The 60,948-nt window shown below is 52.0% G+C and overlaps 7 protein-coding genes and 1 pseudogene across 17 annotated transcripts; 5 read left to right on the top strand and 3 right to left on the bottom strand.

The window, feature by feature from the left end:
• The first annotated feature begins 4,091 nt into the window (after positions 1-4,091).
• LOC136660629 (carbohydrate sulfotransferase 4-like) lies at positions 4,092-5,279 on the top strand. The gene has a single exon (XM_066637937.1). It carries the CDS (start codon positions 4,092-4,094, stop codon positions 5,277-5,279), a length of 1,188 nt encoding a protein of 395 aa, XP_066494034.1.
• A 3,879-nt stretch (positions 5,280-9,158) lies between these two features.
• Positions 9,159-17,308, bottom strand: TERF2IP (TERF2 interacting protein). The gene is made up of 3 exons (XM_066637005.1): positions 17,107-17,308; positions 15,510-15,641; positions 9,159-9,914 (listed from the first exon to the last, which is right to left on the bottom strand). The coding sequence occupies exons 1-3, from the start codon at positions 17,302-17,304 to the stop codon at positions 9,483-9,485; spliced, it is 762 nt and encodes a 253-aa protein (XP_066493102.1). The 5' UTR covers positions 17,305-17,308; the 3' UTR covers positions 9,159-9,482.
• Positions 17,309-17,332: 24 nt separating this feature from the next.
• KARS1 (lysyl-tRNA synthetase 1) lies at positions 17,333-28,604 on the top strand. Of its 2 annotated transcripts, none has more exons than XM_066637004.1 (14): positions 17,333-17,444; positions 17,704-17,851; positions 18,517-18,682; positions 19,102-19,195; positions 20,211-20,397; positions 20,504-20,629; positions 22,112-22,231; positions 22,953-23,115; positions 25,197-25,370; positions 26,010-26,095; positions 26,769-26,854; positions 27,150-27,276; positions 27,955-28,098; positions 28,443-28,604. In XM_066637004.1, exons 1-14 carry the CDS (start codon positions 17,365-17,367, stop codon positions 28,527-28,529), a joined length of 1,788 nt encoding a protein of 595 aa, XP_066493101.1. In that variant the 5' UTR covers positions 17,333-17,364; the 3' UTR covers positions 28,530-28,604. The 2 variants fall into 2 exon arrangements, with proteins under 2 accessions (XP_066493101.1, XP_066493100.1); XM_066637003.1 differs by lacking the exon at positions 17,333-17,444 and adding an exon at positions 17,451-17,562.
• A 543-nt stretch (positions 28,605-29,147) lies between these two features.
• On the top strand, positions 29,148-36,213 carry ADAT1 (adenosine deaminase tRNA specific 1). 10 transcript variants are annotated; one of them, XR_010794889.1, is made up of 9 exons: positions 29,148-29,397; positions 30,280-30,348; positions 30,699-30,753; positions 31,067-31,197; positions 31,703-32,207; positions 32,789-32,934; positions 33,235-33,334; positions 33,815-34,019; positions 34,172-34,242. XR_010794889.1 is itself a non-coding variant. In XM_066637044.1 (9 exons), exons 1-9 carry the CDS (start codon positions 29,235-29,237, stop codon positions 35,878-35,880), a joined length of 1,389 nt encoding a protein of 462 aa, XP_066493141.1. In that variant the 5' UTR covers positions 29,148-29,234; the 3' UTR covers positions 35,881-36,213. The 10 variants fall into 10 exon arrangements, 9 of the variants coding, with proteins under 9 accessions (XP_066493141.1, XP_066493140.1, XP_066493146.1 ...); XM_066637044.1 differs by lacking the exons at positions 33,815-34,019; positions 34,172-34,242 and adding exons at positions 34,307-34,393; positions 35,748-36,213; XM_066637043.1 differs by lacking the exons at positions 33,815-34,019; positions 34,172-34,242 and adding exons at positions 34,307-34,393; positions 35,203-35,741.
• A 3,181-nt stretch (positions 36,214-39,394) lies between these two features.
• Positions 39,395-44,774, bottom strand: GABARAPL2 (GABA type A receptor associated protein like 2). Its single transcript, XM_066637556.1, has 4 exons — positions 44,603-44,774; positions 44,465-44,520; positions 41,289-41,461; positions 39,395-39,918 (listed from the first exon to the last, which is right to left on the bottom strand). Exons 1-4 carry the CDS (start codon positions 44,634-44,636, stop codon positions 39,828-39,830), a joined length of 354 nt encoding a protein of 117 aa, XP_066493653.1. The 5' UTR covers positions 44,637-44,774; the 3' UTR covers positions 39,395-39,827.
• A 242-nt stretch (positions 44,775-45,016) lies between these two features.
• TMEM231 (transmembrane protein 231) lies at positions 45,017-52,801 on the top strand. Its single transcript, XM_066637251.1, has 7 exons — positions 45,017-45,183; positions 45,280-45,449; positions 48,321-48,449; positions 50,179-50,322; positions 51,422-51,503; positions 51,612-51,717; positions 52,321-52,801. The coding sequence occupies exons 1-7, from the start codon at positions 45,036-45,038 to the stop codon at positions 52,499-52,501; spliced, it is 960 nt and encodes a 319-aa protein (XP_066493348.1). The 5' UTR covers positions 45,017-45,035; the 3' UTR covers positions 52,502-52,801.
• Positions 48,113-48,231, bottom strand: LOC136660812 (5S ribosomal RNA; annotated as a pseudogene).
• A 3,258-nt stretch (positions 52,802-56,059) lies between the features above and the next one.
• Positions 56,060-57,247, top strand: LOC136660172 (carbohydrate sulfotransferase 6-like). The gene has a single exon (XM_066637249.1). The coding sequence runs from the start codon at positions 56,069-56,071 to the stop codon at positions 57,245-57,247; it is 1,179 nt and encodes a 392-aa protein (XP_066493346.1). The 5' UTR covers positions 56,060-56,068.
• Positions 57,248-60,948: the final 3,701 nt, after the last annotated feature.

Here is a 60,948-nt window from a genome sequence, read left to right as displayed (position 1 = left end):
CACACCCTCCATTGTCCCCAAGGGCATAATTGTACCCTTTTGTGGTCAACCTGGACAGAAGATCCACTCCAGCCCCCAGAGGATGCATGGGGCTTGCTCCAGACCAAGCTCAGGACTGAGCAGCCCACACTTAGTGCCTTCACAGGTTGGCCTCACCCAGGTCATGTTGACAGCCTGGCTGGCGGATTTCCTGTGGCTAACAGAAGGTTTGCGTGAGCCTGACACAGGCTCAGCAGGTGGGGCAGGACTCACCATGGCCAACCTGCTGCCAGACAATTATGCGAGTCACATACTGCTTCTGTGGCAGAGGGCAGCAACGCTCAAGGCCATGGCTCTCGGCCTCCACCCAGTGAACACCATCCTGCTTGGCGGCCTGCCAGCTGCTGGCCCTCCTTGCCTGACACGGAGGGGCTGATAAGGCCCTGTGGATGCCGTCAGCTCTCAGTGTGTGTCTGTGGCAGCCGCAGAGGGGCTCAGGGGACCCTGCCCTGCCTAACCCCCTTTCACTGGCCTAGTTCAACAGAAGTCCTGGCACGTCTCAGTGGGAGGGAGAGGTCAGGCCTGTCTGTAGGACCATGTTGCCCAGCCTGCTGCAGCACCATTCTGGGAGCTGGACTTGGGGCAGGGACTGGAAGCTTCCAACTCAATCGGTTTGCCCCCCACCCCGGCACACCAGTGTGTGTCTCCAGTTCCAGGCTCTCCCATAGTCTCTGAAGAGGCCTGTGATTCCTGACCTCAGTGCAGCCCCCCCAACGGCCCCTCTGCAGTTTGCAACTGATTGGGAGGAGTAAGGAGAGGAACCCTAACCCTCACATCCCTTGACAGCCTCAGACCAGCTCATGAACAGTGCAGTAGAAGCCTGCCACAAGCCAGGATGTGTGTATGTGTGTGCTGAGAACCAGAGGCAGGCCTTTCTGAAGGCTGGCTGTGTGTTGGCCAGTGGGCAGGCAGCTGCTGTGCTCCCCCCTCTGCTCCCTCACTCTCTCCCCATCCCCAGCACCTGGCACACCCCAGCAGAGGGGGCCAAGCACTGGAGCCCTTCCTGCCCATCTATCATGGCTTCAGCAGCCACCCTCGGTACTCTATCTGCCCAGACCAGGCCTGGCTGCTCTCCAGTCTCTCAGCAGGAGGATGTTGTCTGAAGGAGACGGATGCCACTGCAGGAGTCTGCCCTAGGGAAGGGGAAAGTGTCCCAGAAGGGGTGCCTCTGTATGCCCCTGTCTTGCCCCCCCCGGCCCCCAGGCCTGCTCCCACCCCATTAAGAGAGCAATTGCCAAGCTAGGTGGGGGCTAGAAAAGGCCCACAGCCACCGAGGTAAAGAGGGGGGAGAAATGTGAGTGCTGCATGTGGTGACCCTGTGTGTACAACACCCCTGCCTTTCTCAAGCAATTGCAACACATGCACCCATGTGCATTTACCCCATGCACTCCTGCCCGAAGCCAAGTGCAGGAAAGCAAGTGGCAGCCTGTCACTGCTGTGGAGCATGGCCCTTCACCAGGGACACAACACCTCAGCCCCATGCCAGCTGAGCTGCCCTTGCAGCATGCTGCCCCCTGGCAGATGAGTGTCTCTCACATAAGACTCCCCAGGAAGGGGGCAGATGCCTGAGGGGCACAGGTGGGGTGTAGGGGTGTGCATACGCAACATAGACAGTGCAGTGCCCTGATGGGTCCTGCCAGGAGGAGATTCAGTAAGTGTGGGCTCCAAGGCCTGAGGCTGCGTGGGGGGGGGGGAAGAGGGGCAGACATGCTGGCCAAGGGCTCACCTTGGGGACAAGCAGTGCTGCTTGGGGGGGGGGTGCTTCTGCTTTCCTTCTCTAGCTCCTGCCAGAGGCCTTGGGGCTCCCCCTGGCCAGACTTGACCCCTGGGTCATGATGGTGCTGGAATGGAGTCAGCTCTGCCTGCCAGTGCTTTGGATAGCTGGGCAGCCTGGCCACCTTTGGGCCTCAGGACTGATTACCTCCCCTCCTCCTTTCCCCTTCCAGTCCTCAACAGGCCACAGCATCTTCGGTTTCCTCAGGGTGGAGGGTGACTTGGCCAGCTGCCTCTCCCTGCCTTGCCCAGTGCACACCTTCCCCTGATGCCCGCCCGGCCCCTGTGCATTGTCCTCCTTCCTCTTGCCAGTTGCCTGGCAGGGACTCAGCACTAGGGAGGGACTGGCTGTTCTTGCTGCTTATAGCCAGTCCTGGGTTGGAGGTGACTGCAAGAGACTCCTGGAGCAGCAGAGGCAGGAGGGGTGGATGAGCAGACGGTGGCTCTGCACCCAGCAGGCTGGCTGAGAACAAAGCAGCACAAGAAGTAAGGCTTGAGAGCATACAGCTATGCGGGGTAAGAGGGGCCTGAGAGTGGATGGGGGTGGGAATCCATGACCGCTCCCCATGAAAAGGGCAACTCTGCACCCAGCACAGAGGCAGTGGGGGGGGGGGAGGCCAGCAGAGTCAGAGCAGGGGCCCTTGTCATTGTGGGTCTGGAAGCCACCAGGAGCTGCCTGCGTTCCTGGGCAACAGGTCTGGGGGGGCATCTTCCCAGGTCATGGCTTGTCTGGTCCTTGGTGTAGACTGGCAGATGGGAACCCAGCATGGGAGGGGGGGATGCTGCCAGGGGCATCCCTCTTGACTGAGAGCTTCGCTTCTGCTCAGCCCCAGAAAGCCCCTAGAAAGGGGTGCTGTGGCGACTAGAGGGTTGGGCAGGGGCAGGATCAAGGGGCTGTAGCACTGTGAGAGCGAGAGCGAGAGCGGCTGCTTGCTGCTCCTGTTCAGGGACATTGTGGGGTGCGTCCACAGACCACCACACACTCTTTCTCAACCGCCAGGTGACCAGCCTTGGCCTTGGCTGGTTGGGAGGTGGCCCAGGACGGTCCTGAATGTCCTTGCCAGGCTCCACATGGCTCACATGGGTGGGCGCAGTGGGGGGCAGAGGTAGGACTTGAGCTGCATTTGTAGCCTGCTACAGGTGTTCTTTTTTGCAACAGGGTGAGGCTACAACGTCCTGGGATCGTTTGCTCACCACATTTTGGATTTGCAGAAGTCAGGGGGAGGCCACTGTGTGAATTGAAGGGCATTTGGGTGTGTGTGGGGGGACCCACGGCTTGTTGAGCCAATCCCCCTTCTTAGCTTCTGTACGTATACAGTCTGATTTGGCTAATGTTGAAAGGAGTCTGGGAGCGGGCTGGTGGGATCCCCGAAGGCAAATAATGCCCAGCTCTTGTGACTTATACCAGCTAGGCAATAGTCTTTGAAACACAGGGGGAAGTTTACAAAAAGGAACAACAGGCCACGTACAACAGAGAGACAAAAGAGGACTTGTGGTGAAAGGCAAGTCAAATGGAATGAGTCACTCTTCCCTGTACTAAGAAATTCACTTGTGCAGGGTCATCTCCATCACTGGGAGCTCTGCTCTCTAGAAGCACAAATGCACAATTCCTTCCAAACAGCCTTCCCGTGCAAAGTGTTGCAGCTGGGGCCCGGGTTCTAGTCTTACTCACTGACTAGTCCTGAGGCAGGAAAACTGGCCCAGTGCCTGTGATATCCCCTACTCCACTATGGACAGTTCTGATCAAAGCCTGTTTGGAGGAGGGTGATGGCGAGTGGTCTGGAAACCTGGTCCTCTGAGAAGTGGCTGAAAGAGCTGGGAGGAGAGATGAAGGACTGCCTCTGGGAAGAAAAGGAGGGTTTGCTTTTGGGGGTTCCTGAGGGTGGGGCTAGAACCAATGGGTGGAAACTGCAGGGAAGCCAACAGTGGAAGCTCAGTGTGAGGAAAAATCTCCTAACTGTAAGCTCTGTCTGGCCCCAGAGCACTCTGCCTCTGCAGAGGCTGGATGATCACTCATCAGGGCACTGGAAGTTTTGCTGACAATAAGATCACCTCAAAAAGCCCTTCTGCCTGCAACATCCTGGGCTGCATCCTAAGACTAGGCTGAGCCAGGAATTCCACTCAAGAGCTCAGAGGCTGTGGCTTTGGCTAACTTCCTCTCACACATCCCCAGAGCCTGTCACACCCTGCCCTGCCTGCGGTCTTGGGCAGGGACTGGGATCCCTGGGTCCAGCTCTGATATGCACTTCTCTCGCCCCTCCTCAGGGCTCCTGGCAGCCATGGCAAAGAGAAGCACGCTGGAAGTGCTGCTGATCGTGGTGATCCAGGCCGCAGCTCTAGTCTACTTTTTGCAGCTTCACAGCAGAAACATTCAGCAGGAGCCGAAGCCAGCCCAGGCGCACGTCCTCATCCTCTCTTCTTGGCGGTCAGGCTCATCCTTTGTCGGGCAGCTCTTCAGCCAGCACCCGGACGTCTTCTACCTGATGGAGCCAGCCTGGCATGTGTGGGGAACCATGCACCAAAACAGCGCCAAGGTCTTGCACATGGCTGTGCGGGACCTCATCCGGTCAGTCTTCCAGTGCGACATGTCTGTCTTTGATGCCTACATAGTGAAGCCAAGGAACAAGTCAGCCATCTTCCAGTGGGAGACCAGCCGGGCACTGTGTTCGCCCCCCGCATGCACCTCCTTCCACCGAAGTGACATCATCTCTAAGTACAGCTGCAAGACCCTCTGTGGCAGGTACCCCTTTGGCAAGGTGGAGGAGGCCTGCAAGACCTACAGCCATGTGGTCCTGAAGGAAGTCCGGTTCTTCAACCTCAGAGTGCTCTACCCACTCCTTAGGGACCCTTCCCTGAACCTCAAGATCATCCACTTGGTCCGTGACCCCCGGGCTGTCTTCTGTTCTCGCGAGAATGTAGCTGGAGATTTGGCTCGAGATAGCAGGATTGCCGTGGGGCACAGGAGCACCAGCAGAGACGAAGAGCCCTATGCTGTGATGCGGGAGATTTGCAAGAGCCACGTTGCCATCTACCAAGAAGGCAGTCAGGCCCTTCCCAGGGCCCTCCAGGATCGCTACTTGCTGGTGCGTTACGAGGACCTTACCCATTACCCCCTAGCCAAGACTGCCCAGCTCTACCAGTTTGCAGGGCTGGATTTCACTCCCCATCTCCAGGCCTGGGTGCACAACATCACCCATGGAAAGGGCCTTGGCATACAGACCTTTGACACTGGGGCCAGGAACGCCATGCAGGTGGCCCAGGTATGGAGGAAGAACCTGCCATATGCCAAAATCACCAGGCTGCAAGAGGTCTGCAAGGAAGCCATGGAGCTCCTGGGCTACAAGCTGGTTTGGTCTGAGGAAGACCAGAAAAACATGACTGTGGACCTTCTTGATGTTGAGCAGCTCCTCCCCAAGCAGGACAGAAAGGGGGGCACCACAGCCTTAAGTTCAGCCTCAGGCAGTTGAGGCAGCAGCACTAGCAAGCTCCCAGTGGTGGTGGTGAGTGGGTGGGTGTCTTGTGTGCCAGCAAGGGTGGACAGGGAGGCTGCAATTGCCACATGGAAGCCACAGCGGATGAGTGACATGCGCCTCCACACACCTTCTTTGTCCCACAGGGACCTCCAGGCACTGAGCCCTCTCCTGCAGGGCATGTGTTTTGACCAGCATTCTCCCTGTGTACATGGAGCCAAACGTAGCCGCAAAAGCACCCCTTAGCCAGCTGCATTGACTGGTCAGCTTGCCTTGCATCCAGGGTCAACCAAGAACTTCTCCCCAAGGCCTGTGTTTAATTCTTTGAGGAGTGTGGAGGCTGCTTTTCCCTCTATGGCCCCGGAGGGCCCTCCTAATTTAGACCAGCTGCTTTGCACATGGCAGAAAGTCCAGCACAGCTGCCTGCCGAAGGAGGTGGAAACAGTGACATCAATGTAAGGTGACTCTTCAGTGGTGAGGAGGGCTGGTGGGAGCATCACTCTACCAAGGAGCTGCAACTGGAGGAATGGACAGCAGAAGGACCAGCTGCTGCAGGGACCACCACCAACCCCTGCAGCTTGTGTGTTCACTTGGATGTACACTTCGTGTGTTCCTTTGTGCCTGTCAAGCATGAGAAAGGACCTCCCACCCCCGCTGTTGAATGCCCTCTTCTGTCCCTCTCCCCAGCCCACAGTAGCTGCTTGTGCTGGACTTGACTGCACCTGGCAAGCTGTGCAGCATCTTTGCTTGCAGAGCTGGAGTCTCTTTGATGTGGGCCTGCACTGCAGGGCCCCTGGTGGTGCTGATCAGGATGGCTGGAGTGACTATCACTGGCAGCCTCAGTTGTGTGAGATGGCAGAGCTGACAGGCACCTGTCTCTGCAGTCACCAGAGCATGGGGGACACACTCCCCCCCCCAATTCTGCAAAGCCCAGAAAAGGGGACTTTTTGACTCCTATAACATGGAATAAGGCTACCAAAGGGAACACATTTCTGTGCACCCCCCTCACCTAGAAGTCCAAGGGCGTTCATGTCAGACACAGTGAAGAGATCCCTGACACAGACATTATGACTTTTAAGAACTGCACATCTGTTAAATTACTTCAGAAGAAGTTACAAAGAGCACTGCACACGACCAGTGTGGAAGGGCTCAGAAAGTTCTAGGACCCAAAAATGGTGAACACCCCCCCCCCCCGCCAACATGAAGGTAAGAGCACCCTTCAAGGGGATAGGAACACAAGAACATAAGCCCTACTGGATCAGACCAGAGGCCCATATAGTCCAACTTCCTGGATCTCAGTTGCCCACCAGATGCCTCAGGGAGCACACAAGACAAGATACCTGCATCCTGTTGCCACTCCCCTGCACTTGGCATTCTGAGGTAGCCTACTTCTAAAACCAGGAGGTTGCACATACCCAGGTTGAGGTATGTGCAATTTGTGATGGACTTTTCTTCTAGAAATCTGTCCAATCCCCTTTTAAAGGCATTAGGCCAGACACTTATCATATCCCGTGGCAAGGAGTTCCACAGACTAATGACATGCTGGCTAAAGAAATATTTTATTTTGTCTATACTAATTCTCTTGCCACTCAATTTTAGTGGATATTTCCTGGTTCTGTTGTGTGAGAAGGAACATCCTTCTCTCCATCCCTTGCATAATTTTGTACATCTCAATCAAGTCCCAATCTCAATCCTTAATCAAGGGTTGCTTTTCCTGATGCATAGGCAAGGAAAAGCATTTAGAAATAACCAGAGGACAAAATGCAATTAGACCAACATCTCCTCCTTGTGAAACACACTCAGATGAACCAGAAACTAGGGTTGAAGGGACCATTCCCTTGGCTGGGCAACCAGGACTTCAGTGCCTTTATGAACCTGTGGGCTCACAGAGGCATTCACTGTGCCTTCCTATACTCCATGGATTGGAAATGAAGGTTTTCAGCCATGCTGAGAACCAGTTTTCAGCTGGTTCTCAGGAGGTTCCCTTTGCCAGGCAGGTGCTTAGCTCTCTGCCATACTTCCCATCAATAGCTTTTTCACTGGGTTTTTCTCTCATCTATGACACTTCACCTTCCTCACAGATGGCACACTGTTAACATCCTATTTGCTCACACTTGCTGTTGGAATGTTTGTGAATATTCTGTACTACTATGGTCCTGAGCCAATGGCTAGAACAAAGAGGAGTATGTGAGGTTGCTGGTCACTAATTTGGCTCTACACATTTGGCAGTCAGAAGACAAGATAGTCTACATTACTGTCACACAAACTCTTGTCAGAACCTCTCCTTCCTTTCAAAAGAGAAGCTTTTGATGGAGTCCTAAGGAGCTGTTTAAGATCTTGTGAAAACGAATCTACTTTGCAGTCATAAGCACAATGCATCTTCAAATACTGCTATACTGACATTTTATAGTTCCTGCAGGAGATTTAGTATTGCACCAAGTATCTTGACAAACCCCTCCAAGGGAAACTTTGCTGTTGGCACTTATACCAGGAAATGGCATTTGGTGAGGGAGTGGGCAGAGGATAGCCCTGTGTCCACTGCAGTTCACTCATCCATTATGCACATGGCATTTCCCAGGGATTCCTCAGTCCTCAGCAAAAGCCAAGAAGGTAATGCTACCCCAACCTCCTAGAAACTCAAGCTCTGTTTCTACCCACCTAGAAAATGGGGGTGGGGGAGGAGGCCAGTTCTAGGGATGTTGAGCAACTGTCTCTTGGAGGACCTGCTGTAGGTTCACTGAGGTGAGATGCAGCAAGCCACAGAAGACCACATGGGCAGTGCTGGAATATCATATCGTGACAATATCTTGTTTGTTGCCAAACTGTGCTTACTGTAGCAGAACACTGACTTATGACATCCTCAAGTTTCAGACCTTCACAAATTGTTTGCTCCTCTCTGTAACAATTAAAAAAAAATCAAATCTGTGGCAACAGTTTCTATTCTGTTTTAAGCAGATGTGTTGGCCTTTTATCCTCCAAGGAGATTGGGTGGTGGTGGGGGGGGGCAAGGGAGCTGAGTAATCCACCTGGCCAGGATTCTGGGTTTTCCATAACGTGCACTTAATAAACCACACGGAGACCAAAATGCACTATTGCAGAATAGCCATTGCTCAATGGGCCTAGCTAAGCACTTCTGCTCCCAAAGGAACTACCACACCATGTGGGTTAGCAGGGAATCGAGGGGCCTGTCACCTGCAGCCACAAATGGACACATTCATTTTAGCTACCCAAGTATTGGCCAAGGGTGTCCACAGGGACAGTTCTGCAGGAAGATCTCTTGTGGGATTGCAATCGAGGGGTTGAAAACAGGCTTCCATGCTGTTCTGGGTAGGTGGTCTGGGTTCTACAATCCAGGCTTCTCCTTGCAGGGCTCAATTTGAGGGCTTCAGAAACCTTCAAGCTCTGCCCAGTGTTGTGAAAAAGCAAGAGAATGAACACAAAAGGATTTTCCTGTCACAAGTCTTTGGGCAAGATGAGCTGACCTCCTCCACAGAGCTGCAGCAGCCAATCTTTATAGGACAGGGAAAGGCTGCCTCCTTTTCTCCTGCAGAAGAGTCCGAGGCCTTACACTCTGTATTCCCAGATCTGGTGGTGACTCCTGAACACAAGAAAGTTAGCTTCCAGAAGGTGCTCAGAAGACGCAGGGAGGGTGGGACTTTCCTGCAATAGGCACTTTTGCAACTTAACAGCAATTGTGGAGGGTATGCCCAAATTTGTGGCCTCCTCCTGAATTTAAATGAATGGGAAGCATCCCATTCAAAGCTCTGCAGAACTTCCACATCTATTATCAGGGTTGCTGCTCAGGTGGTGAACAAAAATGCAAGGTCACAGTTGGAACACCACTGCCAGGGGCGCAGACAAGCAGACAGTGGAAGGAGAAATGAGATTTTATTGCCTTGTCAGTGTCAACCACTCAAACAGAGGATGATTGAGAGGAACTGCCAGAAAAGAAAAAAGGCCTTGTGTGCAGGGGGGTGGGAGGGAGAGGTGGCAGCTGACGGACTGTGCAGAGAGCACAGGACTTCTTCAGCAAGGCACCCAACCTTGGCTGGGTGCTGCTGGAACTCCAGAGACTAGCCAGACTACAGCACAAAACAATCCCCCCCGGCCTCCCCCAAAGGACCTGCTGCGTATTCAGCAGTTTCATGTTCTTCTTGCCTTGACTGGGGCATCCCTGTATCTCACTCCCAACCCCCACAGCTAGCTGTTCCTAAAGGCCAATCGTTTGTTCACATTCTCTGTCCCATACTTCGCAACCAGCTTGGCCCGGATGGAATCGCCCTCTGTCTGTAAGTCCAGGTCATCCTGCCTGTCCCAAAGTGGGCAGCCATCGGAGCGCTGGCCAGTCCGCAGACAACACTCAGCAGCCACCACCTCCCCACTGTTTTTCAGAAATGCCTGAGTCACAGTGGCTAGGTCTACCCCAATCTCTTCCATGCAGCGTTTCAAGTCCTCAGTGGCCATAGCCACCTCTGCAGCAGAGGGGCCCGAAGGTTGTTCTTCCTCCAGGGACCCTGCAGGACCTTCACCTGCCCTGATTTGGGGGTTTGGAGGCATTGCTTCTTCAGAAGTCTGGAGCTCTGAGCATCTGGGAGGCACACTTTCTGCAGGGCAGGGGCTTTCGTTGTCCCCCTAGGAGGAAACAGATCGAGGACATTTCAGGGCAAATCAGATAGCTGAAGAGGTTATTACTGGATGGTGTCCAGAGCATAGCTGTCTGGCCTCCTCCCCTTGCTAAGCAGTAAAGATGCAACATTCACAGTAAACAGGAGAGGGGTGGCACTCCAGTGCTAAATGCTAAACAGAGAGTAGGAGTTGGAGGCAGGGAAGATAGAAAGGAGAGAAACTCTCTCAAGTAATTCCTAAAGGGTTTCCGTCAGGAAAGACAGAACACATTCAAATAATGCCACTGGCTTTTTCTGCATCCTGACCAGCCTTCCAAATGTTATTGTAGGTTACCAGCAGTTTTAATGGACTGATGCTCACAGGAGTGTAAGTGGGTGATTGGGCAATGCAGGATGGGCAATGCAGGATTGGGCAGAAGCATAAATGCAAAGTGGTGCATTTGGGGACAAAGTTACACAGGTATGAAGTTCTGAAGTCAGAGTGGAACTCTCACTAGAACTGTCAGCTCAGTAGATTTTTAAAAAAGCAATTTGACCATTATTTGGAAAGAAATGGAAATAAAATAGTATCATTATACATATATATGGTGTTGCTCACAAGTGGGGCACTGGGTCCAGCTCAAGCCACCACCACCCACCTACTGCAAGGCTAGGGAACATCTTAAAAAGGGTAGTTCAAATGAGCAGTGGGAAGGAGCATTTCTTTGTGAGCAAAACCACAAGTTGATGGGGCTGTTGAATGGAGGAAAAAGACAGCCAAGCATGGTTGGCTCCTCGGGAGGACTATTTCGCATGCTAAGACATCCTGCTCACTCTGTAAACACAGGGAGGCAGGACTTATGTATTGGCAACCTTCAGTCTCGAACGACTATGGTATCGCGCTCTGAAAGGTGGTTCTGGCACAGCGTCTAGTGTGGCTGAAAAGGCCAATCCGGGAGTGACAATCCCTTCCACACCGGGAGCAAGTGCAGTCTGTCCCTGGTCTGTCTCCCTGGCTATGGGCCTTCCTTCTTTGCCTCTTAGCCTCAGACAGTTGGCCAAGTGTCTCTTCAAACCGGGAAAGGCCATGCTGCACAGCCTGCCTCCAAGCGGGCCGCTCAGAGGCCAGGGTTTCCCACTTGTTGAGGTCCATCCCTAAGGCCTTCAGATCCCTCTTGCAGATGTCCTTGTATCGCAGCTGTGGTCTACCTGTAGGGCGTTTTCCTTGCACGAGTTCTCCATAGAGGAGATCCTTTGGGATCCGGCCATCATCCATTCTCACGACATGACCAAGCCAACGCAGGCGTCTCTGTTTCAGCAGTGAATACATGCTAGGGATTCCAGCACGTTCCAGGACTGTGTTGTTTGGAACTTTGTCCTGCCAGGTGATGCCGAGGATGCGTCGGAGGCAGCGCATGTGGAAAGCGCTCAGTTTCCTCTCCTGTTGTGAGCGAAGAGTCCATGACTTGCTGCAGTACAGAAGCGTACTCAGGACGCAAGCTCTGTAGACCTGGATCTTGGTATGTTCCGTCAGCTTCTTGTTGGACCAGACTCTCTTTGTGAGTCTGGAAAACGTGGTAGCTGCTTTACCGATGCGCTTGTTTAGCTCGGTATCGAGAGAATGAGTGTCGGAGATCGTTGAGCCAAGGTACACAAAGTCATGGACAACCTCCAGTTCATGCTCAGAGATTGTAATGCAGGGAGGTGAGTCCACATCCTGAACCATGACCTGTGTTTTCTTCAGGCTGATTGTCAGTCCAAAATCTTGGCAGGCCTTGCTAAAACGATCCATGAGCTGCTGGAGATCTTTGGCAGAGTGGGTAGTGACAGCTGCATTGTCGGCAAAGAGGAAGTCACGCAGACATTTCAGCTGGACTTTGGATTTTGCTCTCAGTCTGGAGAGGTTGAAGAGCTTTCCGTCTGATCTGGTCCGGAGATAGATGCCTTCTGTTGCAGTTCCAAAGGCCTGCTTCAGCAGGACAGCGAAGAAAATCCCAAACAAGGTTGGTGCAAGAACACAGCCCTGCTTCACTCCGCTTCGGATGTCAAAAGGGTCTGATGTGGAGCCATCGAAGACAACAGTGCCCTTCATGTCCTTGTGGAAAGATCTGATGATGCTGAGGAGCCTGGGTGGACATCCAATCTTGGGGAGAATCTTGAAGAGGCCGTCTCTGCTGACCAGGTCGAAAGCCTTTGTGAGATCTATGAAGGCTATAAAGAGTGGCTGTCGTTGTTCCCTGCATTTCTCCTGCAGTTGTCTAAGGGAGAATACCATATCAGTGGTGGACCTGTTGGCTCGGAATCCACACTGCGATTCTGGATAGACGCTCTCTGCAAGTACCTGGAGCCTCTTTAGTACAACTCGGGCAAACAGCTTTCCTACAACGCTAAGGAGAGAGATGCCGCGGTAGTTGTTGCAGTCACCCCTGTCACCTTTGTTCTTGTACAGTGTGATGATGTTTGCATCCCTCATGTCTTGAGGTACTCCACCTTCTCTCCAGCAGAGACAGAGGATTTCATGCAGCTCAGTGACGATGATCTCTTTGCAGCATTTTAGGACTTCAGCAGGGATGCTGTCTTTTCCAGGTGCCTTGCCAAAGGCAAGGGAGTCCAGGGCCACGTGAAGTTCTTCTAGGGTTGGTTCACTGTCAAGCTCTTCCAGCACAGGCAGGCACTCAATGTTGTTCAGTGCTTCTTCGGTGACTACATTTTCTCTGGAATATAGCTCAGAGTAGTGCTGCACCCAGCGTTCCATCTGCTGCGCCCGATCCTGGATGACCTCGCCTGTGGCAGACTTCAGAGGGGCAATTTTCTTCTGTGTTGGACCTAGGGCCTGCTTGATACCATCATACATCCCCTTGATGTTGCCCGTGTCAGCTGCTATCTGTATCTCGGAACAGAGCTGGAGCCAGTAGTCGTTAGCACATCTCCTGGCAGTCTGTTGGACTTTGCTGCGAGCAGTTCGGAGGACCTGCAAGTTGCGCTCACTGGGACAGGCCTTGTATGCTGCTTGAGCTCTCCTCTTTTCCTCAATGACTGGTGTCAACTCCTCAGAGTGGGCTTCAAACCAGTCTGCCGCCTTGTTGGTCTTCTTGCCGAATATGGACAAGGCGGTGTTGTAAACGGTATTCTTGAAATGTTCCCATCTGTTGGATGTGTTTGCGTCGGCCGGGCCTGGAAGAGATTCCTCAAGCGCTTGTGCAAATTCCTCCACTTTTCTCTGATCCCGGGTCTTGCTGGTATCAATGCGAGGTCTTCCTTCCTTTTTCGTGTGATACAGTCGCTTTGTTTGCAGTTTCACTCTGCTGCACACCAGGGAGTGGTCAGTGTCGCAGGCAGCACCATGATAACTGCATGTGATCTTGATGCTGGGAAGGCTGGAGCGTCTGGTGAGGATCAGGTCGAGCTGGTGCCAGTGCTTTGATCTTGGATGTCTCCAAGAGACTCTATGTTGGGGCTTTGTGTTGAAGAACGTGTTGCTGACACAGAGACCGTGATGACAGCAAAACTCTAGCAGGCGTTGGCCATTTTCGTTCATCCTCCCAGTGCCAAACTGACCTAAGCAAGTGGGCCATGAACTGTTATCAGCACCAACTCTAGCATTGAAATCGCCGAGGATGAACAATGGCTCTTTTACAGGGATTTTCTTGACAGTGGTGGCCAGGTCATCATAGAATTTGTCTTTGGCTTCTGCTGGAGACGACAGAGTCGGTGCATAAGCACTGATGAGAGTGATAGGTCCTGCTGATGACTGGAGCTGCAGGGACAAAATTCTTTCACTTCCCACAGTAGGTGGGATGATGGATTTCAGCAGGGTATTTCTGACCGCAAAGCCAACGCCATGTTCCCTGGTTTCGTTTGGTGGTTTTCCCTGCCAGAAAAATGAGAAATTTCTCTCCTTGACAGATCCGGAATCTGGCAGCCTAGTCTCTTGAAGGGCGACGATGTCCATCTGCAGTCTGCTCAGCTCCATGTCGATGACAGCTGTTTAGCGTGCGTCGTCTATTTCTTGCAGGTCATCAGAGAAGCCAGGTGTCATTGTCCTAACGTTCCAGGTGCCCAGCTTTAGGGCAGTAGTTTTCTGTTTTCTGTTGCATGGTGCAGAGTTGTCGATCCGCTTGTCGGTTTTCACCCTAAACCCCACGCACCCCATGAGGTTAACGGACCGTGGTGAGGCAACACCTTACTGGCTGGGGACTGCCCAGCTTAAGGCGGGCGGTAGCTGCCCAATGAGATGCAATGATCTCTCCCACCGTCGGAAGCAGCCCCTGGCGTCATGCTCTACGGCAATCGAGCAAAGACTTATAACCGGTAAACTGCTGCTTCCCGTGTTGTGCCGACGCCGTATGGCGAAGTTGGAGTGTCCTCTCCAGTGCGCGAAGCCTGGGTAAAGAAGGTATGGAGGATAGGCTGTTACCCATGCAGCAAATCCCCCCTCTCCACGTCGCTGGAATGGTCCAATGGAAAGGCAGAAGCCAATACGGTTGGTTCCAGCGGCATCGCAGGAGTTGCCAGAACGTGACTGTGTTCAGCCATGAACTGCCTAAGGGACTCCGGCTCCTGATTTTGCCTCGAGGTTGACTCCTGAAGCCTTTTCCAGAACTGGATGTAGCCACAAGGCAGTGGAGGTTTGAGGTCAGAGTTTCCTTCTCTTAGATGAGCTGCCTTCCTAGGCTGACGAGTCCCATCTACCCGGTGGCTGTTTAGTCGCCTCTTACGACAAGTACAGCCAAACTGAGGGCCTATTCTTAGCCCCCAGGGTATGTATTCAGTCGTCATGAGCCAGAACAGAATCCATGAGCCAGAACAGAGGCAGGACTAACATGGTGGATTCAAATGACACCTAGTACAGTGGTATGCTATCTGGCTGCACCATAATCCTTCTCACTGTTCACCTAGACTGCAATCACGTTCACACTTTCCTAGGTGTGAGCCCCAATGAACACAAAGGGACTTGCTTCTGAGCAGACATCCATAGGATTGCACTGCTAGACACAATTCCCCTTCACCAAAGGTCTATCTTATGATTTGAATTAGACGTTGCCTCCTTGCTATTTGTGTCTCTGTTCCTTGTTCAGAACAGCAGTAGCAATGTGCTGCTCCTTAATCAGTCAGTCCCTGTTGCTCTTTAATGACTAGCTTCCTCTTGTTGTTGCTTCAAGAAAAGACCTTGTTGTTCTTGTTGTTGCTTCAAGTGACATAAAGGAAGCTTCTAATTAAAGGCACAGGGGTACTTTGCCAGTTCATGCTTGAGAGGATGCACTCGCAAATGTTTTTAAGTTAAAGAAAAAAAGGTCACAATCTTGTATTTAAAAAAGATAGGAAGCCTGCAAAGGAAATACGGGAATGCAATAGATTAGCAATTACGTTGTTTGGATTCTCCATAAAAAAAGTGAGGCCCAAACCCTAACCAAATTTCTAGCACTGACACAGCATGTGCTGCATCCTGAAGTTGGGTGGTCATCATGGAAACCTCCTCAAGGTAAGGAAAAGTTTGTTCTCTTATCTTGGAGCTGCATTGTCCTTACCTCAGTGCTGGAAAGTTGGTTAGTGGAAAATTGTGTGCTGAGTGAATGAAAAGTAGCAATACACAAACAGCCATCTTACACAGAAGCACCTGTACCTCATTGTCTTCAAATTCCTTATTTGCCATCTGGAAAATGCTACGGGCCTTTGGTCCTCCTTCTGTGTGCTCTTGGTCCTCTTGCAGGGATGCATCCATCACTTTGCAGGGATGCTTTCTTACTTTGCAATACTGTTAAGACAAACATACCCTGTTGTGTGTGTGCGCCACTGTGACAGATTCCAGGCTATGCTTCCCACCCTCACACAGACACTACACATTAAACAGCAGGAGTGTCAAACAGCCCTTGAGAGATGGTTGGAAAAAAACAACCATTGGCTGTAGAATTGGGAACCTCAGCCTAAGCTTTCCTTGGCTGATGGCCTCAGGTCCCCAAAGGAGAGCATGATCTGGGTGTTCCTCGCCACTAAACCCATGACATGCCACCAGTGTGGCTAAAGTGACCACCATTTAACAACATAAGAGTCCCACTGGAGGTTCCTCTAGTTCAGATTTCTGAATCTCACAGTGGCCCCCAAGGAGCACACAAGACAAGAGATCTGCATCCTGTCACCACTCCCTTGCACCTGGCCTTCTGAGATGGCCTACTTCTAAAACCAGGAAGGCTACAATCCTAACCACACTTTACTGAGAGTTAGCCCCACTGAACAAAATAGGACTTACTTCTGAGTAGACCTGATTAGGATTGTGCCTGAAGTTGCACATAGTCATCATGACTTGCAACCTGTGTAAAGATCATAAGAGCCCTGCTGAATCAGGCCCAAGGAGGCCCATCTGTTCCAGCTTCCTGTATCTCACAGTAGCCCTCTAGATGCTTCATAGAATACACAAGAGACCTGCATCCTGATGCCCTCCCTTGCACCTGGCCTTTGGAGGTTGCCCACTTCTAAAACCAGAAGGTTGCACATATCCATCATGGCTCATAACCTGTGATGGACTTTTCCTCCAGAAATCTGTCCAGCCTCTTTTTAAAGGCATCCAGGTCAGACACCATCACCACATCCTGTGGCAAGGAGTTCCACTATCCAATCACATGCTGGGTCAGGTCTCTCTCCACACTCCATTTGAATGGCTGTCCCCTAATCCTGGCATTGTGTGATATGGAAAAGAACACCCTCTATCTGTCACCACATCCTGTGGCAAGGAGTTCCACAGAGACATCTGAGTGGCTGACCCCTGGTTGTGGTGCTGTGTGAGAGGGAAAAGAACACCCCCCTTTCACTCTATCTGCCACCATATCCTGTGGCAAGGAGTTGCACAGATGCTCAGTTTTAGTGGATGTCCCCTGGATCTGATCTTGTGTGAGAGGGAAAAGAACATCCCTCTATCCACTCTAACTATCACCATATCCTGTGGCAAGGAGTTCCACAGACTCCACCTGAGGTCTGGTGCTGTGTGAGAGGAAAAAGAGCCTCCCTACCCACCCCCAGCACCTCGAGGAACACAGCCAAAGCCCGCTCCGCGCGAGGCAGAGGCAGCAGGGGGGCTGCTCAGCGGCCAGGGGAAGCCCCCCCCGCACAGCTTCAGCCGCGGAGCCAGGAGGCATGGCCTGGAGGGAGAGACCAGCAGGGGCTGCAGGGGAAGGCGAGCCGGGGTCGACACCCTCCTCTTTCCCGGGCGGGCCGCTGAGCCTTACCCGACCCCCAGAGCACCGGGCGGGAGGTCCACCTATACGGGCGCGGGAAGGACCCCTTCGTTGCCGCGACACCGCCCTCTGAGGCACTCTGCACACGCTCAGGGGCACGAAACGCCACACAGCGCCTCCCCTCCCGGACAGCACCTTAGAAGACGCCTCGCGCACGCGCAGTAGCCGCGCCTCCTCGGGGTGGGCCATTCAGCTAGAAGGTCCGTGGCTCGCCCGGAAGCGCTTCCTCTTCCTCAGAGCGAAGGCGAGATGGCGGCGGCCGCCACCACTACGAGCACGACGGGGCCCCTCAGCGGGGAGGGGGCGTCAGAGCCCCGGCTCAGCAAGAAGTGAGTGGGCGCCGGTGGCCATGCGCGCCGCGGCCCGCCTGCTGGGCCGCCTCTCGGGATGGGCCGGCCCGCTCCGCAGCTGCAGCAGCAGCCGGCCCCCGGGCGGGAGCAGGCCCAGGTCGGTGAGGCCGGAGGAGGCTGCCTGGGCGGCCGGGCGGGAGGAGACCGGGCCGCCGAGGGCGGCAGGGAGCGAGCCCGGGCGGGTGCCGCCCAGCCCGGCCGCCCGCCTCAGCCACCCGCCTCTCTGTCTCCCCCGCAGCGAGCTGAAGCGGCGCCTGAAGGCCGAGAAGAAGGTGGCCGAGAAGGAGGCGAAGCAGAAGGAGCAGAGCCTGAACGCCGCCCCGGCGCGGGCCGCCCCCGCCCTGGATTCCGAGTGCGCAGCTGACGAGGAGACCCTGGACCCCAACGTGAGCTGCTGCCTGCCTGCTCCCAGCGGGGGTGGGCTTGAGCCAGAGGCTGCTCCCCCGGGGCTGCGCGCTCTCCGTCCACTGCTCAAGCAACCCTCTTCACCCAGCAGTGGTGCTTTCTCAAGGACTCTGGTGGGGAGGCCCTGCCTCACCTGCCTCCCCACCCACATCAGGTCCCTGGAAGAGAGGCCAATGGCAGACCCCCACCAGAGTCTTTTAGAAAGTGCTGCCGTCGTGTGAGGCGCTCTGCGCGTGGGTTGTGAGTGCTCAAGTATCTTGCATGGTGGCGGTGCCTTCTGAAGGATTCCAGTGGTGAGGCACTGCCTCACCTGCCTTCCCACTTGTCACATGTCCCTGGAAGAGAGACCAGTGGCAGACCCCAACCGGAATCCGTTGAAAAGCGCCACTGCCTTGTGAGGTGCTCTGCAGCTGGGTTGTGGAGATGCTCTGCCTCACCTGCCTCCCCACCCACCACATGCCCCTGCTCTGCAGCCATTTGCTGTTTTGGAGCCATTTGGAGTTGCTGTTGAGAGGTCTCTTCCAGGAGAGCAGATGTTTTCAAAGTGTATGTGTGTGTGTTTGTGTCATCATCTCCGGTTGAATGTGTTTCCAGGATGCAACTGACACACCATGCTGGAAATTTTTCTTATTTTTGTGTCTGGTAGCAATATTACAAGATCCGCAGTCAAGCCATTCAGCAACTGAAGGGCACCCCAGAGGATCCTTACCCGCATAAATTCCATGTGGATCTGTCCCTTACTGACTTCATAGAGAAGTACAATCAGCTGCAGGCAGGGGATCACCTGACTGATGTTACAGTGAGAGTGGCAGGTAAAGAGTGATTTGGAATTTTTGGAAAGAAAGATAGACTTCATTTTTGTGGTGCAGTCTGTGTTGGAGGCTTTATGTGTGGGCCTGAGGCAGCAGCTGTCAAGATTAGCAAGGAAAGCTCCGTCATTGATGTGCATGTTTGTGGAGAGCAGTGGCACTACAGCAGAGTTCTAGCACGAACTGGGGCCCTTCTGTCATAGTGCCTGCAAGGCTGCTGTTCATCTGAGCAGTAAGTGAAGGGTAGAACTGGATCTGTTGACATCTGCGATCCTCTGAATGCATCGGAGTACCCTTGCTTTCTCTGGAGATGTTGCTAGTGTTTAGCTCTTGTCTGTTGGCCTTGACATTGTATCTTTTTGGTGAACGTGTGAAAGATTTTTCTCCTGTTGTTGCTTTTGTGTTGGATTTCTTTCGTGAAGGTCGGATCCATGCAAAACGTGCCTCCGGAGGGAAGCTGATCTTCTATGATCTTCGTGGGGAAGGAGTTAAGTTGCAGGTTATGGCAAACTCCAGGTAATCCTTGCTAGCAATGTTCATAAAACCGTAACTATTGTTCTTACTGTGGTTTTAATAGCTACTTTTTCTGGGTGTGAATGGATGTGGTAGAAAGAAAATTAAAATAGAGACGTTTTATGATTGGGGACCTTAGAATTGTTCCACAAGCTATCATCCTGAAAGGGTGGTGGCTTTATGAGTGGTTCTTAAACCACATTATACTGTGTTCTACTAAAACTGAACTTGAACATGAATAACTGAGACGATAGCATATGCTTTTCCTGTTTGTCCTTACCTCCATCCCCTTCACTCCCTCTCTTGGCTTCCTTCTATTCATTTGGAGATTGTAAGCCTCTTAAGGCAGCAACTCTTTGTATACACTGATGGTGTTAGTTTCCCAGAACAGGTAAATTGTTCCAATTCTCTGGTGGTGATGAGTGTCAACGTTTTCTTATAAAATGTTATATTTTATTATAGAAGAATATACAGTAAATTCCTACACCTGTTCTAGTGTTGGTGGTAGTTCTGGTGTGTTTCATGGCCAGACCAGCAGACTCGTATACACCCAGCAACACCATACTGGGCAATGTAACTGCTGCCACTGCTCCTCAGGAGAGTGGCTGATGTGGTACAGCATTGACCTGTGTGGCCAGTGGGTTCGCAGGTCAGGTGTGGCTCCTCTGTTTCCCAGTCTGTCATTGGGTTTGCTCTTGTTGTGGTTCTTTGGGGTCATGGGGTCTGTTTCAGTGGTGGTGTTGAGGGCCTGTATTCCAGCCTGGCACACGTTCTCTAAAACCGCACAAATGCAGGTGCCTACACTTCTCAGAAATGGACCCCACCTCTGTGCCCCAGACAGCCTCTCAGACAACTGCGAGTGTCCTCCTGGCCACCCTGGATGTGAGCAGAGTTTGTGCAACCAGAAGTTTTCTTTTGTACTGTGTGAGCAGCTCTTGTTCTTGTAGGGTCAGTATCCTGGGACTGAGGGAATGCTCACTAATGATTTTTTTCAATAACAGACACTCCTTATTTGTAGAAACTATAAATCAGAAGCGGAATATCAGCGCATTAATAACAAGCTTCGCCGTGGAGACAATATTGGAGTCCAGGGGAATCCTGGCAAGACCAAGAAAGGGGAACTGAGTATCATTCCTTATGAAATGACCTTGCTGTCCCCATGCCTTCACATGCTGCCTCACCTGCACTTTGGGCTCAAAGACAAGGTATCATGCGCAGCAGCTGGGTCTCAGGCTCAGTCAGGAGCCTTGGAAAGGATCCTCTGTTTTCCTGTGATTGGTAGTATGCTCTAAATCTAGCTGTTGCTTTCAGGAAACCAGATTTCGGCAAAGATACCTCGACTTAATTCTGAACGACTTTGTGAGGCAAAAATTTATCACCCGTGCAAAGATTATAACATACATTCGAAACTTCCTAGATGAGTTGGGCTTTCTGGAGGTAAGTGCTGCTCCTTTTTTTTTTCCCTTCAAACACCCCCCCCCCACACACACACACACTATCCTATGATAGCTTGAAGGCATTTTAGAGGAACATTCCTCTCAGCAGCATGTCAGTGGGGTTTGAGAGGAGATCTTGCCCTTCGCTTGCACAGTGGCCATGTACTGGTTCTGTAGGGCTTCACCAGCTGCCTCTTTGCAGGGACTTTGTTTTCCATGAAGTCCTGAATTACTTAAGTTGAAAAAGCACACAGGATAACGGGGACCACCTTGAGAGCTGTGTTTATTTGGAGAGAGAGAGGTAGGGTGTAAGCCCTTTAAATAAATGACCCTTTGCTTTTACATTTGATGATGCTGGGCTGCAGTATCTCCTTCAAGTTTAATGGCAAGTTTGACCATATTGATCATGTGTTTAAAGCAGGCAGAACAGGAAACAACGGTGGAAAAGGAAGCTGGGGCTGGGTGAATAGTTTGGCTAAAGTGGCTGTGGGAGGATTGTATGAAGCTGCCCTTATAGTAGTCCCTTGGTCTATCTGGCTCACTGCTGCTTGCATTGACTGGCAGCAGCTCTCCAGGGACTCGGACAGAGAGGGGTCTTTCCTAGCCCTACCTGGAGATGCTGCTGTCAGGGACAGAACCTTCTGAGGCCTTCTGCATGCAAAGTGGGGGTGGCCCTACTATGGAGCAACAGTCTGTCCCTGAAGAAAGGCCAGCTATGAATTGGAGAGACGAAGCAACTCAGACATTCATTTTTCACAGCTAATTGTAGTTTTAAAACAGAATTTAAAATGTTGCTTTGAGTTTGTAAACCGCAGATTAAAACACAGTGTAGGATCTAGTCTCAAAGTTTCATTTTCAGTTGTGGAAAGCATCTTCAGGGGGGTTACAAATCTTTATTAACCCCCTGAAGATACTTTCCACAGTTGAAAGTAAAACGTTGGGACTAGATCCTATAATGTGTTTTAATCTGCGGTTTAAAGACTTGAAGAACATTTTAAATTATGTTTTAAACTCATCCAGCCATGAAAGCATGTTTTGTAATAGTGATTTGAGTTCTGTGCTATATGAGTCTTTGGACAGGGTAGCTTCCTGAACATGCTTCAAGAAATAACCGCCACCCTTCTGAGCAACCCTGGATATGTGCATCTTGTATAGAGCAGAGGCTCTTTGCCAGGCTGTAAATATGGGTTGCTTGGAATCCATTTGTTAAGAACGTCCCTATACTTGGTCTCTCCCTCTCAAGTGTTCTGGCCCTTGTGTGTGACTGTGGACTCTCTGAGCCTGTATGCCTCTTTCTACGAATCGTGGGGGGGGAGGGGGCAGCCTGCATCAAGAACTCCTTCCTCCTCCCTCCCACAAACAACCTTTCCAACACATCTCTCTCAGATCCCTTTGGGCACTAGCCTGTTGCCATTAGGCACACAAATGGTGGTGCTCCTGTGTGATACAGGTGAGGCAGTGAATTGTTTTATTCCTTGGTTAGGTCGAGACTCCCATGATGAACATTATCCCTGGTGGGGCTGTTGCAAAGCCTTTCATTACTTACCACAATGAGCTGGACATGAACTTGTACATGAGGATCGCGCCAGAACTCTATCTGAAGGTGAGGTCTTGGGTTTGGAAGCCAGAGGGGGTTAGGGCATCTGTGACTGACTGGTCCTCACCGACACATTGCTGCAGCCCTCTTTGTGGTGTAGGTGCTTAGTGCTGTCAAAAGAACAGAGAACTCGCACAGCATAGCAGTGCCAGAATGGGTGTTGCTCACTAAACTGGCTTGTGGAAAATACCTTCCCAGTGGTAATGAGTTCGTGTGTGTCAGTCAAAATGCTGGGAAACCCTGAAAATGGAACGGTTTGCATCTGTCAGCTAAAGCAGGGAGCTTGTCCTCTTAAAAGAGCCCAGCATGCTAGGATAGAACAAGCCATGCCTGATGTAGGATGGAATGGTGGGGGCTTCTATTGCTGCTTCAGTCTTGGCTTTGGGGGAGGTACACCCTTCCTGTAGCAGCCAAGACTGTGCATCTCTGCCAGTAGAACGGGAGCTTCATTGACTAGTCTTAAATTCAACCAGATCCCAGTCTTCCAAGACCAACCTTCCATCTCTCCAAGAATGAGAACCCAGGGTAGGATGTGGAGAACAAGACACCTAAGTTGACTCCCATAGGACAATGTGAATGAGTAGCTTGTGGTCTGGGTGACAGGCCCTATCTGTTTCTCATTCCTATACAGATGCATGATGGGGGAGCACTCACAAGTAATATTTGGCTTCCAAGAGCAATTTGTTGCCATACAGTGAGTAGGACCAACTGGCTTTCTCTCTTTTAGATGTTGGTAGTTGGTGGAATGGACAGAGTTTATGAAATTGGACGTCAGTTCCGGAATGAAGGCATTGATTTAACACACAACCCAGAGTTCACAACCTGTGAATTTTACATGGCGTATGCAGACTACCATGACCTAATGGAGATCACAGAACAGATGCTTTCAGGTGGGTCACCAGGGAGTATCAAATGGAGCTCTGCTTTGAGTATGGGAGCAGAAAACATGGCACACTGCCCCCTCTCTCATTGTTACATGTGTGCCGGATCACACCTGGTACCATGTGCCCATAGGTGAAGTCTTCCACACATACAGGGACCACATGCAATGGCTCATGATGCAACTCAGTGAGATGAGGCAAGACATGAGTTCAACCACAGAGACAACAAATGGGAACTGAATGAATAAATACACAATCGCTTGCACAACTTGGTCCTAAGTGTCAGCAGTTTCTAGGCAGGGGAAAAGAGAGTATCCTTACAAGGATGAGGGAGGAAAGGAGGTGGAACAAGAGATATTCATGGCTTGAGGAAATTGAGAAGATTACTTGGGCGCTCAAAGAGCAGAAGTTACGCAGTAGCAGAGACGAGACGGTCTGGAAGGAAAAACAAGAAACTGGAATGCTCTGAAGGTTGCATCCATGACACAACATTGGCTCAACTTGTCCTCTGTATGCTGAACTGTGGCCCCAGGCAAGGAGCAAGTCCCTTAGCATTTTCAAAGCCCACTGTCTCTTGTGTGGTGGGAGATCCCTGCCTCTCACTGTGTGGGTCCTCTTAACCTGCACTGTAGGTGCTCAAAGGCAGTTTGGTGAACAACCCTGTTGTTGGGATAACTGCTATGATGGTGAAGAGATTCTGCCCTAAAAAGGAGATCTAGGATAATCTCAAGGCCTCCTGCTTTCCTGGTACAAGATAGACCAAGGAGTCCTAGACTCCCAGCATACTTGCAACACCAAAGGAGAGGAATGCTCTGTGGGATCAGGCTAACACCCTGAGCATTTGGAGAGGGTTGTGGGCCAGTGGGTGAGGTTACCTCTCCACATCTCCTGAGCTGAGGCTTGTGTTTACTGCAGAGGTCATAGGGCTGAGTTGCCATGACATGATGACAGCTGGGTTTTATTTATTTGAAAAATTTACATCCTGCCTTTCCCATACCAAAGCACATGCCCAAGGCAGCTCACAAAGCTCTATAATAGAAGTACAGTGTATCACAACAATAAGTAAAAACAATACTGAGCATTAAACATTAATCTTAAATAATAAAACATTAAAGCAACAGAAAACCCAACATTGTTGAGCCATTGGGGGCGGGGAATTAGTCCTGGAAAGCAGTCAAGCAAACTTTTTGTTACAGAGGTCAAACATCTACCCATCAGCCAAACAGTTATGTTTTGAGCCTTTGCAAAAAAGCTACGAGGGAGGGAGTAGTTAATTCCCCTGGAAGGGAGTTTCTTAACTCTGGCACCACTACAGAGAAGGCTTGCTCCTGAGCCACTGTTCCTCTCACTTGGGATAGAGGTGGCACTTGAAGAAGATCCCCTTCAGATGATATAAGAGGGCGGGCTGAAATGCATGGGAGAAGGCAGTCCTTCAGATAGCCTGGACCCAAATTGTGAAGGGTCTTAAAGGTCAGTACCTGCACCTTGAATTGAATTGGGTTCAAGGGTGTGGAGGCAGAAAGGGGTTTGAAAAGCAGACTGGGTAGTATCTTTGGCTACTTCCAGGGAGGAAGCAAGGCAAGAAAGCTAAGAATGTAGTTCATGGGGAGGGGTCCCTTTGCAAGGTGGCCACGTGGACACTTGAGAGGCAATTTCCAGTAGTGCTTCAGGGAAGGGGGGGGAAGAAGAGCAGTCTGCTATCTGTCCTGGTTGCCGGCTGACACAGTAATTCTTGGGTGGTAGAGGGAGTGGGATGGTGCCAACAGGCAGCAGCACACAAGAGCAGCAGCAGGAATGAGGGGTCTGTGGTCCTGCTGTCTTGAACCAAAATTCCCACAGGAAAATATGGAGGCCATTGTGGGTTGAACTCCAGGACGATCTTTCTGTGTCTTGAAGACTCACTGGTTTAAGGAAGAGTGGTGGGGGTGGAGTGCTCTGAAGAACCAGAGTCTGGGATCTGATGTGACCTTCCCAGTAGCCCATGCAAAACACCACAAGACTGACCTGGGTTACACTTGCCTGGCCCCCAATTACATACAAAATAACACATATTGGGCTCATGAGTAGCAAGTGCAACTCTTCTCTTGCAGGGTTGGTGAAACACCTCACCGGTGGCTACAAGGTGACTTATCACCCTGAAGGTCCAGAGGGGCCAGCATATGAAATAGACTTCACCCCTCCCTTCCGGATTATCAGGATGGTGGAGGAGTTGGAGAAGGTGCTGGGAGTGAAGTTTCCTGCTTCTGATCAGTTTGAGACTGAAGGTGAGAACAAGGTTGTCTTCCTCCCTCTAGGCTGGCCACGGTCATGCTTGTGTTTTGTGTTTGAGAATCCAGATCCAGGCCAGAAGACCCTGAGAGGGGGCTGCGCAGTTGGAGCAACGACTGTAGGAAGTGGCCTTGTCCCCTGAGCCAGACCAGGAGAGGTCCATTGAGCTCAGGATGCTGACTGGCAACTTCAGGCCAGGGGTTTACCTTCTGCCCCTGCCTGAGGGGGGTTGCCAGGGATTGAGCTTGTGGCCTACTGCTTTTCAAGCAGGGGGCTGTGCTGCTGAGCCATAGTCTGCTCACCAGGGTTGGTCCAGAGAGTGCTGCCTTTCAGCAGCTGGTGACTCTATTGCTCAAGGGAGACTCAGGGAAAGCTACCAAAACCTGAACTTGAGAAGGGCCCAAGGCTCGTCTGTGCTTTGCCTGAGAGGGGTGTGTGTGTGAGAGAGAGAGAGAGAGAGAGAGAATGTTGGGCTATCCCTTTCTGACCAGCCTGGTGGTGTTCCAAGAGGGCTTGGATGTCTGTTGGCAGTCACAGCCTCTGCTTTATCCTCTTGCTGGTGACTGTCCCAGTTTCCAGCAAGGGACAGGGATACAGACAGGGATTTTCCTAATCCTTCTGAATTGTGCACACAGAGACTCGCACATTCTTTGATACAATCTGTGAGGAGAGAGGCATTGAGTGCCCACCCCCTCGGACTACAGCGAGGCTGCTCGATAAGGCAAGTAGAGATGGACCTGCCTCCTGTTGACTCTCCCAGCTCTTTGCCTAAAACCCAAATGGATTCCATCCATTTGTCCGTCCATCCCAAGTGATGTTATTTCCCCTTCAAGCATCTGCCTCAGTCCTGACCAGGCTCCCCAAATGCTGCCATAGCAAAGCTATCTGCTGTGGGCAGGAAGTGGGCATTGCTTTGTTAAAGGCAGCTGTGGCTGAGCCATGAGTAGCTGCCTGGTTGGCTGATGCTTGTTCCCTCGTGCCCAGATTAGGTTCCTTGAGGTTTGTGGTGCTTGACCAGCAATAGCAGTGCACTGGCTGAGAGGAGGGTGAGGGTTGGGGCTGCTATTCCACCTCTTCAGCCAAAGTGCCTCAGCATACTGGGAGGAGACTGCAACCAGGCAGGGATGGAATCTGCACCTTCTGGGCACTGGCAGGAGCAGGCAGGTAGCAAGCTGACTGGGAAGGAACTGGACTTGGGAGTGCAGATCTGCAGTCTAGTCCTTGGCCACCCTGTGGTGTTGCCTGCTCTCGAGAGCCATCCTAGGAGCATTGACTAGTTGTCTCCCTCTAGGGAACACCAGTTGTGGCAAACTGGTGGAAAGGGTTTGGCCATCTTTCTGAGATAAGGATGGTTTGCTTGAAGCCACAATCTAACTGAAGGTTTTTCTCCTTAGCTGGTTGGGGAGTATTTGGAAGTTTCCTGCATCAACCCCACCTTTATTTGCGATCATCCCCAGATCATGAGCCCCTTGGCCAAATGGTAAGTGGTCAGGTGTGCTCATACTTGGGCTGGAACTTTGAGTAGCAGTGGCATTTTAAAGGGAGATTTCCAACCCCAGGGCTTGAGTGTTTGGAGAATGCGGTCTCCAGCATCTTGCCCCTTTCCATGGAGTTGGGTGAGTGATGCGGGCTAAGCTGTGCCATGCCTGTGTAATGTAGCTTCAGGGCTCTGGGAAGCCTCCACAGAATGGTGGGCCTTCTCTGGCTGCAGGTGGAAGAGGAAGCAGGCCTTGTGCTTGACTGTGGCCCGCTTCCTCCGCCTCCTTTCTGTGCAGGCATCGATTTCAGCCTGGGCTGACGGAGCGCTTTGAGCTTTTTGTGATGAAGAAGGAAATCTGCAATGCCTATACAGAGTTGAATGATCCTTTTCGGCAGCGACAGCTCTTTGAAGACCAGGCCAAGGTGTGAAGTCCAAGGCTGGGAGAGGCGATGGCTTTGGCTTAGTCAGGGGCCAAGGCAGCTCTGGACTGTCCACTTGCTGAGCGTGTTTGGCAGTCGGGCTTGTCTTTGATGGGGACTTGGGGTGGCAGTGGGGAGGTGAGTGGCTTTTTTTAGTGGACCTGGAGGATGGACCATTCAGGGTCTGGAGAGGTGGGTGGATTTTGCCCCCTTGTATTGCATTGTCTCCCAGTGAGTGGCAGGGTCACCCCAAGACAGTGTCTCAGTCTAGTGTCTGAAATGAGGATTTTCTTCCTGCTCAGTTGGGTTCCAAGTCGCAGCCTGTCTTGTCTGAATTTAGGGGGGGAGCCATTGGGAGGTGAAGTAACCCAGTTAACATGTGTAGTGTTAGAATGTGATGGGGCACCTTGGGAACCAACTCTTAACATGGACTCATCTATTCAGAAGCCCCTGAGATGTCAGACGTGGGGAGGGCTCCAGTGCCTGCTCTGCCCTTAGTTACTCCTTTCAGGGTGCTGAATGGGCCTCTGTATGCCCTTGTTTTCCCTGAAGCAGGCTGTTTTCTAAAGTTTTGTGTAGTAGCCTTCCCTTTCCACAGGGACTCTTTGGAGTCTCTCCTGGAACAGAGGCAGGTCCTGCCATCACTGTTGACTCTGGGCTTGCTTTTTATTCCTTGCCTAGGCAAAAGCTGCTGGTGATGATGAGGCCATGTTTATTGATGAGAACTTCTGCACAGCTCTAGAATATGGGCTCCCCCCGACTGCTGGTTGGGGCATGGGTGTTGACCGTGTTGCCATGTTCCTGACTGACTCGAACAACATTAAGGTGAGCGCAGGCTTTCTGCTGAGGGCCTCTAGCTGAGCCCTTGCAGCATGGGCAGTGGGTGGGTGGCCTGCTTAGGTGGACATGTGTACCTTTGTTATGTGAAAATGAATCTTGCCCCCTAGGCTTGATTCTACGCAGATAGTGGCTGTGTAGTTCATGGGCTTTGGAGTGAATTTGACGTCAATTTCTGTTGGCTTCAGGTTTAAGAGCCTGTACCATCCCTTTGAGGGTGACTGTGGTCTGAGCGTGCAAACTGCATTACTGCTAGTGTCTGCTCGCGGAGGCTGGGGCTCCTGGGAGGAAGAGGGAGAATGTGGGGTCCTGACAACTGCCCTCTTCCCTAGGAGGTGCTGCTGTTCCCAGCCATGAAACCTGAAGACAAGAAGAAGGAGGCACAGCCTGGTTCAGTGGTGGAGGGCACCTCTGTTTAACTCAGAAGGAAGGCGGCTGCCTGAAGACAAAAGTTTGCCCAATCATGAATAAAGGCGTTGCTCTGTTCTTTACTAGGAAGTGGTCTGTTTCTGGCAGGAGTTGGGAGCAGCAGTGGAGTTGGGGGCGGGGGCTAGAGCTAGGCAAAGAGCTGGAGGGGTCTCTGTGTCCCTTGCTCCCCAGGGGGATCATGATGATGAGCCTTTAGCAGGGCTTGTGCAGTCAAATGGAGTTCATTTTGGGGTGAGGGCTAGGAATGGCACAGAGCAGGTGGGTTGTGGGTGTTGGGTACCTCCCAAGGCAGCAGCGCTTTTCAAAGCACTCCAGTGGGGAGGCTCTGTCTCATCTAAATCCCTATCCATTGCACATCACTGAGTGTGACTACACTGGGGAGGCTCTGCCTCGCCTCCCTCCTCACCCCTGCACGTCCCTGCTCCAAGCACAGTCCTAAGCAGTAACATCCAGCCCTCACTCCCCTCCTGGGAGTCAGCGAGAGGGGCCCAAGAGCTCAGTCCTCCGAGCGAAGAGCGGCGAGCCGTTCTGGCTGCACTTCTGCCTCTATGGTGTGAGTCGACCCGCAACTTCCGGGCCAGACCGGACGTGGGGCAGCATCTTTCGGCAGCTCCACTCGCCTTCCACTCCAGGTCTTCGGTTCCCTGCCCAGGCGGTGGGGCCACCCCGGAGACCCCGCGGCTCCTGCCCGGGCGATGGCGCTGTGGACGGCGGACGAGGTGGCCGGCCTGTGCTACGCCCACTACAGCGCCGCGCTGCCCAAGCGGGGCAAGCCGGAGCGCGGGCGCGAGTGGACGCTGCTGGCTGCCGTGCTGAAGGTCGAGCGAGGGGCTCCGGGGCCCGACGGCCGCCCGCGGGGTGAGGGGCGAAGGCCCGCTGCTGGGAGGGCTCTGTGGCCGGCTTGCGAGCCGCGAGTGTTCCCGGGGACCCGGCCAGGCTGTGTCGGCAGGAGGCTTGGGCGCCTCGGGCTTGGCGGACCCGTTGTGGGCTCCCCGCTCGGTCCTGCCTGGCTGGGGACCAAGGCCACAATCCACTTACCTGGGAGGAAGCCCCATTGACTCTACTTACTTTTGAGTAGACATGCATAGGAGTGGGCTCACAGGCTGCAATCCTATCCACACTTTCGTGGGAGTAAGCCCCATTCACTCTAATGGGACTTACTTCTGAGTAGACATGCACTGGATTGGGCTCCAAGGTGGTTGGCTTGGCGGTGGGGCAGTCCCACTTATGGGGGGGGGGTAGAACATGTGAAGCAAGAGAAGCCCACCATAGAAAGCCTTGATTGCTGGTCAGGGAACTGAGGGCGAGGCCACATTTCTGCCCAGGGACTCCATTCCCTTCAGACGACAGGTGCCAGGCGAGTCACACTTTGGGCTGCCCCATCAGAGGCTGAAGATACTCCTGGGCTCTTAGGCAAGCTAGAAAGGAGGTCTAGCTGGTGGGGTGCCTTGGGCACTGCAGGGGACAGGCCAGCCCCTGCCTCCTGGTGCTGGTTTTGGAAGGGCCAATAGAAGCAGGCAGCCAGGCTGGGGGGTAGCTCTGAAGGGAGCACATGCAGTCTCCAGCTTTGTATATTGGGGGTATGTGCCAGGAGCTGGGTGGTGACCATGATGGAGGCCCCATGCTTGGCCTTGCTGCTTCAGTGTCACATGAGGAGAAACTGCAACCACGAACTCACATGGCAGGGCAGCGTGCTTGGAGTCTGCCTTTCTCTGGCTGACGTCAATTTCATTTTTTCAGCAACCAAGGAAATTGTTGCCCTGGGAACTGGAACAAAATGCATAGGACAATCAGAAATGAGGCAGACTGGTAAGTGTGACTCTTTACCTGCCCTAGACCACTCAGCTGGCTCCTCCTTACCCCTTTGGTTGATTGGAGCCCAGGGTGGAGCAGCCACACTCTTGTTGCTCCTGAGCAGACCCTAATAGCAAGCCCTGATGGGTCAGCTCAAAGGGGCCTCATCTGGCCAGTCACCTGTTTCCCAGAGTGGCCCACTAGCTGCCTCTGGGAAGCCCACAAGGAGGCCCGGGGGGGGGGGGCAGCAGGCAGCTCTCCCACCGTTGCTCTCCTCAGAGTGATGTTCAGAGGCCTGCTGCCACCCGATCTGGAGAGCTATTTGTTATGACAAATAGCTAAGTGGGTTTGTTACGCTGCTGCAGGAGACATTCTCAACGACAGTCATGCTGAAGTGGTGGCCAGGAGGAGCTTCCAGAGGTGAGCAAGGTGCCAAAGGAGGGCTCGGGTGAGGGGCACGACTTCCTGCAGTGGGCAGCTGCCTCTGCTGCGTTTGAGAAATGAGCAACGTCTACCAGATTTGTAGTGTCTACTGCAGCCGTAGTGTGCATGTCCTGTTTGGGGCCGCGTTCCGGAAGTGGCTCTGGCAGAGGCTCATCTTCTCTTGGCTGCATTTGGAATACTTACCTGCCTATGCTCCAGTTCTGTGCTTCTGAGCAGGTGGGTCTGTGAAAGGCATCATGATCTGACCCCACATGCTTCTCATGTGGAACCTGCTCTTGTACCCACTTAGGTATCTCCTTCACCAATTGAAGCTAGCAGCTGTGCACCGAGGGCCCAGCATTTTCAACCCAGGAACTGAGCATGGGAGGTGGCGTCTTAAAGCACACATCACCTTTGTGTTTTTCTCCAGCCATACGCCTTGTGAGTGTGACAGGTGGGCCTTTCCATCATCTTGGGTTGGGAGAGCTTCTGCCCCCTTTGGAGGAGAGTGATGGCAGAGCTGTTTGTGCATTTGCCACTCAGGGGTTGCCCCCTCAGGAGGGAAGTGTCAGCCCCAGGTGGGAAAGAGTGCAGGACTCAGGTAGGCTGGCATTTATAGAGCTGTGGTGTCATCCTCACCTTGGCTCACCTCTCTCTCTCTCTCTGGTTGTGAGAGTGAAATGGTGTGTGTTTGGGGGGGGAATCTACATGCAGTCTCCTGAGTTGTTGGAAGGAAGGCCAGTATAAAGGTTGTGAACTGCAATATGGATCAGAACCCTCTTCTTCCCCCCACTTAACTGTGTCTTAATAATCTCCCTACCCTTTGTGATGTTATGAGAAACTCCTCTCCATAAGGTGAAAAAGCTACTTTGGGCCTCTCTGCAGCAGGAGAGCATTCTTTTGTCATTGAAAGTCCCTCCTTCTGACCCGCCCCCCTTTCTCCTAGGTGGGGATGCCTCCATTATCCCAGTAACTGAAGCGGAGTCCCAGCCTTGCAAGCCCCTGAGCCCTTTGGAGGTCAACGAGAGCTGTAAAGCAGAGGGGGCAAAAAGGAGAGCTGAGGAGACAGGAGTCTCCTCTTGCCCCAAGAGAGCAAAAGTGGATGCTTGCAGTCCAGCAGGTGGTTCTGAGTCCTCGCCGGATGAGTGCCTGGGAAGCCGCCAAGTGGTAAACGGCCACAGGACTGGGGCCAAGTGTGTTTCAGGGGAGGCAGGTGACTCTCAGCAGCCAGGCAGCAAGCACCAGACCGTGGGACTCCTGCGCATCAAGCCAGGCCGTGGGGCCCAGACCGCCTCCATGTCTTGCAGTGACAAGCTGGCACGCTGGAATGTGCTTGGCTGGCAGGGGGCACTCCTGATGCATTTCCTTGAGCAGCCAATCTACGTGTCGGCCTTGGTGGTGGGCCAGTGCCCCTACAGCCAGGAAGCTATGCAGAGGGCCATCGTGGCAAGGTGAGCTGTGCAGCTGGAAAAGGCAGGCATGACCACTTACAGCCTCTTGCAGTCTGCACTCTGTGCCCACTTTTTTAGCCAGCTTGATCTACATCCTGTTGGTGGGGATAAGCAGAGTTGGGGGCAGACTCTCCTTGGAGGCTGTGGAGTTCCTGGAAGCTGTTTTCTGAGGCAGACCAGCTAAGTAGCAAGACTGTAGCCAGTTGCCCATGGTTGTCCTTATCCAGTGTGTCTTCTTGCTGCAAACTGCCACTGCCCTTTAAGGCTTTTCTGGTCTTTCCTTGCCCCATTCAGAGAGGTGAGTGCCAAGGAGGAAGCTTGGCTTGCAGGCTGTTCTTGGTCTCATTTTGCAGGCTCTGTGGTGCTTGCTTGTCATGCTCAGAGAAGGTTTTTGTTATGAGTTGCACGAGGTTTCTTGCTCTCTCTGCTCGTGAAAATCAAGAAAATGGGCCTTCTGCACCCCCAGGTGCTCAGTCTTGCAGGGACTTCTGGGCTGCAGCAAGAGCCTCTTGTTTCCTTCCTCTTCACAGCTTGCCTTGCAGTAATGCTCAGTGGAGGTTGCATTCTCTCTCCCCAAACAGGTGCCAGCATGTTTTGCATTTACCAGATGGTTTCCGGGTTCAAGAAGTAGAAACCCTGCAGTCCCAGCTGTGCTTTGAGCACAGCCGCCAGGTGGTGGAGGTCAGCAGTGCCCAGAATCAAGGAAAAGTGGGGCCCTGTGGCGCAGGTGAGTGGAGTCTGGTGGGCTCCCTGAGCCAGAGGGTCAAGGGCTGTGGGTGTTGCCTGAGGAAGCCGCCACGTGGCTGTGATTGGTTGTCTTATGGCCAGAATGGGATAGGCAATTGGGGAGTTAGAGCTGGGGGTGAGGGCTTTGGGCACACAGGGTCTCAGAGGGGAGTGAGGCAGGAAACCCTCCACTGGTGGAAGGGTAGCAGCAGTTGCAGCAAAGGAGGGAGGGCGGTTGGATGGGATGGTGTATCCCGATGGAGTCCCACTGTTTGTACTCTACTTTTTTTCTGTTTCCCAGCCATCAGTTGGAGTGCAGTTCCAGAACACCCGCTAGATGTCACCACACAGGGGTTCAAGCAGGGGACAACCAAGAAAGCGATTGGAAGTCTAAAGTCCAGGTGTGTGGAGGGGCCAGGACTGCAGCTCTTGGGGGCTTGGGAGGACGGGGTTCAGGCTGCTCCTGATGCAGCTCTTACCCGACCTTTCCTGACCTTTCAGGTTCGCCATGTGGCCTGGGTGCCAGGCACTCAATGGCAAGCTGAGAGAGAGAGAGAGTGCGCGTGCTTGTCCTTGGGAGTCAGGATGGGGATGCGTTGTGTGCATGTTGCACACAGGTGTAGACATAAGTCCTGGGGGAGAAGAAGCACAAAAGCACTCACCCGCTCCCCCCCCATTCTTCTCTTATCTGGACTGGTTTTGCTATAAACATTACAGTCGTTCTGTGATAAACATTCCCTATAGAGGGAAACCGCTGTAGAGTGTGATGTTGTGTGGCCCATAGATTAGGGGTGACCTCAGCAATGGCTGGTTTGTTTAAAAGCAAGGGATGAGCCCTGACCACCCCCCCAAATTGACTGAACCCTTCATGTAACCTTCAGAAACACCTGACCACCCAAGGAATGGGCACAGCACCCCCCTCAAGTCATCAGGGGGATGATGGATCAGCTGAGGATCTTTGTATCAGCTCTCAGAAGTAAACAAAGACTTCCTGTGGAGGAATTAATGGAGATGTGGACCAGTGGCAGCAGAACACAGTAGCCAGAAATACAGCCTTCAGTTGCTTTCATTGTCATTATACTGTTGGTGAATCTCCCTGAAATTTTGGATTTGGGGGGAGACAGGGTGCAGCACTAGTTGGGCAGTTGCAACCTGGCACTTTCTAGATTGTTAAGTTGTAAGATCAAGAAACAGTTTCTGTTTAAAACTGATTTCTGGTTTTTTCTTCTTGGCCACAGACTTCCACATGTTCAGGGTTTCCCCCCCATATGAGAGAAAGAAAGGAAGAAGCAAAGCCTTGCCAGAGAGACTCTCACACTTTTTTCTCCTGCAGTGAGTTTCCCGATTAGAATTTGGTTTCCTGTTGTCGGCAGGTCTCGAATCTGCAAGGTGGAGCTCTTCCATGCGTTCCTGGAGATTGTGGCCAGCGTTCCACAGGAGGATCTGCCAGAAACTCTCAGGTGAGGATCCAGTTGCTGTCCACTGGGTGACCAGCAACAGAGGGGACACCCAGTCCTTCCCTTTTCTAGATAGCGGGATGATCTGGGTGGGGGAATCGTGGCTTTGTCCTGCTTCCCTCGCAGCAATCGCAATCATGTTGTTGGCTGATGGAGGGGCTGCTGCTCAGTGGTAGAGCCCTGCAACTGTGTTGCTGTGGGCTCAGTCCACAGCACCTTCCAGCAAGGCTGGAAACGAGTCTCCCCCCCCCCAACCCCAACATGTCCTGGTTAGGGCTTCTCTGTGCTTAGCACCAGGCCTGACTTGTTCAGAATTGCAGTGGCATTTCACTGTTGAATGGCCTGCAACTGTTTGTTCCGTTCCAGAATGGCTTGAACCAAGTGACTGGGCTGTGCTGGTGCCTGACAAACAACCTGGCCTCACATGTGCTGCTGTGTCCCAAGGGGAGAATTTGTCACATGCTGCCAAACATACTCCCTCACCTCAGGATTCCTGTGGTTTTGCAATTTCCTGTGGCTGCAGTTTTGCCCTTGGCTTGTTTCCTGCCTGTGCCTGTCTCCAGGGGTGGGGGTGGGGGGCAGGCAGGCAGCTGGTTCTGATCAGAAATGGGTTGTCCTGCTTTGTGAGCAGAAGGGAATACTTCATTCAGGTCATGAGCAGGCATTTGGATGGAGCCGGAGTAGATCAGAACTGCTGAGAGGCAGCTTGGCAACCCTTGCAGTTGGGGAGCCCTAATGGTTCTCCTTGTCCTCTTGCTCTGTTTCTGGATAGCTTGCCACAGGTTCCATCCTCTTGGTGTTCTCTTCTGCAGCCCCACGACTTGGGCAGCTCCAGAGCATCAGGAAGCACATGGGGGAAACTTGGATTTTCTGCAGCAGAGATGCTGGCGAGTGTGTGCAGCACCGATGAAAGCAGAGGGAAGACACGGCATGTGTCAGCCAGGGCTTTACCAGTGTGTGGTGTGCAGCAGCCTTGTGGCCTTAGTGTGGAAACCCTTTTCATTGCAGCAGTATTGTATGCAAAGGTTGTGTTCAAGCCTAAGGCTTCCTCCCTGTCTTTTCCTTCCTGCCTCCAACAAAACCCTTTTTCTCCTGGCCTCCCTCTACCTTCATCCCCCGGCCCAGCAGCTCCATAGGTCCTCCATAGTCCACATGGGCCTTCTCTTCTGCCTCCACTTTGCAAGTCAGTAGCAGTGGTATCGTGCAAGCTTTCTGCTGCCTTCAGCCAGGATGTGACTGGAATGGTTCTGATTGGTTTGCACAAGTTTGGGCCAAGGTCGTGTAGGCTGCCCAGACCCTTCTTCTTTGCAAAGAGGTGGGGAAAGCAGCCTACCCACTGTCTGTTCCTCTTTCTCAGAGCCAAAAGCCTGCATACTTATTGGGAGTACAAGGAAGCTGCTACAGATTATCAGGAGGTGTGGAAGGAGCTACGGCACCAGGCCCTGGGCGCCTGGGTGAGGAACAGTCGCTCTTACCTCTGCTTCACATGAGGAAAGGAAGGCGCTGCCATCTGACACTGGGCTTGTGCACAAGGCCTAGCCCCAGGGCACATACAAGAGGACAGATGCGCACCAGTGCTGACCTTAGTGGAGTTCTGGACCAGTCTTTTGGCTTGCAGAAGTGAGGAAAGAAGGATTAGCCTCAGAGGCTCAGCTGCAGACGCCCCCCCCCCCAACTTGTCAAAAGAAGACTATGCCCTGAGGAGTAGAAAAATACACAGCTTTCGTTCTCTGTCTGGGTGTGGTGTCTTCTCCCAGGCCAAACTGCAGGATGGGGTGGATAAGTGGACACAGTAGTACAGAATCACAAATAAATGCAGGTTGTGGCCTTTCCTCTTGCTCTTTGGTGTGTCATGTTGGGATGGGGGTTGACAACATCTCTCTATTGCCATTGTGAATTGGTTCACTAATTGGCTAGACCGCCAGTGTAATGTTGTGTCTAAGAAGGAGACTTCCCTGCTTTGAAGTCTCACAAGACCAGCTGCTTCCTGTCACTCTCAGTCTTCCCATATACAGTGAGGGCAACATGATATGTACTGTACAGGGTGGTTGTAAGAGTGACAACATTTGCACATTCAGACTGTTCTAGACCAGTACTAAGTGTTTGTGTCTGCAGTAGTAGATTAACTTCAGACAACAAGTGGAGATACACATGTGATTTCTTTATGTTAGGGTTCAACAGACTTGGTTTTACTCAATACAAGTCATTTTAATTGTATTGTATTGGCAACCTTCAGTCTCGAAAGACTATGGTATCGCGCTCTGAAAGGTGGTTCTGGCACAGCGTCTAGTGTGGCTGAAAAGGCCAATCCGGGAGTGACAATCCCTTCCACACCGGGAGCAAGTGCAGTCTGTCCCTGGTCTGTCTCCCTGGCTATGGGCCTTCCTTCTTTGCCTCTTAGCCTCAGACTGTTGGCAAAGTGTCTCTTCAAACTGGGAAAGGCCATGCTGCACAGCCTGCCTCCAAGCGGGCCGCTCAGAGGCCAGGGTTTCCCACTTGTTGAGGTCCATCCCTAAGGCCTTCAGATCCCTCTTGCAGATGTCCTTGTATCGCAGCTGTGGTCTACCTGTAGGGCGCTTTCCTTGCACGAGTTCTCCATAGAGGAGATCCTTTGGGATCCGGCCATCATCCATTCTCACGACATGACCAAGCCAACGCAGGCGTCTCTGTTTCAGCAGTGAATACATGCTAGGGATTCCAGCACGTTCCAGGACTGTGTTGTTTGGAACTTTGTCCTGCCAGGTGATGCCGAGGATGCGTCGGAGGCAGCGCATGTGGAAAGCGCTCAGTTTCCTCTCCTGTTGTGGGCGAAGAGTCCATGACTCGCTGCAGTACAGAAGTGTACTCAGGACGCAAGCTCTGTAGACCTGGATCTTGGTATGTTCCGTCAGCTTCTTGTTGGACCAGACTCTCTTTGTGAGTCTGGAAAACGTGGTAGTTTAATTGTACATGCATTTTAAGAAGTAAGTTTTTAGATTTGCTAAAACTTCTATCAGTATTTGACAGTGTTTGGCCAGTAGTGAGATTGGAAGGGATTTCAGCAGGCACCAAAACCTGGCCTCTGGACCAGATCCAGCACCTGTTAAATACCTTCCCTCAGCTGTGTAGTGCTTACTCATCCACTGTGCAGCATCTTCTCTTCCCAGCCAATCTCTGAAGAAAGTCAGGCTAGGCAGCCACTTCCGCTGCTCATTGCCACAGCAGGCTCTGTGCCCCAAGTTTGAGGCAGAAGCAGCTGCTCAGAGGAAAGATAAGACATTGCAGGGTGGAATGGTAAACACCATGCACAATGGGGAAGCCTCTTTTGTCATGCAGCAGTCCCACTGTTTGGAGATTGCTGGTTTAGCTCACTAGTTTTATTTGGCTGTTATGGTCAAGCCTCCCTTCAGAACCTAGGAGCTAGTGCAATGGATGTAAAAAGCAAGCAGCTATTAGTCCAGCTGAGAACTGAGTGCCCTTTTGGTGTCAGGTTTCTCTCTGAGAGCCCCTTTTGAGCAGGAGCAGTTGGGAGATGTCACAGCAATGATACAGTCTAAGCTGCCTTATGATGAGGCAAAGGTGCCAGTTTAGCTATGAGCCACTGGCTATGCAGAAAGGCTTGTGGTCACACACTTTGGAACCACTGATGTGCTGGAGTGGCCATTTTTGTATGCCCACGTGTGATGGCTAGAGAGAGAACTTGGCTCACTAAAGTGAGTGGAATTCTAGGTTAAGTGCTGCCTGAAGGTGGCCACTAAAGGGAGATCCCTGTTACCTCTTATTATCACACTAGCTGGAAAGGACCAGCTGTGGAGAGTCCAGTTCTCAGAAGCTGGAAGCCACTCTTGTGTTTGAGCATTCCTGTTTCAGTTCTGCAAGGAGGTGGCACTGGCATGATGCACGACTGGGCAGGGGCTTTCTTTCTACTTGTTCTCAGTCATGTGTAAGTCAACAGACCTCCCCTAAGCTTTGTAAAATTGTTTGCATCTTCCTACGCAGTGCTCATTCTCATATCTTTTAATCTGATTGGTTGAATTTAGGTGAAGAACTGAATAGCTTTTTTTTTAGAATGCAAAAATACAGATTTTTCATCTTGTAAAGTAATCCAGCCTACGTATGGTTCTGTAGCTAGTGTGATGTCCGCAGAGGCTTAAAGTCAATCTGCTGTAGATGGGCCTCAAATATCTTCTATGTCTGAAAGGTTATACAACACTTGTTTCTCAGTTTTGCCTAATCATGTGAAGCAGCATGAAGCACACAGCAGACTTGACATAAGTGCACTGTAACTATGCTAACAGCACTGCTACTTGCCCATTCTGTAACCACACCCCTGCTGTTTGATGGTAGCAGGGGAGAAACGACTGCTTTAACTAAGTCCCTTCCTTTCAGCAAAAGCTGCCATCTCTACTTACATAGTGTTGTTAACTGTTTTCAGACAGCATCCTCTGTGGCTTGCAGAGATGGTGCTTCAGCACTGACAGTACTAACTGGCAGAGCACTGGAGCTGGAAGGCATTAAGCTAACAATTTCTCAGATTCAAGTGTGAAAATGGGCAGCTTAAATGTGTTACCACAGTGCAGTTAGCCTCACAGACCATTAGGGTTTCGATGCTTAAAGGAGATTGCAGTGCTCTGCCAGCAAGCATTGCTGTGGCTATAGTGGTCAAGTGCAGCAGAAGCACAGCCTTGCCAAGGAAGAATCAGGAGATTCTAGGCAGGAAAGTCCCCTGCAGACAGAATGCCAACAGTCAGACAACAGGGGGACTCTTAGAAACAAACTCCCTTGTTAAAGGAGGCTAAGCAGTCTTAAATTAGGAGGTGGGGGGAGATTCTCTTGGGGTTCTTTTTCTTTTTAGAGAAGGGCTTACGTCATTTGGTGCCCTCGGCAAACAGGGCTACCTTAGCATTGGTGCTCACCCCTCAGAGGAGTCCTGCCTGACAGGTAGCTAGAGTTCCCTGGGGTTCTCACAAGCTTAAGCTCCGACCACTACTGCTAGGCAGGTGAAGCAGAAGGAAGGGCAACATGTTTGTGAGAGGCTCTTTAATGGTTGCTTCCTCTAGCAGAATTCATCAAGAGGAACACTTTAGCTAAGATCAACATTATCAGTAGCTTGAGACTGTTTTGAATAACCTAGAAGCTGCAATTACTACAAAACTGTAATTAATAATTAGGCAAACATACATTTCAAAATTCACCCCCCAACCTTCATTTTAGTCCCTTGACTACTTTGCGTCAATATTTAAACAATGCTGTTCAGTGTGTCCCGGAAGAGCGAGGCGATGGAATTTACAGCTATGAGGACAATGTGCAACTGGAAAACAACATTCTCATAAATTACCAGGCTAACAAACCAAAATCTATCAATATATTAACTCAACCCAGTGACAGATGCAGGGCATGCCTCAGGGTCATGATCACAAACGAGGCTATTTACAGGTGTGGCGGAAAGAAGCTGCAGTCAGACGCCAAATGTGTTCTCACCGCTGTAGGCCACGTACAGGAAGCCATCCTCATCCTTCTCCTTCTCGTAGAGCTGCCCCATGGTCAAGCTGGAAGAATGTACACACGGCTGTGAGGTCGTGGTCAAACAGTCATCCTCACGCTGAGAGCAGTTGCATCGGGCCCGTGCGGGCTCCAACAAATCTCCAGAGAGCCAGAAGCTCATTGGAGACTGGGGGCTTCCTGAGGGCCACATTGAGAGGCCTCGAGGGCTGCAAGTGGCCCCAGGGCCGGGGATTGGACACCCCTGCTCTAGAGCAGTGGTTCTCAAATTTCTCCAAGAGAGTTGGAAATGCTGTGAGTTGTTGCGGGGGCAGGGCAGGAGTGTGGGGAGTGGTCCTAACTGTGCCACAGCAATTGCAGCACCCTGGGGACTCAGGGGCATTTTACTATAGCTAGGGGCATCCTGAGGATCAGAGCTGCAGATTGAAGCTCAGTGCAGCTGTGCAGAGGGTCCTAGCGGGCTGTGAGCCTCTGGGATCTTCCAGGATGCTTCAGGACTCCCCCAGATACAAGTAAAATGTCCCTGGGTCTCCATGGCAACTCCATGACTGTGGCACCAATGGGGCACCCATTCCTGCGCTGCTTAAGTGGGAACGGTCCATTTCCAATTCCCCTGATGGATCGTGACCCACTAGTTTGCAACTGCTGTTCTACAGAATTCTTATCTCTGTGCCCTCAAGGCCTTGGCAGCTCACAGGACAATTTTGGGTTCTTGGTTCAAACCCAATGGACTCAGGCAGGCTAATTTCCTCTCCCTGGAAACCCCCCCCCCCACAGTGATCTCTGATGTTCCTAGTAGACACCCCAGCATTCCAGGGCTCCTGGGGGCTGCTCAATTGTTTGATTTTCTCTCTTCCCACCGCTTTCCTTTTAATTTGCAAACAGACCCTTTCTGTACCAATATCACTAAGAAGTCCCCTGAATATGCAGCAGCACAACTCTTCTCTTTGCAACCATTGCTTCATGTAGGCAAACCCCAACTGGCCAGCCAGAGAAAATAAAACAATCACAGTCACACACACGCAAAACTGCTATAATTGAGAAGGGAAGAAAATCTAGCTTCCACCCCCCAACCCTGAATTATCACAACCAAAGATTTCCTTGTCACAAACAAAGGACCCTCCTGCTGCTGCTATGGGTCCCTGTTGAGAGCATGACTGGCCGGGACTCAGACTACAGCACTCACTGTGGATTCTCAGACCACTTTGGCAGATTACAGCCCCACTTGGAGGGAGGAGGCAGCAGCATCACATCAAACTCTACAGGAGGAAGCAACTGACCAGGCAGGCAGCACTCAAACCAAAGCCTTGGTGGGACTGAGAGAAGACCACTTTAAACAGCTCGTCCACACCAAGTCCTGGAAGGAGGTGGCAAATGGTGTCCCACAAGGCTAAGCAGGAGACAAAAGGCTTCTCACCTGGACTGTGGAACGGTCTTGTCTACAAAGAGGAATATTGCCTTTTCCGATGGCAGCTGAATCCTTTTCCTGATGATCCACATGAACTGGGCCACAGTGATGTCAGATGGAACCAGGTACTTCCTCTTGTCAATGTCCACAATCTGTGAGCCGGAGACCTTCTCGACAATCACCTGCTCAGAGGAGGACAGACAGAAGAGCTGCTTCAGTGCCAAGTCCACAGGTAGGACTGCCAGGAAGAACCGCCAAAGGCCCCCAGGATGAAACGCCCATGGCTGCTTCATGACAATGCTGGAGGGAGAGAAACAGCAGCAGGGAGTGGCTGGGTTTCACACATGGCCACTGACAGCAGTTGAGGCTCAGCCAGGCATTAGTGAGCGCAGGAAGCCACCAGTTCAGTACTGTACATGTTGACTGACAGCAGCTCTCCAGGGTTTCAAACGGGTCTCCTAACCTGGAGGCACCAGAAAAACGACATGCAGAGCTGGTGTCCTGCCAAGACAGGACAGTCTTCCCTAAAAGAAACTGGCTCTTTTGCTCCCTTCCCCCATCTATCAGCAGATGACAGTGTTGTTGCAGAGGTGCTCTTGGATGCTCTGGGGCAGCAGCCAGCAGTAATTTTCACACCCTAGCTGCACCCTTTCCTGGACAGGTGAGAACTGGCAACATTCATACATGCCCTGGCGACTTCCAGGCTGGAACATACTCTTCATAGGATGGTTGTGAAACTTAGCAGGATCATAATACAGCTGCAAGGAACTCCTGACTGGGACTCACCACACAGATTCCATGTTGGAGGTGCAGCAGTTGAGACTAAGCTGCGGACCAGGATTTTCCCAGTTCAAACCTCATTTCTTGTCATGGACTTGCTTAGACAGCCTTGGGAAAGCTGCTGCCTCTCAGCCTCAGCTCCCCAGCTTGCAATACTGAGATGCTATAATTTATAGTTCAGGGGCGACTGCAAGAATGACAAAATGACATACGTGATGAGCACTGCAAAACTTCTGCTAATGCTAAAAATCATCGTCTTCCAACTTGTTTCTAGGCCCAGTTCAAAATGCCAGAGCAGATTTTGGCCCTAAATGGCTTGAAAAAGGATATGTGAAGAACCAGCTCCATCCTCCTCCATGTCCCTAACCCCTGTGTTTGGGCAGGTAGTCATGTTAGATTCACAGACTATGAAAGTCCTTCCCTCAGGTTGCTTGCCTCTCTGTGGCATATGGATAGAAACTTTTCTGCTCAAGATAGCTTAGGGAAAATGTGAACCAAGCTCATGTCCTGCTACTTGCTGGCCATCTTCATGCAATAATTTATAGCTGGCTTTTAGCATTCTCAGTTGATGGGTCTCCTAGAGGCAGAAAAATGGGATAAAGAGGCCTTTAAGCACTCAGGACAAATGCAGGGACAAGCTGAGTGTACTATAAAAAAACTTGATAAAACAAATGATAGTCCCAAGATTTGTTCGGTGACAAGTCTTTCCTCTGCCTGAACTCCTTGCTCTGAAGTAAGAGAATAGAAAAAGGAGACCTAAAGCCCAATCCTAAGCACATCTACTCAGAAGTTCCATTATCATCAATGGGGCTGACTCCTGTAAAGGGTGGATCGAATTTCAGCCCTATACAAAAAGTAGGCAGTACCTTCCTCATGAGGAGCCAATAGTGTCTTTGCCTGTCTCGGGCAAGAAGTACCAGGGGAATGAATTGCCTGCAGGCAGGCTTGTTGTCCAGAATTAGCCTTCCAGGTGGGACAGGGCTGAGAGCCACAGGTTACAAGAGGCAGGCCTGGTGGCAGCTTCTCAGGCCCTTTGCTGCTAGTCCTCAAGAAGCAGTGAGAAGAGACAAGCCAGCAGGCTCCCTCCAGGAGGTACCCCAGGAATCAGAGGCCCCCTTTGAACATAAGAAGAGACCCTCTGGATCAGGCCAAAAGCCCATCTAGTCTAGCTTACTGAATGGACTAGTGGTCCATCAGATGCCTCAGGGAACACACAAGACAACAAGAGACCTGCATCCTGGTGCTCGCCCTCGCACCTGGAATTCTGAGGCAGCCTAGTTCTAAAACAGCGGTGCCCAAACCCCGGCCCTGAGACCACTTGCGGCCCTCGAGGCCTCTCAATGCAGCCCTCAGGGAGCCCCCAGTCTCCAATGAGCCTCTGGTCCTCCGGAGATTTGTTGGAGCCCACTGGCCAGACACAACTGCTCTCAGTGTGAGGGCAACTGTTCGACCTCTCGTGTGAGCTGTGGGATGAGGGCTCCCTCCACTGCTTACTGTTTCACGTCTGTGATGCAGTAGCTGCAGCAAAGGAAAGGCCATCCTTGCTTTGTGCAAGGCCTTGTATAGGCCTTGAGCTATTTCAAGACCTTCATTCATTCATATAAGTTCATCTTTAATCTATTCATTTATGTAAACTTAGGTAAATTTATTCAAATTCAAATGTAAGTTAATTCTTTCCCCCCCTGGCCCCCTGACACAGTGATAGAGAGACAATGTGGTCCTCCTGCCAAAAACGTTCGACACCCCTGTTCTAAAATGATTGCACATACCTGTCATGGCTTATAACCTAAGATGGACTCCTCCAGAAATCTGTCCAGTCCCTACTGAAAGGCCTCCAGACCAGATGCCATCACCACATCCTGTGGCAAGGAGTTCCACAGGCTAATTACACGCTGAGTAAGGAAAGATTTCCTGCCTGTCCCAACTCTCCCAACACTCAATTTTAGCGGATGCCCCATGGCTCTGGTGTGCTGTGAATCCACCAGTGCTCTGCGCAGGTGACGGTGGGGGGGTTAAGAGCCCAATCCTAAGCACATCTCAGAAGTAAGTCCCAGTAGCCAGTGGGGCTTACTCCCAGGAAAGTGTGGCTAGAATTACAGCCTTGCAGCCCAATCCTATGTGCCTACTCAGACGTAACTCCCACTAGAGTCAATGGGACTTACTACCAGGTAAGCGTACAGGGTCGCAGCCTAAGGCAGCGGTGCCCTCCGGGTGGAGGCTGGGCAGAAGCAGGGGGGGTGATGGGAGTTGCCCAGGCCCGGCCAGGGGGCGGGGCCGGAGGGACCTGTCAGCGTCCTGGAGGGGACGGGGGCGAGGCAGGCCCGCCCAGCGCGGCGGGGGAGGAGAGCGCCCCCTCCAGGGCAGGGTCGGCCCGACCCGGCCCCGGGCGCTCCGCGGGGACTCACCGGGACGCGGTCAGGGTACTTGGCTCGGATCTTGGCGGACTCCACGCAGCGGTGCTCTGTGAGGGAGAGAAGAGTGTGAGGGGAGGGGCGGCGGCGGGGAGGGGGCGCCCGGGCCCGCCTCGGCCCCCCCCCGCTCACCCAGCGCGTGGTCCTCCTTGAACATCCACTTCATGGCGCCGGCGCGGGCGGGTCCGCGGCTCGTTCGGGCCCTCACAGCAGCGACGACAACAACAACAACAGCCGCCACTACCAGCCACCCCCCCACTACGACACGGAGGGCGGGACTTCCGGCACCACTTCCGGCCGAGGGCTTCCCCCCCCGCAGCCTGGGTGACGTCACAAGGCCCTGTCTTGCCTTCAGCGCCTGACGAGAGGCCTGCTCGTCATCGAGGGGGCGGGGCGCCATGCGGAGGCCCCGCCCCTTGCGGAGCCCGCTTGATGGCGCGAGGACAGGACGCGAAGCGCCATTGGCTCCCTCGTCCTCCGCGCAGGCGCTGATTGGTCCGCGGGCGCGGCTGGCCGCGGTTGCTATGGCGACGGGCGGCGCGGGGCCTTTGGCATAGCCGCTGCCATGGCCCGGCTGGAGGTGCTGCTGAGGGAGGGCTGCCCCGGCGGGCGGCGCTACCGGGCCGGCCTGTGCTCGTTGGCGGCGCTGGGGCTGCTGCTGCTGGCCGCCCTCACGTACCTGCCACCCTTGCTGGTGGCCTATCGCAGCCACGGTGGGTGGGTTGGGGGCCGGGCAGGGGCGGGGACGCGGCGTCCTCTTCCTCCCGCGCTCATCGGCGGCCTCTCTTCTCCCCCCCCCCCCCGCGCAGGTTTCTGGCTGAAGCGGAGTAGCTACACGGAGCAGCCGCGCGTCCGCTTCCAGCACGAGGTGCTGCTGGTGGCCCTGCTGCGCGACGAGGGCGGCGCGTCCCTGGCCTGGAGCTCCTTCCCCGCCTGCAACCGGCTCCTGGGCGCCCGCCTGCGCGTCCCGCTCCTCTCGGTAGGCAGCACGTGGGGCGAGAAAGGGGCCCTGCGGAGGTCCCCCGCTCTTTGAGCCCACTCCTAGGCATGTCTACTCAGGAGAAGGTCCCGTTGGAGTCAATGGGGCTTCCTCCCAGGTAGGTGAATAGGATTGCAGCCTCAGAGCCCAATCCTTTGTGTCTACTCAGACGTAAGTCCCACTAGCGTCAATGGGACTTTCTGCCAGGTAAATGGATAGGACTGCAGCCTGAAAGCCCATTCCTAGGCATGTGTACTCAGAAGGATATCCCATTAGAGTTCATGGGGCTTCCTCCCAGGTAAGTGGATAGGAGTGCACCTTTTACCAAGAAAACACAGGTCATGGTTCAGGATGTGGTTCACCTCCCTGCATTACAATCTCTGAGCATGAACTGGAGGTTGTCCATGACTTTGTGTACCTTGGCTCAACGATCTCCGACACTCTTTCTCTGGATACCGAGCTAAACAAGCGCATCGGTAAAGCAGCTACCATGTTTTCCAGACTCACAAAGAGAGTCTGGTCCAACAAGAAGCTGATGGAACATACCAAGATCCAGGTCTACAGAGCTTGCGTTCTGAGTACACTTCTGTACTGCAGCGAGTCATGGACTCTTCGCTCACAACAGGAGAGGAAACTGAGCACTTTCCACATGCGCTGCCTCCGACGCATCCTTGGCATCACCTGGCAGGACAAAGTTCCAAACAACACAGTCCTGGAACGTGCTGGAATCCCTAGCATGTATTCACTGCTGAAACAGAGACGCCTGCGTTGGCTTGGTCATGTCGTGAGAATGGATGATGGCCGGATCCCAAAGGATCTCCTCTATGGAGAACTCGTGCAAGGAAAACGCCCTACAGGTAGACCACAGCTGCGATACAAGGACATCTGCAAGAGGGATCTGAAGGCCTTAGGGATGGACCTCAACAAGTGGGAAACCCTGGCCTCTGAGCGGCCCGCTTGGAGGCAGGCTGTGCAGCATGGCCTTTCCCGGTTTGAAGAGACACTTGGCCAACTGTCTGAGGCTAAGAGGCAAAGAAGGAAGGCCCATAGCCAGGGAGACAGACCAGGGACAGACTGCACTTGCTCCCGGTGTGGAAGGGATTGTCACTCCCGGATTGGCCTTTTCAGCCACACTAGACGCTGTGCCAGAACCACCTTTCAGAGCGCGATACCATAGTCTTTCGAGACTGAAGGTTGTCAATAAAAAAATGTCTGTGTGACTGCTGGACTGGGGCACCTTCCCTATGAGGAAAGGCAATGGTGTTTGGGCCTCTTCAGCCTAGAAAAGAGGTGCCTCTGGGGAACATGATTGAGACATACAAAATTATGCAGGGGATGGACAGAGTGGATAGAGAGATGCTCTTTACATTCTCACATAACACCAGAGCCAGGGGACATCCACTAAAATCGAGTGTTGGGAGAGTTAGGACAGACAAAAGAAAATATTTCTTTACTCAGCGTGTGGTTGGTCTGTGGAACTCCTTGCCATAGGATGTGGTGATGGCTTCTGGCCTGGATGCCTTTAAAAGGGGATTGGACAAGTTTCTGGAGGAAAAATCCATTATGGGTTGCAAGCCATGATGTGTATGCGCAACCTCCTGATTTTAGAAATGGGCTATGTCAGAATGCCAGATGCAAGGGAGGGCACCAGGATGAGGTCTCTTGTTATCTGATGTGCTCCCTGGGGCATTTGGTGGGCTGCTGTGAGATACAGGAAGCTGGGCTAGATGGGCCTATGGACTGATCCATTAGGGCTGTTCTTATGAACCACCTGGCAGCCACCATGCCCCACCTTTGTGGAGACTGCTGCCTGCTCGAATCCCATTCCAGAAGCTTCCTTGGAGGCTGCAATTCTGTCTACACTTTCCTGGGTGTAAGCTCCATTGACTCTAACAGGACAGGCTTCTGAATAGACAGGCATAAGATTGGACTCGCCTCTCCACACTGCTGCCCCTGGGACCCCTGCTTGCCCCCAGGTATCCGCCTCAGGAGTTGAGGCTAGAGAGCAGGCAGTCACAGGGCAGGCAACCTGGTGACAGGGCGGCTCCTGGAGTAGGGCTCAGGTGGTCCCAGTACTAGGGGCTGTCTAGCACCTGTACTACCGGTGAGGGTAGTAGATTGTGAGGGCACAATCTAATGCGTATCTACTCAGAAGTAAATCCTGTTGTGTTCAGTGGGAATTACTCTCAGGAAAGTGTGGGTAGGATTGCAGCCTGTTCTCTGGCAGAGGCTTGACCCTCTCCTTTTTGAGGTGGCCAGTGCCACCTCTGCATTGGTGGGCAAAGCAGGAGACTGGAGCCTTTGGCACTTCCTGTTCTGATTCCATGATCAGAACTGTGATTCCATGTCAGTCAGAACTGGAGCAAATTCACCATTATGGGCTGATGAAAATGCAGCTTTTAGGCCGAGTCAACCTGCTTTAGGATGTGCCCTGTAGTCCCTTGGTTGCGCCAGCCCTTGCAGATGTGGTGGCAGTTGAGGGAGGAAGTCTTGGCAGCTGTTTACCAACATGGGATAGTCCTTGAAAAGGAGGCTGTGGCAGAATATGTGACTGTTGGCCCAAGTGAGCTGGGCTTGACTTTGGTCAGCTGGTTAGAGATACTCTGGTCAATGTTCCTTCTGGCAATGGTTGGCAACCTTCAGTCTCAAAAGACTATGGTATAAACCTATAGCACCCAGTATTCCCAGGCGGTCTCCCATCCAAGTACTAACCAGGCCTGACCCTGCTTAGCTTCTGAGATCAGACGAGATCAGGCATTTGCAGGGTAACAGTTGCTCAGGGATGGGTATTCCTTGATCTTTAGAAGCTTCCAGGGACTGAGAATGTAGCTCAGGGAGTTGCTTTCATTAACAATTCTGTTCTCCCTGTAGGCTCGAGAAGAAGACACAAATCAAGATGGCCTAATGGACCGGCTGAATTTCTGCCTGGAACTTCCGCTACAATCTACTGAGCAAGTAGTTGGGGTTCAGCTGCTCCTGACCTTTACTTACCAGTTGCATGTGAGTATTTTGGACCTCTGCATGCATTATTCCAACTGTGTAGCTTGTGAGGTAGTAACCCTGTAAGATGGAAAATAAAGGAGCAACTGTGGCTTGGTGCTCAGCCTTTCATAAGTTGTTCCCTCCTACATATTGGGCCCTCATACTTAGGGCCCAATCCTATCCAGTTTTCTAGCACTAGTGCAGTTGCAATGCAGCTCCAAGGTAAGGCAACAAATGTTCCCATACCTTAAGGAGGCCTCTGTTATTACCTCCCCACCACTGGATACAGTGCGTGCCCCATTGGTACGGCTGCACTGACACTGGAAAATTGGATAGGATTGGGCCCTTCATTGACTCCTTAATTAGTTATTTTCCCAGGTCCTTGCCAGTGGACTCTTTATTTACTTGTTTCTTTTTTATAAGCAAAGCAAAAATTTCTATGCCACCTTTCTTAGTAGAAGGCACCCAAGTCAGTTCACAGCAGGGTTAAAATATTATTTTAAAAAATCATGTGAGCAAATGACACAATTGCCCTTTTACTTAAACCCTTTCTGCCCAATATTGCATATAGGCAACAGGTATCAAATGTGTATATCTGTGGGACAGAAATGGGTTAAAGGAGATCACAGTTTAAATTTTGTTGGAGGGAGAGTAGGAAGGAAAAATAGAATGAAGGATGAGGAAGAGTGCACAGATGCAGTTCAAGTCCTTGGCTTTGTTTGCAATAACGGATGAAGGCTAAAGCATTGAGCCAAAGGGTTCAGGGGAAAAGTGGGACTTATGGAAAATGGTGGCTGGTGCTTGGGGAGGAGGTGAGGGGGAAGCTATTTGAATGTTAGTCTTCAATTGGAGCCAAACTGTAGGGAGGCAAAATTCTGGGATTCTGTACACTGATGTATTTTTATTAGTGAATAATAAAGCAATAGGGGCTGGGATTTGATTTGCACCACCACAACCAGTCCCACTTGCCTCCCAAGCCATGCTGTCCCCACCCAAAACTACCCTTCCCCGTCTCTGTCTCAACCTCCCACAACCCTCTCCCATCCCTTGTGCTAGCCTGCCTTGGCCATCACAAATGTACTGTCATAGGGTTCGAAGCCAGACTTTGGGAGCTGGCGCAGTCCTCTGTGCTGACTCCCGAGGTGGTGCAATGTGCTTTATGGCATGTTTGCGACACCTTGCAGCTGGCGCAGGGGACCTATGCTGACCTAAGTGCCAGTTAGGATTGCTTTGCCTGTGTCATAGTTATTTCATGACATTAGATACTTATATACTGATATTGTAGGCTTTTCTTCTTAGTAGATTTACAGCCCAATGCTATCCACACTTTCCTGGGAGTAAGCCCCATTGACTAATGGGACTTACTTCTGAGTAGGCATGCATAGGATTGGGCTTTTAATAAGTATTTCTAGAATTGGTGGTAACTGAGAAGCTGATAATGCTGGTCCAAATGTAGTTACTAACAAACACTGTGGTTGTAGATATTGGGTGATAACTGTTAAAATGCAGGTAATTTCACAAAGTTCTGTTCTCTCCCCCTCACTTGATTACAGCTTCCCCCACCACCAACTTTTCTCCCTGCTTGAAGCCCATTGTTCTGTTAAAGCCACTTGATATTAAGATTTGGTGTTGAGTGTAACTGGCAGGTTTCATGTCAATTTCTAACAAGCAAATTTGTGCCACTTGTATGATGCTCAACTTTGTGCCATATTTCTTTATGTTGGACTTGTTACTGCTGTTGTTTCAGAGAATGTCCACATTTGTAATGCAAAGCATGGCCTTCCTGCAGTCTTTTTCCCCTGTGCCAGGATCACAAGTCTTTGTGAGTGGAGACCTGAAGCTTCAACAGAGGCAGCCACTGAGCCATTGTGGGCTGGACAACAGATACAATGTGAGTGGGTGGCATCTTCCTGTGTGGCTTTTGCATTCCTCATGGTGACTATTCCAGGTGCTGTGATGTGGTTGGGGCGATACCTTGTATTCCATGTGTGGTTATGCCCATGAAATGTGCATTTTGGGGTATTTAGTATGAGATAAGAGTGCAAACCCCTTATCCTGGGGGCTGGGGATAAGAATAGGCCCTCGGTTTGGCTGTACTTGTCGTAAGAGGCGACTAAACAGCCACCGGGTAGATGGGGCTCGTCAGCCTGGGAAGGCAGCTCATCTGAGAGAAGGAAAACTCTGATCCCAAACCTCCACTGCCTTGTGGCTACATCCAGTTATGGAAAAGGCTTCAGGAGTCAACCTCGAGGCAAAATCTGGAGCTGGAGTCCCTGAGGCAGTTCATGGCTGAACACAGTCACGTTCTGGCAACTCCTGCGACGCCGCTGGAACCAACCGTATTGGCCTCTGCCTTTCCATTGGACCATTTCAGCAACGTGGAGAGGGGGGATTTGCTGCATGGGTAACAGCCTATCCTTCATACCTACTTTACCCAGGCTTCACACACTGGAGAGGACACTCTGTTCCAGAACCATCATTCAGAGCGTGACACCATAGTCTTCTGAGACTGAAGGATGCCAAGAGTGCAAATTATGATGACTGTTTCCTGGGTTTGACATAGTGGTGCTTGTGGCAGAAAAGTTCCAGCAATAGCATACAGTCTGTGGAACAAATGGAGTATAAATACTGAACGTCTGGTGCTATTTCAGATGGTTAAAGAATTTTGTAGTGAAACAAAGTCATAAGGAAATTCTTTTTTACATAGTATATAATTCACCTGTAAAATGCTTGCCTGTATACAATTCAGTATACCTGTAAAACATGATGTTCTAACTGCAGCATAGTCAGATGTTGCAGAGATTTTCTTCAAAAGTTTAGGAATATTAGGCTAATCTTGGATACAATGCAGTCGGAAGCTCAAACAGCTACAGGGAATCCAATCCTCTGCATTTGCCCTACTTTGCGTAAGCTACTGCCTGGGGTAGTGTTGGGTGGTCTGGTACAGGATGGCTGTTCTTGCTTCTTGGCAAAATCTATTGTTTTGGCAGATCTCTGTGATCAATGGCACAAGCCCTTTCTCCCAGGACTATGATCTTGTGAACATTGTTTCAGCATATCAGGAGCGAAATGGTAAGTCTGCCTTATACGCAGCCCTTTTGGGCTTGGTCCTGGTGTTTGCTGCTGTTGAAACATTTTGAGGCATTCAGGCTACATGCCCTTGTGCTTTTACCTTTACAGTTACAACAGTTTTGTCAGATCCTGGCCCCATTTGGGTGGTTGGAAGAGCACCTGATGAGCCTTTTGTGGTCCAAACCATCATCCGCTACCCAGTGGAACAGATTATATATCCTTGAGCTGCAGGTGGCTGTGTGCCTTGTGAGCAAGAGCACTACTGCATTGTTTTTAGTCACTGCAGTGCTTGGTGGGTGGCACTCTGTAACCTTAATACTCATTGTGACAGCACACTGGTCCAGGAGGCTAACTTGCCTTGATCAAATATAGCAGGGATAGGCAAACTTTCAACTTTAGGGATCCTGGAACTTGTATAGCAATTGTATAAAAGATAAGATTTCAGCAGGTGCAGCTTGTCATGTCACAGATGACAAGATGCACCTGTTGTAATTCTCTCCTACACAGTAGTTAAAGGTCCAGGATCCCTAAAGTTGAAAGTTTGCCCACCCCTGAAATGTAGGAACAGTGATGAAGAATTTGGTGAATCTCAAGTGGGGATATAATCCTAGATGGGGGGAGGGGAAATGGAAGAGGTGGTTTGTGGTGGCTTTGATATCTACCTGGGAAAGTGTGTGTCACCTATACCACCTCTTGGATGGTCTTGGTCCCCTTTCATTCCAAGCTTTCACTGTTCTGGCCAGGTGTAACTGATATGTTCTTCTGCGCTTGTTCAGAAAACCCCTGAAAATTCTAAATAGGCCTTGACTCTTGCCACATATCAGCCGGGCTTCTGGGAGATGATTAAGTTTGCCTGGATCCAGTATGTTGCAGTCCTGCTCATCTTCCTCTGGGTTTTCCAAAGGATAAGGATCTTTCTTTTTCAGCATCAGGCGTTGACCACTGTGCCAGTGTCGCCAGTCCACCCTCTTTTGTCGTACAAAGAGCACCAGTCTTGACATGGGTCAAGATGAACGGATCTACCTCACTTGGATTCTCTTTGGACCTAGGAGAGGGGGAGGCAGTGGGGCATTTGGGCTCATGTACTCTTGCGCTCTCGAGAGCTCAGCAGACTCTGCCTTTCGGTGCGTTCACTGTCAGGGCAGGAAAATTTCAGTCTTATGATATAACTTTACAGTCTTGTTTTTGGCAATCTGTTGTTAGTTTCCTTGGATACATGGTATAATTCAGGCATAATCTGCACAGAAGTGCCTCCATACGTGCTGTATACCTTCAGCAGGTAAGTTTTACAGATTAAAAGCAGTGTTCATGAGCTGTACTGCCTTGACTGAATTTATGAGAGATTTGGTTAATTCTCCTGAGTCATCTATCCAGGTACTCTGAAGTGCTCTGGCTCTGTGCAGCCTCTTGTCCTTTGCCCTTCTGGTAATTGGCATCTGAGAAAGCTTCCCTTTGCCACTTGGCTGTGCTCCCTGGCATGGAGGAAAAGCACAGAATGACAGCAGGGTTTGCAGCAAGGGAGTTGCTCCCTGCACAAGGGCCTCTATTGTTCCTGCGAGGAGCCTTGCAGGCACCCTGTGGGGCGGGAGGGGGCCAAGGCTGCCGGCTCTGAACAGTTGTGCTTGCTCCTGCTCTCCTTGTCAACAGAATGATGGGGCAGATGGTCCCAGGTGCTCAGCCATAGGAGGGCAGCTAAGGAGTTACCATGGTGAGGAGGACACCACAGGGTGAGGTGTCCCAACAGGTGCACAAGGCCCAGGCAGCCTCTCTTCTGCATGTGCAGGAAACTCATGCCTTTCTGTGCTCAAGAGGCCAGAGCAGGCCCTGGTGGAGGGGCAGCAAACCAGGCCAGAGGTGGGTTGTGGACCCTGAGGGTGCAGTGGCTTTTGCTAAAGCAGAGCTGTGACTCTTAAGAGCACAAGAAGAGCCTCGCTGGATCAGGCCAGAGGGGGCCCATCTAGTCCTATATCCCTCAGTGGCCCACCAGATGCCTCCTGGAGCACACAAGACAACAAAGACCTGTACCCTGGTGCACATACCCATCAAGTTTGAAACCTGTGATGGACTTTTCCTCCACAAATCTGTCCAATCCCCTTTTAGACCTCTTCAAGCCCCTTGGTGAGCAGGGGGGGGGGTCTGCTTTTAGCTTCTTCAGGGGTGAAACCAGGCTCCATCCTGCTCGCTGCAGCCTCTGGGCTGCTCAGAGCAAGTGGAAGAGGGGGAGCCACGGGGCAGTTGGGGAGTGCCTGGCAGTTTGCAGCGGTTTCGCCCTGGGTGGCACCTTCGGGGGAGGCGTGGGCGGCTGTGCCTGCGCAGGAGGAAGCCGCGGTCGCGCACCGCTGGTGGGAAGGGAAGCGCTCTCCCCGTCACACCTGAGAAGGGAAACCATGGCAATCGCCTCCTTCTCCAACCTGGGCCCGCGCCGACAAGGACACGGTAAGGTCTCCGCCCCGTCGCTGCCCCTTGCCTTTCCGGTCCATTTGCTTGTTGCTGGGCTGAGTCTGCGGAGCGGGACACAACGCGGGAAGCCCTCGTGGCTGCGAGTTCCGCGGCCCCGGCCCCTGCAGGCAGAAGCAGCCGGGCGAGGGCTCCTGGAAGGGAGAGGGCTCCCGGCTGAGCGTCTTTGCGCTCCCCGAGGCCGGGGGCCAGCAGGCGAGGGCTCTGCGTCCTACGGGAGGGCGCCTGGCCGGTCCTGCTCGGAGCTCCAGGAGGGCTGGCTGGCTTGCGGGAAATGCCTGCCTGCCTGCCTGCCTGCGCAGCCACCCCGTCGGCGCTGGACCGGCCCCTCCTTGGCGCCTCCTCCCCTCCAAGCGTTCCGGGGCTCGGGGCAGCCACGTCTGAAAGCGGCTCATTGTCTCGCCGGCAGCCTCTGCGCCCTGCCGGAGTCCCGCGTCTCTCCCGGGGAAGAAGCTCCGGCTGACTTTGGGGGAGGTGAGGAACCGGCGCGGAGCGGCGGGCAGCGGGGTGGCCCTGCGGGAGCGGCAGCTGGAGCATCTCGCCGCCGTCGGGGCGACTCTAAGCTCCTGGGCGAGGAGGGAGGCGGATGGAGGCGCGCGTACCTGCTTGCGGGGGCCTCGACGTGCGTCCTGGCGCCGAATCGTGTCGGCAGAGCCCAGAAGGGAGCTTGGTGCAGGTCTTCTGGGTGGGGCCTCTGAGCATGTGCCGAGCGCCTTTCCAGTGGCACCCTACTGGGCGGGCTCAGCTCCCCGGCCTAGAGTGCGGCTGCTGGGCAGGCAATGCCCCCGCTGAGCGGAATGCGGGGCATGCCGACTTCGCCGACCTCCAGGTTTCCTCTTACGCAGCGCTGCTCGGAGAGAGACTCACAGCCCAATCCTATGCATGTCTACTCGGAAGTAAGTCCCATTAGAGTCAGTGAGGCTTACTCCCAGGTAAAGCGTGCGTAGGATTGCAGCCCCATTCGAGGCGCGGCAGGGTAGGGCAGAAACGATCCCTCAGGGTGCAAGTGTGTGCAGGCTTACTCAGAAGTAAGACCCTCTGTGCTCAATGGAGCTTACTCCAGGAGGCATACATGTCAGCCTCAGGCCGCAGTTGGGGGCAGGTGAGACACATCCTGCACCTGTACAAAAGACCAAGAAAGGGGGGGAAGCGAACCCCTCCCCATTCTGAACCCAGAGCCACAGAGCCAGGCCTGCCCCTGCACCTCAAACCTGTTATGTTCTGGCCAGGTCTGCCAATAGCTGGCTCTGTGACCTGGATGGGGGGGGGGGGGCTGGACGGGAGCTGTTCAGCCCAGTGTGTGTCTTGGCCCTACTGTTCAAGGTGTCCCTGACCCACCTCCATTGCCACCCCTTTTGGTTTTCACCATCTTTATTTAAACATACAGCTTTCCTAAAACTCAAAGCTTTCCTCTAGACCAGTGATTTTCAACCTTTTGCATCTCATGGCACACTGACAAGGTACTAAAATTGTCAAGGCATACCATCAGTTTTTGGACAATTGACAAGGCACACCATGCAGTTGGTGGGGGGCTCATACCCCCCAATGGTATTATTAATAAATGACCCTCCACCAAACTCCCGCAGCACACCTGGGGACCATTTGTGGCATGGCACAGTGGTTGAAAATGGCTGCTCTAGACACTGTTCATCCATTTCACTGCAGCCACCCGGCCACCTGAATTATTTTTCCAAACAAAACCACATCTGAGGCCCTCAGGCTGCCGGATTAAGCCCCAAGTATCTTGCCTTTCAAGTTGGCATGTGGAGCAGCAGCAGCAGCTCTTGAGCCCCCCCCCCCCACTGCTAATCGGTGCCCAGGGCAAAAGAGCTCACTCCAAAGCCTGCAAAGTGAGGGCCGCTACAGGCCTCACTGTGGCCTCTTCTCCCCCGTCTGCAAGCTTTCTTGGCTGGCTTTAAGCATCTTGCTGATCTGGGTTGCTCAGGTTTCTCTGTCAACAACATGAGCGATGGCAACCAAGTTAGTTTCTTGATTGCAGCCAGCAATCCATTTTTTCTGCCCCGCCTGGTGTTGAAACCTAAAAGAGCTTTCCTTTGTTCCCTCTCCTGTTCAGGAGCACCAGCTGCTCACTCTCTGCTTCAGCCAGCATGATGAGGCGCCGTGTCTCCAACACCACCATGGCCATTTTTATTATGATTCAGACTGGATTTCTACTGTTTATGTTTGCCCAACATGGTGGCTTCATGTCTCCGGCTACAAAGAAGCCAGCCCAGGTGCACATCCTCATCCTCTCCTCCTGGCGGTCAGGTTCTTCCTTTTTTGGGCAGCTCTTCAGCCAGCACCCAGACGTCTTCTACTTGATGGAGCCAGCCTGGCATGTGTGGGGAACCATGTACCAAAACAGCGCCAAGGTCTTGCACATGGCCGTGCGGGACCTTGTCCGGTCAGTCTTCCAGTGCGACATGTCTGTCTTTGATGCCTACATGCCTTGGAAGAGAAACTTGTCAGATCTTTTCCAGTGGGCAGCAAGTCGGGCACTGTGCACAGATCCTGCATGTGAATACTTCCAGCGCACCGATATCACTAGTGAGCAAGCCTGCAAGACCCTCTGTGGCAAGTCTCCCTTCAGCAAGGTGGAGGAGGCCTGCAAGACCTACAGCCATGTGGTCCTGAAGGAAGTCCGGTTCTTTGACCTGAAGGTGCTCTATCCGCTTCTCACTGATCCCTCCCTGAACCTCAAAATCATCCACTTGGTCCGTGATCCCAGAGCAGTTGTGAAGTCCCGTGAACAATCGGTGAAAGCCCTTGCTCGTGACAATGGGATAATCCTGAGCATGAATGGCAGTAAGGTGGAAGACACCCAGTACAAAGTTCTGCAGGAAATCTGCCGAAGCCACGTTCAGATTTATGAAACAGTGACTTTGAAGCCGCCAAGTTTTTTGAAAGAGCGCTATTTGATGATCCGATTTGAAGATCTTGTACGAGATCCCTTGCCAGAAATTACAGCAGTGTACAAATTTGCCAGTCTCCAGCTGACCAATAAACTTGAAAGCTGGATCTATAACATCACACATGGACGAGGGCCTAGCAAGAAGAAAGAGGCCTTCCAAATCACCTCTCGCAATGCAGTTAATGTCTCCCAGGCATGGCGGAATGCTCTTTCCTTTCAGAAAGTCCAGAAAGTGCAAGAAGTTTGCAAGGGTGCATTTCACATCCTTGGTTATCAGCTTGTGGATTCTGAACGAGAGCAGAAAGATTTGTCATTGGATTTAGTGTTGCCCTATCGAAGGAACCAATTCAGCTGGGCGTCATTTAGTCTGAACTAGGTGGAGTATAGCACTATTTGCATTCTTTGGTTAATTTCCCAGATAACTGGAAAAGATTTCTTTGGAAAGTTGACACCAGCCCTTGTCGTAATTGCATCTATTTTTCTATTTACGAAAATGGGCACAGACAGAACTGAGGACTGATGCATAGTGTGCAGCTCAATAGTTGTGTCCCACAGTAATAGAGTATACCAGTGGTTCTCAAACATTGAGGGAGTTTTACTCCCTTAGTAAGTTCTTGCGGGGGAGGGGCTAGGGCAGCAACAAAATCCCCAGGATCACGTAGCTAAGGGGGGGTAGGGGGGGGTGCTTTGCACTTACTTTCAGAAGGCAGGGCTGCAGCAGGCTACAGGAGGTGTGGAAAGCCCTGCGCATCCCTGCACAGCACTCCCTGAGGCTTGGAACATTCGCTAAAAGCAGGTGTGAAGCACCTCTTGCAAAACGGAAGTGCTTTGCACCCGCTTTTATTGAAAGTTCTAAGCCTCAGGGAGTGCTGTGCAGGGCTCCCCACACCTGTAGCCTGCTGCAGCCCTGCCTTCTGAAAGTAAGTACAAAGCACCCCCCTTGCCCCCTTAGCAACATGATCCTGGGGATCATGTGCTGCCTCCCTCCTCTTCCCCCGCCCCTTAAAGGGATGGGAGAAGCATTATACAAACTGGTGGGTCATGACCCACCAGTTTGAGAACCACTGGAGTATACAGTATATGTAACATTTGGAAATGGAGAAATAATGTAGCTTCTGCGCTTCCTATTTAAGAACATTGTGTAACACCTGCTGCAGCCTTCCTGTTCAACACTGTGCTTCCAGCACCAAAGAATTTCCCTTCACCTGTGAGAAAACATGCAAGGAGCAGTTGTGCTCTTTTGTGTGCTGCAGTCTTGTGTGGCATTCTTGGAATGTTGTCTTTTTTTAATGTGCTCACCAGCAGGACTCTGGGATGACTGACACTGAGGATAGTTTGACAGCCTTGTTCCTCTTGGCTCCTTTGGACTGTCCCTGAGATGAACTGCATTCTGACACACAGTAGTTTTTGGGGAGGGAAGGTTAGAAGAGTCACATGAACGCTCTTGTTCGGTGACAGACCATGGACTTTCTCTGGAATCAGTATAATGTTGCTTTTTAGTGGGGTGGGTGGGACTCCACCTCTCTTGAATACTGAGCTGTCATTCCTAATGAAAGTTGTCTTGAAAATATTAGCAAGGGCTGTGCGGAATTCATTTCTGATGCACATACTTGGTGTGAGCTTGGGGCAGACCTCCTGCCTCTGTTGGGGAAGCTGTTGCACTGGAAGAAGCAATACTGCAAACTTTGTAAGCTATTTTGCCAAAGAAAGTATTATAGGCAGAACCTCCAAGAGTCCAGCTGGGCATTATGCCTAGTGATGCAACTCACCCCAATCAGGCCTTAGATTTTCAGGGCAAGGAGAGGGAATTCCACAGGGCTGCAGGACACAGACGCTTGACCTGCTGGAGCATCAAGAGAATGGCCTTTATTCTGTACCTAGAGCTCCAGTTCAGAGAGGTGTGAATAGTTCAGACAGAAAAAGACAGGGGGGAGGGGAACCAATTGCTAGGGATAAGTTCTAAAAAGGGACATCCTGGGAATTGGGCATGTGCCTGAAAGTTCACTCCCACATGACTTGAAAGGCAAGCACCTAGGCACCATATTGGCAGTTGGAAGGGGGGGATGCACTCTCCCTATATGGGTGGGGGCATCCAAGCCTGTTTCTCCTGAATCTGATGAAAGGGAGAAATTATTCACGATCTCAAAAACAGGAACTTGGGATGAATTCAATAGCAGCAGACTATATAGAAGACAGGAAAAGAAATTGCTCTTTGCCATTTGCACAGCTGGGTCTGTGGAATTCCAGCCACTGACTGCTGGCTTTGAAAGGATTAAGCTAATCTACTAGTGACCATATTGAGGGTCTCAATGCAAAGTGCAGCCAGGCGCATCACAGACTACCTTCCAAGGCGCAAACTCCAGTTTCTCAGAGTTTGTGCCCTTTTTGCATCACTGAGCAATCCAATGTATCTGGAAGACATTCCGATATATGGCCAGAATGGCGGAGAGTCCCAAGGTATGTTAAAGAGTAACTAAGATGTTGCCATTTGAGCTTTCTTAGGCCCAAAGTACACTCCTGGTTCCAAAACCAAGCACCTGTCAAACAGAAAGTCTTGCTAATGATCTAGGCCTCCAGGCCCACTTCAGGAAGTGCCATTCTCAGGAAAAATGGGAAGCAGAGGGAGCCAGAAAGGATAGCAAAATAGAAGCACAGTATCTGTGATGGTCCCCTGCAACTCAGAGTTGTCAACAAATGGGCAACAAATGGGAATCTTATAGGTGTGGGAAGATAGGCAGGGTGGCAAGGCACAAGAGTTTTTGCTTTTTCTAGTCTTCAGATTCACCTGTAATGTAGCACTCGCCATGTGGCATGTTAAAGAGTCACCAATGCTTAGCTGTTGGTGTTTTCCTAGGTCCACAGTAGAATATTGGCTACAAAAGCAAGCACCTGTCAAACATCAATCATGGAGCACCCTACAACATGGTGCTTTGCGACTGCAACAGACAAGTTGGCATGAATGTTTCTGCCTGGTGGGGGGCTGGGACAATGTGACCTCAGCCACTGCTGGGATACCACAGTCAGATTGGCCAATGCCTCCCCAGCCCTTCTGCTGTCTTGGTAGGGCAAGAGTGATCTTCACAATGACCCTGAAGTGAGGCCTTGAAACCTGCTTGGATTGCTCTCTCTCTCTCTGCAAAAAGGGAGGTGGACCACAAAATGGAGACGAGATGGGAAAGGATAGTGCTTGGCTGGGCACCACCTTGGCTGCTCATTGTCTCATTTGCCCAGCCCTCATTGTGTCCATTTGCACCTCCAACAGGTCTGGTGCAATCTCAGAAGAGTCTTTTCTTTCAGGGTCTGTGCAATGTGGTTGAGGCAAAGTGCTCTCTTTCGCTGGGGAAGGCTCAGTTCTGGAGGGGTGTTGTTTACCTCTTTGGCCACAGCACATTTTCAGGAGGCCAGGCAGAGCCCTCTCCAGCAGCCCTGCAAAGCCTGGAAGCAGCAGCCTGTCCCCAAGAGGCATTTGGGGCCCCCTCTCACATGCACATTGCTCCCATCCCATACATACAATCTCATGAAAGAAACTTTTCTATTTTATACCTGGCCGCAAGATTACTGCATTTCTGAATTTACACCTTGGTGCTTGCTACCACATCCCCCAGCCCTGCTTCCACCCTTTGCTAATTTGGCTTCGCATCCCACCCAGCCCAAAACATAGTCATAGTGAATATGCTACAATCCTTTGGTGTTCCTGGTGATGTTCTGGTTTGCTTGTTCTAATGGACCACTGTGGCCATAGCTATTTTTAAAAATATCCCAATTCAGTTAAAGAATTTATTTTTCTGGATTTTTCCATTGGAGATCCATGAAATATCTCCTCAAACTTGATGTCTTTTGCAAGTTCACAGTGGAGACACAAAATATCCTGCTGGCTTAACCATTCTTGTCCCACAGGAGACTGCCTGCAGGTTTTGAGGAGTCATGGCTTGCCTTCCTCATTCTTCCAGGGTGCAGGGTATGACAAGCCTGACTCCTATCTTCCCCTGACACCTGGTTGGTAGTCTGGGGCTGCTGTTCCATGGCTGTCCATCAGTCCACCAACCACCACTCCTGCTGTGTTCAAGGAAAGGGCAG

This window comes from Tiliqua scincoides, chromosome 9 (assembly GCF_035046505.1).
Source record: "Tiliqua scincoides isolate rTilSci1 chromosome 9, rTilSci1.hap2, whole genome shotgun sequence".
NCBI lineage: Eukaryota > Metazoa > Chordata > Lepidosauria > Squamata > Scincidae > Tiliqua > Tiliqua scincoides.
This window is presented reverse-complemented; position numbering and strand designations above follow the sequence as displayed.

Excerpts from the sequence above, each read along its gene's own strand:
- LOC136660629 (XM_066637937.1), top strand. The coding sequence starts at position 4,092 with ATGGCAAAGAGAAGCACGCTGGAAGTGCTGCTGATCGTGGTGATCCAG.
- TERF2IP (XM_066637005.1), bottom strand. The coding sequence starts at position 17,304 with ATGGCCCACCCCGAGGAGGCGCGGCTACTGCGCGTGCGCGAGGCGTCT. Across the intron at positions 15,642-17,106 it reads CCCGGTGCTCTGGGGGTCGG|TATTGCAAAGTAAGAAAGCA; the intron begins GTAAGGCTCAGC and ends TTGTCTTAACAG. Across the intron at positions 9,915-15,509 it reads AGGAATTTGAAGACAATGAG|GGGGACAACGAAAGCCCCTG; the intron begins GTACAGGTGCTT and ends GTTTCCTCCTAG.
- KARS1 (XM_066637003.1), top strand. The coding sequence starts at position 17,465 with ATGCGCGCCGCGGCCCGCCTGCTGGGCCGCCTCTCGGGATGGGCCGGC. Across the intron at positions 17,563-17,703 it reads CCGGGCGGGAGCAGGCCCAG|CGAGCTGAAGCGGCGCCTGA; the intron begins GTCGGTGAGGCC and ends TCTCCCCCGCAG. Across the intron at positions 27,277-27,954 it reads TCTTTGAAGACCAGGCCAAG|GCAAAAGCTGCTGGTGATGA; the intron begins GTGTGAAGTCCA and ends TTCCTTGCCTAG.
- ADAT1 (XM_066637043.1), top strand. The coding sequence starts at position 29,235 with ATGGCGCTGTGGACGGCGGACGAGGTGGCCGGCCTGTGCTACGCCCAC. Across the intron at positions 30,349-30,698 it reads ATCAGAAATGAGGCAGACTG|GAGACATTCTCAACGACAGT; the intron begins GTAAGTGTGACT and ends ACGCTGCTGCAG. Across the intron at positions 33,335-34,306 it reads ATTGGAAGTCTAAAGTCCAG|GTCTCGAATCTGCAAGGTGG; the intron begins GTGTGTGGAGGG and ends TGTTGTCGGCAG.
- GABARAPL2 (XM_066637556.1), bottom strand. The coding sequence starts at position 44,636 with ATGAAGTGGATGTTCAAGGAGGACCACGCGCTGG. Across the intron at positions 41,462-44,464 it reads AGTACCCTGACCGCGTCCCG|GTGATTGTCGAGAAGGTCTC; the intron begins GTGAGTCCCCGC and ends TCCTCTGAGCAG. Across the intron at positions 39,919-41,288 it reads AAGACCGTTCCACAGTCCAG|CTTGACCATGGGGCAGCTCT; the intron begins GTGAGAAGCCTT and ends ACATTCTTCCAG.
- TMEM231 (XM_066637251.1), top strand. The coding sequence starts at position 45,036 with ATGGCCCGGCTGGAGGTGCTGCTGAGGGAGGGCTGCCCCGGCGGGCGG. Across the intron at positions 45,184-45,279 it reads GGTGGCCTATCGCAGCCACG|GTTTCTGGCTGAAGCGGAGT; the intron begins GTGGGTGGGTTG and ends CCCCCCGCGCAG. Across the intron at positions 50,323-51,421 it reads GGCTGGACAACAGATACAAT|ATCTCTGTGATCAATGGCAC; the intron begins GTGAGTGGGTGG and ends TTGTTTTGGCAG.
- LOC136660172 (XM_066637249.1), top strand. The coding sequence starts at position 56,069 with ATGATGAGGCGCCGTGTCTCCAACACCACCATGGCCATTTTTATTATG.